Below are 60,948 nucleotides of genomic sequence, written 5' to 3'. Positions count from 1 at the left end.
GCCAGAAGTCCATAGCGTAAACACTTCCGGTTTGACGTCATCGCGTCATTCACAGGAAGCGGTCATCGTCCACATGGTGTTGTGTAATGGCCGATCGGTGCTTTTCAACATGTGTTATATAAGCGAGAATCTACTGCCATCCTCGCTTTGAAAGTGTTGTTTGGAGATAATGGACATTAAAGATGAGATTCCCCGTCTGCCTCAATGTTATGGGATTACTATTTTGTGCTCGTGGATCCGTGATGATGATAAATCGGCGAGGGAGATCGTCTCGGGACCTTCCGCGCATGTACCCGGTAGGATAACCGCCGTTACAGTAATATATTACTTTTCGCGAGTATACTCGGGATCGGCACCATGATACTCGAGTATTTTTCACGAGTATTCTCGGGATCGGCTCCGCATGAGTTAAGGGCATATCTGGGAATGCCCATATTTGGTAATGCCCATATATGGGCATAGCCTAGTAAACAACCAACTTCCGTAATCCAGGAGGATTCCAGAATTAAATGGTTTCCGGAAGAGGGCGGTTTACGAGGCTAATATGGGCATGTTCTGACATCACATTGTTGACTATCATGCAGGGGTCTCCATATATGGGTAACTGGTCCGATATACATCACTGGCCAGTTGGCCAAGAATGCCTGAGGTGTCTTACTAGTTGATAATTTGTCTATTTAAGTTATTTCATGTCATATCTGATATACAGTATATGGAATTCTTTATTACAAAGCCTAAAAGGCAAACAATTTGTTTTTCCAATGTTCAATGCTAAAAGCACAGTTAAATCGCAATTATTTGGATGACAATCGTCGACTTTACAATTTCTAATCGCGACAGCCCTACCTGTTCCCGCCACGGCGCCGCCTCCCGTTCCAGGCGTGCCACTTCCACTTCCTCCTCCTCCTCCTCCTCCTCCTCCTCCTCCTCCAATCAGCTGGTTCTGCTTGTGGAGGTCGGCGAGAGCCTTGACGAAGCCGTCGGCGAAGCCCTCCTGCTCATTGGTGGCCTGCGGTGCGGCGCGGTACTGCGGGTGGCCTCCGGGGTTGGGGGCGTGGCCTCCCCCGCCGGGCATAGGGGCGTGGCCTGACACAGCCAGGCCGTGATTGGCCGCTTGGACCAACAGGAGTTCAGCGTCAGAGGAGGAGGAGGAGGGGCCGGGGAGCGCCCCCTGGGGGTTGGGTTTGACCCCTGCACCCGGCCCTGCCCCCAGGCTCGGGAAGTATGACGACATGGCGGCTTTCTTTGGCGCGGCCGCCAACGCCGTCTCCGTCGCCTTGCCGCTACTCGGGTAGCGCTCGTAGTCACCATGATGGAAGCGGTGGGGGTACTGGTGGTGATGCGGCGGGAAGCTCATGTTGTCATGGTAGAGGGGCGTGTCCATCTGCGTTGACCAATCCCAGACAAGGAGGAGAAACGAGGGCCATGTTAAAAGGGAAAGAGGAGTAACATATCACCAGTTGTCAGTAGTGAAAGTGATTAGTAGTAGACCTACTGGTATTAATAACGGTAATAGATAATAATAATAACAATGGTAATAGATGTATTAGCAGTAGTAGCAATAGTAGTTGTAGCAGTAGTTGTAATAATAAAAGTAAGTACTAGTAGCAGTAGCATCAGTATTCGTTTTAGAACTAGTAGTAATGGCACTATAGTCGCCTAATATAGTAACAGTAATAGCACAATAACAATTTATACTTACAAACAAGCCCTTTTCTTTCTTTTGTTTGAAAAAAAACTGATGACAAAAAAATGAAGGAAGGCTATAGAAAATCCCAATTAAAAACACAAACAAGATAAATTCAAGCAAGACGACTCAAAATGCATAAATCCCAGTCTCTCTCTCTGTTATCTCGTTCCCTCTTTTTTTATTCCCCCTCTCTTCCCTCGAGCTCTTTGTACATTTCATTTCTTCCGTTAGCAGAGAGACGTCTCTCTCCTCTCCTCCCTTCCCTGTCTCACTGAGGAACTGCCATCTCTCTCTCTCTCTTTCAGTCTCTCTCTCTCTCTCTCTCTCTCTCTCTCTCTCTCTCTCTCTCTCTCTCTCTCTCTCTCTGCAGACTCCACTGCTCTACTATTCCTTTTTCTCTCACTCTCTTCTCTCTACATAACAATCCAATCTCTCTCTCTCTCTCTCTCTCCCTCTCTCTCTCTCTCTCTCCCTGCCACTCTCTCCCTCCTGTCTCGTCCTTCTCTATTGTATCTCTCTCATCTGTCTCCCATGTCTTTCTCTTGTCGCTTTCTCAATATTTCTCTTGTCCCTCTCTATATCTGTCCTCTTCCCTCTGGGTCTCTGTCTTTGTCTTCTTCTCCCTTGTCTCCTGTTCCCTCTGTCTCTTGTCTCTATCTATTCTCTCTCTCGTAATTCCCTCTTATCTCTCTCTCCTCTCTTCTCTCTCTCTCTCTCTCTCTCTCTCTCTCTCTCTCACAGCTCTCTATGAAATAATCCAACATCGCTTAACAGATCTCTCTTTCTTGTCCCTCTCTGCCCTGTCTCTATCTAGTCCAGTGGTTCTCAACCCAGGGGGGGTCCCCAAATTATTTTGGGGGGTCCCCAGATGATTCACTTAATGTGCAACATTGTTTTTTCACTCAATAGTAAACAAACCAACATAAAGTTTAGGTGTATAGAGGGTATCTGCACATTTCTAAAGTGACAATTTAAGGACTTTTTAATACCTCTAAAATGACAAATTAAACATTGGCCAAAATGTCAAATATTAGAGGCAGAAATAAAGAAAATAGCCGATCGACATGCTCACAACGCCTCACAATAGAACTGTACGTTATACAAAATGATATGCCTCAACTCTTTGTCAACTCCCCAGCTAAAATATGATTATTTTGGGGGTCGCGGCCTGAAAAGGTTGAGAACCACTGATCCAGTCTCTCTCTCATTGCACTCTCTGTGTCTGTCCCAACTTGTCATTGTCTCTTCTAACACAAACGCCTGCTTGATCTCCCTCTACACATGAATCCAACGTGGATCAGCTCCTACCACGTCTCGGTTCTCTATAACAGATCATGCACACGCAGTTGTGATACCATGGCTAATCGCCCTCATCGTTGCTCATTTCAGTTTATGTGGGTGCATACACATTAGATGCAATCATGCAAACAAGGCGTTCAAATGAAACGTGCCTTATGAGGCTCCCCCATACAGTGGCGTCAGTTCAGCAAAAGCTAAGGTATGGCAACATGACTGGTGTCTTGCACGCGCGCGAAGGCGCGCGTGCAAGACACCAGTCATGTTGCCATACCTTAGCAACAGCCATGAGGAATTTATTTTAAGGAGTACCTTTCCCCCCCCCTTTTTCCCGTAGCCAAGGTACGGCAGCTGCCATACTCTGCCATACCCAATTGACGCCTCTGCTCCCATATATAGGAACTACAGGCCTGAAAGGTCAGGTTGACTTGCCCATGCCCTCTTCCTTGTCCAACATGAACTGTATGCCCTGCCTGTAACGTTACTGTAACTCCCCTCTCTCAGTTTCCTCTCTTGTTCTCCCGTCTCGGTGTCCCAGTCTCATATCTCTGCTAGGTATTTTGTTGTGGTTTATATCATCTTTTTTATCAATACAATAAAAAAAAATCAGGCCTTATCAACTGCCTGGAGCCTGTACCTAAACAATGAGAATTGTTTTGGTTTATAAGGCTCAGCCTGGGACATCTGGTGTCACCCAGACACCAGCAAGGACCTCTCTCCCCCCAGGAACCTACTGTATATGGACTCTTTGTCTTGTCATTTGTGGACAAGAAAAATCCTATGAACTGTTGAAACGTCATCCATTGACTGACGAAATGACCATACTTATACTCATGTCAAAACATCATTTGTCAGAGAGAGCACTAACCATTGAACCATTATTTCTGTACTGTACCTGTCTTGAATTCTCTCTCTCCATAGTAAACATTCCATTCTCACGCTGAATCACTCTCCTGTCTTATTTCTTTGTGATGGATTATTGTATCTCATAGGGGAATAAGGTGGTGTTGTTGTTTGCAAATAATATTTTAATCAATCTCTAATACCACTAGTAGTTATTACATCTGCTACATTGACTACTATTATTACAGCAGTAGCATTTGTAGTAGTAGCACACACATAAAACTGATATGTATAGGCCTACGTTTTATATTCAATCGTTCATATAGAGAGAGAGAGGGAGAGGGAAAGGGAGAGAGAGAAAGAGAGAGAGGAGGAGGGGGATTATGCTAATCTGTTAACCATGAAATGTGTCAGGATGTGATTAAACCGCAGTTTAATTTCTGCCGTTTCTGGCAAGCGGACTAATGTTGTCCTATTTAGAATATTACTACACATGACCAGGGCTCAGTATTACTATTACCTGTAGTATTACCACTGGTTCATTCAAAGCTAAAGACCTTTCTGTTTTCTGCTGTCTGTTTTCTGCTGCCTTGATGAGTCTTTGATCAATCCTTCTGCACTATCATTTTATGTTCTATTTGGTTGTTTATTGCAACCGTAGGTCGCAGATTAGTATATAAACTGTCACAGCTTGTCCGTATGTGTGTGTCTCTGTCTGTACACCTGACACTGTGGTTCTATGGGTTTGATACATATCTGGGAATGCCCATATTTGGGTAATGCCCATATATGGGCATATTCTGACAACACATTGTTGACAACTGGTCCGATATACATCACTGGCCAGATGGCCAAGAATTGACGCAACCGAGGTCGCATGTGGCCCTGAGGCGTCTTACTAGTATAATACTACGATAAATGTGGTGCCTAGCGTCAGGTTGGTCGAATAGGTGGTTGTCCAGAACCACCAATCCCATCCAATATGCCCATATAAGGGCATGTCTGGCTATATATGGGCATATAGACACCAGGGATCTCCATATTTGGGAATAAAGGGAACAAGGACAGACAGAAAAAGCATCTCCATGTATGGCCATACAAGGGCCACAGTCAACATCTAGTATGAGTAGTAGTATATATATAGGCATAGTATTATTACTAATTTTACTACTATTACTCCTAAATGATGAGAGAGTGGGGGAGAGGAGAAAGGATAGAAAGTGACTAAAACAACCTGTGATCGCTAAGCTAATGCTAACACATGCTTTTCAGATTAATTCTGTTGGCATGTGCGTATGTGCATGTGCGCACACACACACACACACACACACACACACACACACACACACACACACACACACACACACACACTCACACAGGGATGGAGAGAGAGACTGAGAGAGAGAGAGAGAGAGAGAGAGAGAGAGAGAGAGAGAGAGAGAGAGACTGAGAGAGAGAGAGAGAGAGAAAGAGAGAGAGAGAGAGAGAGAGAGAGAGAGAGAGAGAGAGAGAGACAGACATACTTAACCCACTTATGTGGATAATCTAGCCCTGAAGGCGTTAGGGTTACAACTGTCAGAGAGAATTAGCCATCACTACTATATGTTAGGTTTCTCTCTGTGTGTGCGTGTGTGTGTGTGTGTGTGTGTGTGTGTGCGCACGCGTGTCATCCTGGCAGCGGAGCATGGCTTTGTATGTACTAGTTAGTAGTTGTACAGTACTAATGGTAGTTTACTTCTGGGGTACAACTCTAAATAGGGCTGAATATACCGTGAAATGGAGTGAAAGACAACATATGAGAGACATGAGACACGTAGCCTACATAATTTTATTTTGATTGTATTGACCTGAGGCTGATTCTATACAAATGTCTTCTAAATCCTAAAAGTTTTGTATTTTGTTGTATTGTAGTTATTTATTAAAATGTACATTTGTTATAGATACAGTAGCTTATATGCCTAGTGAGACCTGTCCTGAGCTCCTATGGAATGAGTCATACTCTTACCTAAAGATGGATGGACAAGCTGGTTTTGACTCCAGTGGTTGCTATATAATATAGGCCATAGCAGTGGGCGTCCATTCATTTTTCCCATAGAGATTTACACAAATATATATATTTTATGCCTAGAATCAAGCCATCCAGGATCCTGGTGAATCATGACCATAAACCTCTGATTCCATGGGATTTTTTTTTTATAAAATGTATATTTAATGTTAAAAATAGCAACATTTGCTATTTTTCCATTTGTTTTGACAAAGACTAAAACCAGTGACATTTTTGTTAGTATTGTATACACACAATATCGTTTCAGGTAGTTGATTTTGTAAAGCTTTTCACGTCATTTAACTAAACATTTTTTCCCCCCGATTTGTGTTAGTTTAGGACATCATCAGTGTAACAACAGGGATTCACAGGGAAGTAATGCCGTTAACAGACCCAGTTTTAATTATGTTTGACTGTAGAGTAAGACGTGTGGCCATGACCATTTAGAAATTAGGCCTGTGACGATTCACTTTTTCCCGATTCGATTCGATTTCGATTCATAGGGTGACGATTCGATTATATCACGATTATTGCGTTTTCCTGCGATTTGCGATTCGAATCACGATTATTGCGATTTTTCCCCAAAAATTACAGCTTTTTTATATTGAAACATTTTAAAACAATTCTAAACAATATATAACATTAAAAGTTGAATCATATACTTCAAATCAATGCAGCCAAATAAAGTCAGTCAATCTTTCTGACATTTATTTCAGCCAAAGTGCCAGTGGTACAACATTACAACAACATGTTCCTGGTCAAAACACAGAACACAACAGTCATAAAGACATTAAAAAATATCGCTGTGCTGCAGGCCTACAGCACTGTGCTAGCTTTAGCCATAACATGACATCCTCATGACCTAAAACTGTTCCTTTAGGACCTGTACTTACTCTGACTGTAAGTGGTTATTTCACCAAATTCACCTTCAGGTTAATTTCGCCTTAAAAAAAAAGAAAAAAAAAAAGAAAAAAAAACTTTTTTTTAATAAATAAATAAAATCGGGAAAATCGATTCTGAACTTTGAAAATCGATTAATTGAATCGCCAGCATTAACATCACGATAATATAGTGAATCGTTTTTTTTTTGCACAGGCCTATTAGAAATGTAGATGGGAACCTTAACATGTGTCCTCTTATCAAGGCAAGTTTATTTGAACAGTACAATTCAGCAACAAAGCAATTCAAAATGGTTTACACAAACCATTAAGCAACAATAACACATTAAAACACATTATAAAAGTACATTTGAACAGAATTTCAAATAAATAGTTGAAATAAAACATTAAGTTAAGAATACAATTACATTGCCGAACCATTCAAACTATCATTCTATCACTCTAACGCAAGGGTCTTCAACAGGGGGTCCGGGACCCCTAGGGGGTCCTCAGAGTTACTACAGGGGGTCCTCCAAATCTTTGTGTGATTTATTTTTATATTAACCACTTGAATCCTTACGTCCATATCCTGAGAACCTTAGCCAAAAATAGCAGATCTACAAGCTCTCAATGCCTCGCGCTGCGAGGCGTTGAGAGCTTGAAGATCTGCTATTTTCGGCAAAGACGTTTGGCGTAGAGGGGGAAAAGAGCAGATTAAGTACAGAGTGAAATGTCAAGTTAAGTATTGACGGTTCAAGTTACTTATCTGAAAACACAAATTGACGTGAATCCAAAATACACTGATGATTGTGCTGTCAAACAATGAAACTATATGGAATCTATGAAGAGGTTGTGGGGGTCCCTGCTTCATCTGTCTCTCAACTAAGGGGGCCTGAAAACGTTGAAGACCCCTGCTCTAACGTTTTGAGTTCAACCAATAGTCGGTTTTGCCAAACACACACAGGAAAATGTAATGCACTAATAATAAATTAATATCAATCAAACAATAATGAAACATATGGTTTGGAAAATTAATAGCACACAATTCCTGATGAAGATGCATTTGATGAATCCCACATTGGGCAAACTGTGTGCTCTACCAATTTAGGCCTAGAATTATTGAATGCTTTAACCAGTGAAAAATAGCAGCTATACAAGCTCGCAGCGTGGCACTCGTGAGCTTGTAGATCTGCTATTTTTGAAAAAGTCGTGAAAATGTGTGCAAATCTTTGAAAATGTGTATTTTCAAAGCGAACGTTTGTAACTCAAATTTTGCTTCTGGGGGGTCCCCGCGACTAAATATTTTGAGATGGGGGTCCGTGGCCAAATACATAACATTCTGGGGGACCTTCACATGAAAAGGTTTGAGAACCACTGACATAGTCTCTCAAGAACAGACTAACTGAGCTCCAGTTAAGTGAAAAGGACCTTTTCTTTGACGACGGCCGGCCAGATTGCTGACATAGAAACATAGGATTTTTCAAAAAATCTTTGAAGGATTCAAAAGATACAAAATTCGAATTTTCACGATTTAAAAAAAATAGCAGATCTACAAGCTCGCAGCGCGGCACTCGGTGCCGCGCTGTGAGCTTGTATATCTGCTATTTTTCAACAGTTAAAGCATAAAATAATGATACACAATATAGTGTACCCGTTCTGAATGGGTTAATGGGATCAACCTTCTGGAAGAAAGAGTAATATTATGTGCAATCTGAAAAGACAGGAAGCAGAGCTGGAGGTAGCAGAGACTAAAATGTTGAGGTTTTCTCTGGGAGCAATCTGGGAACCCATCATCAGAGAAAGGGCAACGCCCACTCGGTCTATGTCTCTTCCTTATCATTGACTCTCAGAGATTGCTCTGGGAGTAACAAGGATGGATAGCATCAGGGACAGCGCATGTTCGGGCATTCACAAATAGTGATTTTTAGTATTCGAATTATTCGACCTCAATGTATTCGAATAAGCCCTATTCACGGCCACCCCACTCAGCACATTTCTCAGCAACTTCCTGGTGCTGACGTCAGTTTAGAAGGGTAAAATATCACAAAAATTGCTGGACTTAAAGCCAAACAAATCATTATTCAGAACGGTAAAGTAAATTATAATGCTTTGTGCCTTTTACTATCTTGTGTTCTTGTTCATGCTAGCCGTATTTTATACTGTACTATTCGGAAAATGCATTACATTTACGATTTCTGTGTTAACTCTATGGTCTTAGCAGGGTTTTACCCCTTCAAAACGTGACTTCAGCACCGGGGGGATGCTGAGTGGGCGGGCCGTGAATAGGGCTTATAGTCGAATATTCGAGAGGACTGGACAAACTGTCAAATATTAAGTAAGCAAGACGCAAACATTGTGAAAATAGCAGATCTACACGCTCACAACGCTGAGAGGCGTTGTGAGCATGTAGATCTGCTATTTTCACAATATGTATCTGCGGAAACCGAGTCACATTAAATGTAATACAATTACATTTACAAGTGCTTGTCAGGGTGGGGGTCCCCCGTTCAAATATGTTTATTTTGGGGGTCATGGTCTAAAAAGGTTTGAGAACCCCTGGTATAGAGCATTAACAAATTCATCCACCAGGGGCATTGAACTCATTCTTATGACTTCCTATCTAGCCAAGCTTTAAAACTATACTTTTTTTTAAGAGAGAGAGAGAAAAATATAGATATTCGACCTCTGTGAAAAACTTCGAATGGTGACTTTGATATTCAAATATTCGAATATTTTGGTGAATGCCCCAAATATTTTGGAGATAAAGCCAGAGAGGCCAGACTGAGATGGTTTGGACATGTACAGAGGAGGGATTGTGAGTACATCGGTAGAAGGATGCTGAGGTTGTAACTTCCAGGCAGGAGGCCCAGCAGAGGAAGACCAAAGAGGAGATTTATGGATGTTGTGAAACAGGACATGAAGTTAGTCGGTGTGAAAGAAGAGGAAACAGAGGACAGGGTGAGATGGAGGCAGATGATTCGCTGTGGCGACCCCTTAAGGGAACAGCCGAAAGGAAAAGAAGACTACACTGTGGTTGCCTACACTGTAAGGCAGAGGTTTTCAACCTTTTCAGGCTGTGACCCCCAAAATAATCATTATTTTAACTGGGGACACACCCTGACGAGCACTAAGAGTTGAGGCATTACATTTTGTATAAGCGAGGCGCTGTGAGCATGTAGATCGGCTATTTTCACAATTTCTGCCTCTAATATTTGGAGACCCCCCTGGGGGTCCCGACCCACAGGTTGAGAACCACATGCCTAAGGGACTGAATTAGACTTGCGCTCAGAATGAGAGAGAACACTTGATTGAGAAGATTATATGCATGATTCATGCAAGTGTTGTAACTCATTGTGTACCTTTGTGTGGCCATCGCAGTAGTTGAGGTGAGGGAACTATCTATAAACAGCCAACATAGGAGGACATTGAGATTTGCGGCTGTTGCATCAGAGGTTTCAGTTTTCAACACGCTGAGATTTCAACAAACGCACAACACTTGCAATCACAGAGTTTCCTCCCTTGCGTTCTGGACGCGTGCTGCTGTACTTGCGGCCTGATTCTCTGATGTTGCATTCACACCAAATGCATTTGCATGTGGAGTCGACAGATCCAGTTAATTCTCTATTATGGTATGCGGCCGTGTGTTGCACAATGGATACAGTACGACATGGCAAGATTTCGGATCAGACGCTGTGTCAGGAATTTGCACAAAAGCTGCTTGAAATGAACTTTTTGCAAATAACCCTTTTACTTAGGACTGAGGCCGATTCTAAGTTTTCAGAAACTTCAAATAATCACTGTCGGGCAGAAACCTTTTATCTCCAAGTTTCAAATCTGTATGTATTTTCGTAACTTAAAGCACTTCATACAAAAGTGTAGCACAAAAGTAGTGAAAATGTCACTATTTTTAAAATAATTTAAAAAATGAAGGTTTTGGACATACCGGTACAAGTTTTCCACCCGACAACGACAACATATTTATTCAAACATGACAAAACCTGTCCTAAATGGGATAAGCAAACATCGCTAAAACGATCAAAGTAGTGCTGATCAAAAACGAATCAAGTCACGTTTCTGCATTGCCTATTTCTTGCCTGAAATGTTTTCAGGCACATATTTTCGAGTACACTCATGTGTAGCTTAAAATGAAATTGTGTATTAGTTACACTAGGATACAGCACAGCACTGCAGCAGGTTTGAATGGGGGAAAACATGTGACACCTTCTTCACATGTGTTTTAAGTTCACATCTGCTTGAGAACCAATCAAACAAAGCTAAGGGGAAAGGAAATGCCACCCTCCGTCATACGCTAGGATGAATTAGCTTGTCGAGCTGCGAATTCAGTACCATTTTATTATTAATATTATTATTTATTATACATTATTATTACCACTTACGGTAAACCTACAGTTGATAAAACGGCCCTGTAAAGATTTCCGGCATTTCATTCCACACAAATCGATTCGTCAAAAAAATAGCAGATCTACAAGCTCACAACGATGTAAGCTTGTGGATCGCCAGAATAGGAATGCTGGGTGTTCTAAGTGCTTTGAAACAAAAGTGCTATTTTAGGTTTTAAGCATAATATTTTGATTATTGTGATAATATCGTTAATTGCAATTATGTTTGCCACAATAATCGTGACATACCGGATCAACTATTTTCACGGAATGTACATAAATTATGACACGCCCAAAATAGGGACACAAGGGTTCCAGTGGTTAATAGCTTCGTGCTACTATAGGCTCCATTTTCATCCATGCCTTACAAAATAGCAAAAAAGGGCAAAGACGTTTAGGAATAAGGGGTAAGGCATGGACGAAAATAAAGCTGTATACATGTATGTCTTATGTCCAGGGACGTGCTGGGCCCCTGATTCAGCCCGGGAAAAAGAGTTGGAGAGGCCCTCATTGCGTGCTATAGAGAGAGATCTGTGTCTATAGCACTGCTGCTACTCCAAGATTTGCCATTTCATATCATGACAAGTGACAAGCCAGTGGGCCAATTACATGAATTAGGCCTATACTGTATTTCGTTGTTGTTGGGTGGAAACCTTGTATGTCCAAAACCGTTTGTTTTGTATTTATCATTTAAAAAATGATTTAAACTAGTGAAAACAGCCGATCTACAAGCACACAACGCCTCGCGGTGCGAGGTGTTGTGTGCTTGTAGATCTGCTGTTTTCACTACTTTTGTGCAAACAGTTAAATTTTTACTTTTGTGCAAACAGTTTAATTTTTTCCTAATGGCCCGGCCTGGACCGGCCGAGAATGAACCAGCCTTTCGGGAGTTGTCCCGCTTTTCCCAATGGCCAGCACGTCCCTGCTTATGTCTATCAATGTACTGTAGAAGCGGTCTCGTTTCACATAAACATCAAACTGCAATCAACGAGATCTGGCATGAAGACGGATATGCAACAGCATAAGGAGATAAACTAAAAGAATGAACCTATTTCTGACGTTAGTAGAAACCGGTGTTATGAGTGTGCACGTGACAATGGTTATCACTGGGTCCCCTCCAATATAGATGTTTGTTAGACCCACTTTTGTGTCAACTGCGAATGCTGGTGTTGAGCCTCATGAAGCTCAATATTTTAGACACTATATTCTAGTAAAGACAGCCACATTTCTGTGCATACACAGGTTAACAATGAATGGCACTTGTTCATATTGGATGCACATACTTGTTAATCATTTGCATAGATCAATGCGCCATTTCATATCAAATTCACCTTAGAATTATGACGAATCAGACTATGCTCGTGGAAACACTCGCACGAGCGCTATACGATCAACGACGATCGTAAAAATGTTTTGTCAATGTGGCCCACTGAGTCCTACACTCAGGAACAGACTGAAGACCCAGCTGAGACTTGCTTTGAATGTCGTCACTGTCGGGCAGAAACCTTGTATCTCCAAGTTTAACATTTTTGAATGAAGCCCTGCTTCATCATACAAGACTCTCGCACAAAACTAGTGAAAATAGCAGATCTACAAGCACGCAACGCCTCGCGACGTGAGGCGTTGTGTGCTTGTAGATCTGCTATTTTCACTATTCTAATTAAATCATTTATAAAATGATGAATACAAAAAGAACGGTTTTGGACATACAAGGTTTCCACCCGACAACGGCGAAATGTACGCGCATGTGTTTCATAAAGGAAGCGCAATGTGACTGTCGGGCGCGAAAAAGCCCACCCTGACAAAAAAACTACATCTCTTCCGACGTGCTGTGGATGGTCTCGATGATCATCTTCTTGAGTCTCTTCACCTTGTCGGGCGGCGTCTCGTTCAGACACTCCTCCACGTACTTCAGAAACCCCGCGTGCGGCGAGGCGGCGAGACCGTGGCAGCAGCTCCCCAGGAAGCCCAGGGTCCCGCGGGGGGGCGGCGGGGGGCCGGCGCCGGAGGAGGAGTGCGCCATCAGGTGGCTGGGGCGCTTCAGGCCGGAGGGGGGGCCTCCTCCTCGCCCGTCCGCGAACGACGACGAGGAGGACAACAAGTGGTTGGCCGGGGAACAGGAGGACCCGGAACCGGAGGACGGAGACGAGTGGAAGGAGGCGGGAGGCGTGGGAGAGGAAGGGCCGTCCGGGTGGTGGTGGTGGTGGGCGGCGGCCACCGTTAGCCTGGGGTGCTCCGATTGGTGGAAAACGTGAGAGGAGGTCATGGAGGAGGAGGAGGAGGGAGGAGCGACGCTGGTGAGTTTTAGGAGGCCGTCTTCCTGCAAATAGGGACGGGACGATGAGCGTTATGGTTGTTTATTGTGATAAAAAAAACACTCACAGTAATAATAATAATAATAATAATAATAACTTGCATTTATATAGCGCCTTTCATAAACCCAAGGCGCTTTACAAAAACTCTATACAAACAACTAAACAAAAACTAAGTGCCATAAGCCTGAGTGAATAGGTGTCTTTTCAATGCAGCCTTAAAAGAGTCCAGTGTTGGAGCATGGCGGATCTCCAATGGTAGAGAGTTCCACAGGGTGGGGGGCTGGGGGCTGCCACACAGAAGCAGCCTTAAGGGCTTATCAGAGTCCAGGGTGAAGAGCTATTCACCGCACATTTTTGGGTGTAAAGCTATCCACCTAAAGTGAGAAAATAAGTGGAGGCCATCATAGTCAGTCACGGTGTGAAGTCCTATTCACTGTGACTGACTGGTCTAGATCGACCAATCAGTGAACAGGGTGAAGAGCCTATCTGTCTGAAAGTAAAAACAGAGAGATGTGTCAGGACTCGCAGTGGAAAGCTCTTCACCGCGAGTAATGACACAACGTTGTAGTTTTATGACTTAAAAAGACTACACCGCGTTGGATAGCTTATCACCACGGTGCCTACTATGATAGGGGCTTAAGGTTCGCTTGTTTGCTTTGGGGACAGAGAGGAGGTCCAAGTCTGCAGACCGCAGAGTCCGTGACAGAGTAGGTTTGTCATGGAGGAGGTCTGAGAGGTACTGTGGAGCCAGGGCGTTTTGACACTTGTAGGTGAGAAGGAGGAGTTTGTAATTGATGCGGTATTTAACAGGAAGCCAGTGCAGTTGTTTACGGGTGGGGGTGATGCGCTGCCAGGGCTTGGTGCGGGTGAGAACTCTGGCAGCTGAATTTTGGCCATACTGTCCATAGTAATCGTGGAGATTTATATTTTCATGAAATTATCCTCTGTCATGCACTGAATGGGATCAATTCACCTGTAATTTGCCGAGCTGCATATCTGGTACCATTTGGGTACCATGGCATTGGTCCGACATTTCATTGTTCCTACATCCCAATAGTCCGAATCTGGTGAATATTAACCTGGTGAAAATACTATGCCTAAACCTAACCCTAACCTCAGTAAAACTATGCCTAAACCCTAACCTCAGTAAAACAATGCCTAAACCTAACACTAACCAAATAAGGACTAATGAGATGTACTGTAGGACTAATGAGATGTAGGACTTATTGGCAGTTCCCACCAGTTGAACCCTCTAGAATTGGTAAAACAGACCTGGAAATCATGTTCTTTTTTCCACTCTGTACCAAATCTCTTTCTACAAGCCCGATCTACAAGCGCTTGTAGATCTGCTATTTTTTGGCAAATGTTCCACCCCAGGATCATGGATGTTGGGGATATTTAAATTATCACAATAATGTCGTAAATCGCATAACATTACATAACGAGTAACCGAGTTATGTTTGTTCTTTTTCACAATTCACGAATAGCGATTTTTTGTATTCGAATTATTCGACCTCAAAGTATTCGAATAGTCGAATATTCGACAGGACTGGCCAAACTGTCAAATATTTAGTAAGCAAGAGGCGAACATTGTGAAAATAGCCGATCTACATGCTCACAACGCCTCGCGTTGCGAGGCGTTGTGAGCATGTAGATCTGCTATTTTCACAATATTCATCTGTGGAACCGAGTCACATTAAATGTAATACCTACAAGTGCTTGTCAGGGTTCTTATGACTTCCTATCTAGCCAAGCTTTATAAACCATGAAGAAACATATATACAGTATTTTTAAAGACAAAACAATAATAATAATTAAAAAAAAAAAGCAAACATTCGATTTCGGTGAACAACGTTGAATAGTGACTTTGATATTCTAATAGTTGGTGAATGCCCTAATCCCTACCTGCAGAGTTCCAATGAAGGGGAGGCTGCCGGGATCCGGGTCCGGGGCTTCGTCGCCGTCACAGGAGTCGCAGAGGAACAGCAGCTGGCGGTAATGCCTCCACTTGGGCAGGCAGAAGTCCTCCGAGCCGCTGGTCCTGCTGGAGTTCATGGCCTTGTGCTCCCGTTGGAATATGGTGCGGAGGTTACGGAACTTGGTTTTGATCTCTTCCACTGGAAGTCGAGGAAAAAACACACAACAACAGTGATTAACTGAGGGAATCGAATGAACAACAATGATGTTGAGATACAGTATGAAATCCAAGACAAAACAAGAGAATGGATATTATGCAAGCCATTTACCATGAGAGGGAGTGGGTTGTTGGCTGATTTACCACTGTTTCAGGGTTGTGGGGTAAATCAGCCAACAACCCACGACCCTCGAATGGTAAATTGCTTTTCTACCACTTCTACCATATAAATGAAAGAAAACACAGTTGTAACTTGCAAGTTACAACTGTGTTGCAGTTGCAAGTTACAACTGCAACACAACAGTGGTGGGGTCCATGAGCCAACTCAAGGTTGTTGGTTGTTGGTTGTTGACTGATTTACCACTGTTTTAAGCCAATCAGAATCTAGTATCTGAACATGTGACCACAAAAAGTGGTAGAAAGAAATATACTAAATAAATGTAGTTCTGTAAAGTACAGTAAATACATCATTAAATATCTGTTAATAACAACGTAACCTGCCCTTTGGCTGGCACCAAAAAAAGATAAATTAACTAAATTTAGTTAAAAAATACACAATCTGTACTGGTTTAACAGATGCGGAAAAAGGTAAATAATCTTTGTTTAGATTTGTGTTTAAGAGCAACTCTGATTCTAAACAACATATCTCTTCTGTAAGGCAGAAACCAGCTACTGTATGTCCAAAATAAAACCATTTCAGGAAATGAACAACACATTATTACTGCCTCGTCAAAGTTGGTATGGTACATTGTCAGATACAGGATTTAGGTTTTTGACCATTAATGTGGAGATTTTCCTGTCTGATCAATGATGGACAAAACAACCATCTGCACAAGTTGGAACTAGGTGGCTTGAACGACAGTTTGAGAATACAATGGAGGTTCCACTTGAAGAGACAAATTTATTTCGGTTCGGCTCTGTCCAAACTACAATATGAGGTTCGGGAGGTCGGGTACAGTCATTAATTTGGCTGTTCGGTGCCACCGAAATGTTGTGACTCCCCGAACCGAACCAAAATAAATTCCGCTCTAAAAATGGAGTATGCGTCGTCGGCCCTTAGTCAGAAGCGCTTTTAAAATACTTTTCATTGGTTCAATATTTGTAAAACCCACACACAGACGTAAAGGGTGTTCAATAGCAACGATTTATTAAAAAAATGGTTTCTGCCGGACAAAATATGTAAAAGTAAACTTTAACAAACGTCAAATGTAGCATTTCACTGAAGCTTTGATATGTCATACTGTATGTGTGAAACAGCATTGTAATTAGCCTACCTGTGAAAGGGACTGGGTGGTTGTGAGACAGCTGTCTGCTCAGGGTCTCCAGCGTGCTCTGTCTCAGCGCACGGTTCCGATAGCTCTCTGACCTGTGGTTCCATAGGCAGCTGTGGTCTGGAGAAACGTGTCAATATGAATGTGTCATTCATGAAGCCACCGCAAAGTAGCGAGTGTCAAAGTATTGCCATGAGGTGGTCATGTCTGTGTACGTCACCCTGCAAATGAGCCCACCAAAGAGTGAAAAACTCTTTGATTTTACCACCTAAGCCCTGGAGCAGTGGTTCTCAAATGGGGGTACGTGTACCCCTAGGGGTACGCATAGGTACTACAGGGGGTACTAGAGAGAACAAGGAAAAATCACACCCGTGTGAACTGAGCGGTGGTTCCCCCCCCCTTCCCCCCTGTGTGTGTGTGTGTGTGTGTGTGTGTGTGTGTGTGTGTGTGTGTGTGTGTGTGTGTGTGTGTGCCTGGTCTGGCCTGGCCTGAACAACAGCGCCCCTCCCTTAACATGTGTGGTCAGAAAAGGTTACTGCAGGCTACAGACAGACAGACACGCAGACAGACAGACAGACAGACAGACAGACAGACCCACACACACGGCCACGTATAGGAGCGTTGTGACCACCGCTCAAAAATAGGTCACACTGTAAAGTTGTGCCATGGCATTGGTCCGAAATCTCATTGTTCCTACATCACATTACCGTAATTGCTGGACTATAAGCCGCACCTGAATATAAGCCGCACCAGCTAAATTTAGGAAAAAAAAAACAAATGTATACATATATAAGCCGCACCTGACTATAAGCCGCAGGTGTCCCTCCTGCTTCCCGCTAGAGTGCCCCTGGTGGCCGTTAGCTGTATAAATCTATATATAAATCCTTGTTAAAGACCATTGTAAAATGAACTAACTGGCCGTTAGCTGTAAAAATCTCTATATAAGCCGCACCGTTGTATAAGCCGCAGGGTTCAAAACATGGGAAAAAAGCCGCGGCTTATAGTCCGGCAATTACGGGTAGTCAGAATCTGGTGATGTTAACCTGGTGAAATATACTATGCCTAAACCTAAACATAACCCTAACCTCAGTAAAACTATGCCTAAACCTAACCCTAAAACCTAACCCTAACTAAATTTGGACTAATGAGATTTGGGACTTATGGGCAGTCCCCCTGTAGTAAAGTAAATGTGTAAATGAGTCAGGATGCTCTAATTTCAAGTCTTTCACTCCTTTTCTTATTAGAAATTTTACGTTTTTCTATATATTCTTCAAGATGTGGGTTATCGTTCATTCACAGCATCGGGTGGAAAACCTCATCTGACAATGGGTTGTTTTATTTGTTTATCAATGAAATGTATTATCACCTCCACGTCCACACATTGTTTTATCATTAATTAAATCAATATGTATCACTACTCCAAATTATAAATCAATTCTGACATTTTCTATCACCATCAGGGCCGGATCTAGCCTTTAGCGCTAGGTGGGGCAGGAAGAAATAATAGGGGTGTCACCTCCAGCCCATGCCGCGAAGCGGGGGGAAAAATGGGGGGACAAACCGCCTAAAACAACCAAAATGCATAGAAAACTAAGCATTTTGGCACACTTATACCTATAACACACAATACAAACAACAGGTCTTATCAGTGTATCTATCCATCTACCTAGTTGCAGCATAACATTTCAAATAGTTTAATACTTTTGAAATTTTAGATTTTTGCATGCCATCATGTTAGGTGGGGCAGACAGGGCATTTAGGGGGGCATTGCCCCCCCTTGCCTATGGCTAGATCCGGCCCTGGGCGGGGTTGCACCAGCTGTTACTAAGTTATAACGTAGCCTAGTTGTAACGTAAATGGCTTCTAAGTCAAGACTTACGCATTACTAAAATTTCAGCTGTTGCACCACTCTAACGTATCTCTAAGTAACTACTAAATATTTACACCAGCCTTTGGGCAGCACTAAGTCCTTACTAAGTAACCTATCTCTATGGGAGTAGAGCAACTACACTACTAACGTGGCAGACAGCATTATATCGGCTATTTAATTAATCAACAATGAAACGACCCATCTGTTTAAAACATACATTAAGCCCTACACATTTCGGCCATTTGAAAATAGCCAATCTACAAGCTCACAATGTGTCTGCTATTAATAGAGTATTTCTATATTGCAGGATTGATACTTTTTTAATTCATTTGAGTACTTTTTCAACCACTGCAGACATACAGCACAACAGCGACTTGAATGGTGCTCTTCTCCCCTCCAAATATGCGCTACCCTGCGTTACTTCACAACGGGGAAAAATGTATGAGGGGCCAATATAACTTGTGATACAATCCGTGTGCAGGGATGCGCTCGCCGTGAGCACACGTATCAATATGACTTTGTGTACATGCCAGTGGAGAGACGGAGCTCTGTCTGTTGACAAAAGACGATACAAGCTTTGCTTCCTTTACTAGTAGAAACAGTTCGTTTTCATTGGATTCTGGAGCTATGACGTCATTTTATGCGACTATACATTACTTTAGGAACAGTCTACGCATTACTAGTTACGTTATGCCTTAAGCAGTCGGTGTGCAACACCTGTTAGTAACTCACTTAGTTACAAACTAACTAGTAGTTACTAAGCCTCTAGTAAGGACTTTACTCCCTAACTTAGAGCAGAACTTACGTTCTGGTGGTGCAACTGGCCCCAGATCACCATTGATATTCACAATGATCAATATAGCTATTAAAAGCCTGATTATACTTTGTCACATGACAGCGTCGCACACAGAAAATAGTCGATCAACAAGCTTACGATGCTGTGCTGTTAGATTTTAGTTTTGGCTATTCGCTCACAGTGAGCTTGTACACCTGCTGTTTTTGAACATTTTGGAAAAATCTTTAAAGTGTTTGAAAAAAAGTTGAACAACCTTTCTTAACCTTTTCAGGCCGCGACCCCCACAATAATCATATTTTAACTGGGGACCCCCCTCCCTTGAGGCATTACATTTTGTGTTGCGAGGCGTTGTGAGCATGTAGATCGGCTATTTTCACAATTTCTGCCTCTGATGTTTGACAATTTGGCCAATGTTTAATTTGTCATTTCAGAGGTATTAAAAGGTCCTTAAATTGTCACTTTAGAAATGTGCAGATACCCCCTATACACCTAAACTATATGTTGGTTTGTTTACTGTTGAGTGAGAAAACAATGTTGCACATTAAGTTAATCATCATTTTGGGGACCACCCTGGGGGTCCCGTCCCACAAGTTGAGGACCACTGATTTAGAAAGCAGCTGCAGAATGGGGCCTCAGGTCATAAATGAAGACTTAATTCCCACTCACCAGCGTAGAAGGAGATCAGCTCGCAGACCTTGGCCTCGGTCCAGTGGCAGCGAGGGTCAGTCCCCGGTCGAGGACACCCGGTCTGGGCGCTGTTCATCGCAGGGAAAGCGAGCGAGGCCAGGCTTCGGTTGAGAGCGCCGGTGCCGAGTTTGCCGCCGACCTGCGTGAAACCGGTCAGGCAGGTGGGAGGGAGGGGGGCGACGGGAGCGGCGAGTCCATGTCTCTCCTGTCTCGCCGAGATGGTGACCTGGCACTGACCGCTGGCCGGGATGTAGTGCTGTCACCATCACAAAGGTTTAAGTTGACAATTAATTGTTGCGCAAAATAATCATGGTTAAAGAACAACTTAGTTTTTTTTACAACAAGGGTTCATATCGTCGCTGTCCGGTGAAAACCTTGCAGGTCCAAAACCATTCGTTTTGCATTTTTCATTTTAAAAATGATTTAAACTAGTGAAAACAGCAAGGCGTTGTGTGCTTGTAGATCTGCTGTTTTCACTACTTTTTGGGCTTTACTTTGCGAAAGAACATACACATTTGAAACTTGGAGATTATAGGTTTCCACCCGACAACGACAATATTTTAGATTGTAATTAGAGAAAAGAAAAGATGAGTGTTAAAATGTTTCCATATCGTTTTAGCGATTTGAATTAGTTTGATTTCAGTGGGTGGGGGCATGCGTACGTAAGTGGCTAATTATGTATTTTTAGACACAATAAGCCCATTCCCAAGATGCACCGAAATCATTCGTGGGCAGATTTGACTTATGGGGGCTAGTAGTGTTACTGTAAATAGTTAATAAAGAGATTGCCGGCTAATTGTGTCTAAAAAGACATATTTAGCCTCTTGTACGCATGCCCCCAGACCCCCAAATCGTTAAAACAATAGAAAGCAGTAAATGAAAACGTTTTAACACATCTTTTCTTTTCTCTAATGACTATCTAAATTATGAACCCTTGTTGTACAAGACCAAAGTTGTCCTTTAACGATTTAATCTGTGTTTTTTTGGCACTAAACATATTGGAAAATAATGAATACAACTTAGATTTTGGCTTAGTTTGGCTTTTGGGCTTCGTAACCAGTAAGACTCCCCAATCGGGAGATAAGCGACCGTCACATCGCATACACAAACTTTAGAAGGCAATCATATCAGGAGGGAATGTGGGAAAGGGACAGATCCATGTTGATCATAATGAATACAACTTAGATGTTGGCTTAGTTTGGCTTTTAGGCTTCGTAATCACCAATCGTACAGGGGAAGATATAACAAATAACTTAAATAAACTAATCATTTATTGACACATGTAATCATCAAAAAATATGTATGAAAATGTTTCTACAGCAGTGTTTCTCAACCTTTTTTCTGCATGGGCACACTTTTCATGTCCCAAGAATCCATGGGCACGCCAACATAATACGGGGGGTGTAAATATCGTCACTGTCGGGAAGAAACCTTGTATCTCCAAGTTTCAAATCTGTACGTTTCTTCGCAAAGCAAAGCCCTGCTTCATCATACAAGGCTGTCGCACAACAGTAGTGAAAACAGCAGATCTACAAGCACACAACGCCTCGCACCGCGAGGCGTTGTGTGCCAGTAGATCGGCTGTTTTCACTAGTTTAAATCGTTTTAATATGATAAATACAATACTGGCATTCAAGCAGTTTCAAGGGGCACACTTGACCCTTCTCAGGGGCACACCACAGGTCCCCGGGCACAGTGGTTGAGCAACACTGTTCTACAGTACGTGGAATAGGATTATGCTAAAATAAATGCGATTATCTCAAATAATTGCGATCAGATGATTACGTAACAAGTGTGACAGTCCTACCGGGATGTCTGTTTTGATGTCAGTCTGGTGGAAGTCGGGAGGAAGACAGTGGAAGTCGGCCGGCGCGGGAGAGTCCGGCTCCTCCAGCTTAACGTCCATCTGGGTGCTGCACGAGGAGGAGAAACCGTTTGTGGCGTCAGGAAGGAGGCAGGGTCCCCCCCCGCTTCCTGCTTTGAGGTCCAGCTCTTCCTCTTCTTCCTGTGCGGCAAGAGCAGGGACGTGCAGAGAATGTTAGAGAGGCAGGGGCTGACTTTCTAAAAGGGGCCTTTTGGTGGGAATATCGAAAATAGCAGACCTCCAAGCTATTTTCGGTGCTTGATACCACACACTGGCCAGAAAATGCATTTTATTCAATTGGATACAGGAGAAACCTCCATCAGTGACTCAGTGGCACAAAGAAATATACAGAGTGCTGCCAATGGAAAGACTCAGTGCCAGATTAAAAGAGAAGGAAGACGATTTTCTAAATATTTGGCAGCCACTGATAAACTATTTGCCCAAGGATCTAGCTACTGATTTATAATGGAAGTGAAGCCCTGGATTGGAAAGCCCCAGATGTACTCTTAGAATTCACCTATTAGTATGCCCCTTGAGTGGTGAGGTTACCATTCTGAAAGATTGATTGTGTGTATTGATAAGTATGGAGCTTGTAGATCTGCTATTTTTGAAAAAGTTGTGAAAATGTGTACAAATCTTTGAATATATGTATTTTCAAAGCGAACGTTTGTAACTCAAATTTTGCTTCTGGGTGGTCCATGGAACTAGATATTTTCAGATGGGGGTCCGTGGCCAAATACATATCCTTTTGGGGGTCCCACATGAAAAAGTTTGAGAACCACTGACATAGTAGTCTCTCAAGAACAGACTAACTGAGCTCCAGTTAAGTGAAAAGGACCTTTTCTTTGACGATGGCTGGCCAGATTGCTGACATAGAAAAATAGGTTTTTCAAAAAAACCTTAGAAGGATTCAAAAGACACTTATAGAATCGGGTCAAAAATTCTAATCTTCACGATTTTTCAAAAATAGCAGATCTACAAGCTCGCATATCTGCTGTTTTTCAATAGTTAAAGCATAAAATAATGATACACAATAATTGTGTACCCGTTCTGAATGGGTTGTTAAATCCGGACAACTGGCCCCCTGGGCTCAAGCCCCCTTCATTGTCTAAAGCCTCGAACAGAGTCGGGTCCGCGGTGGAGTGCGGTGTAGTCTTTTTGAGTCATAAAACTACAACGTTAACGCTCAAAAAGACTACACCGCACTAGACCCGACTCTGTTCGAGGCTTAATGTGTCCACGTGCCTGCTGTGCAGCAAGGGGAAGTGGCTGGAGGCGGTCCGGGTTGTTGTCGGTGTCGTCTTCGCAGGACTCCCGGAGGAACATGAGCTGGTCGTAGTGCTTCCACTGGGAGACGTAGCGGGCCTGGTCCGAGCCGCGCGAACTGCCGGCGTTCACCGCCTTGAACTCGCGGTTGAACACTGTGCGCAGGTTGTTGAACTTGCTCTTTATGTCCTCCACTGGAAAAGGCACAACAGTGGTGGGAAAAAGGTACCGTAATTGCTGGACTATAAGCCGCACCTGAATATAAGCCGCAAGTGTCCCTCCTGCTTCACGCTAAAGCGCCCCTGGTGGCCGTATAGCTGTATAAATCTATGTATAAATCCTTGTTAAAGACCATTGTAAAATTAACTAACTGGCCGTTAGCTGTAAAAATCTTTATATAAGCCGCACCGTTGTATAAGCCGCAGGGTTCAAAACATGGGAAAAAAGCAGCGGCTCATAGTCCGACAATTACGGTACTCTGAATTTTTGCAGAATGTCCCATTTCACAAGGTTTCAAATGTATACAAATATTTACAAAATAGCAGATCTACAAGCCAGTGTTGTTTTTGACAGCAAATTTTGATTTAGTTTTAGTCATAGTCTTTTGAATAAAATGTCATTTAGTTTTAGTCATATTTTAGTCACCTGAAAAGTATTAGTTGTAGTCTAATTGTAGTCGACTAAATATAAGATTTTAGGCGACTTTATCTACAGTTGATTTAGTCAACTGAAATGCATTTTGGCAGGCCTTGATTGCTTCATAATGACCGATTTTAGACTTGGTTTGCGTGCTGAAAATAGCCGATCTACAAGCAGCGCGACGCGTTGTGAGCTTGTAGATCTGCTATTTTCAGTTGCCAAACTAAAGTTGACAAATATTTGCAGTGGAGTGAAAGTAAAATATTTGTCTCTGAGATGAAGTGGAGTTAGTAGAATTAAAAGTATTGAAATTTGGAAATACTCAGGAAATACAAATTCCTCAAAAGTGTACTTGGCTGCTCTACACCACTGACGAGCGTGAATCAATCAGTATATCGCAATCGGCCCTGTCACAAGTATTACATAATCGCCTGGTCACAATTTGAGAAAATCAGGCCCATTCTACGAATGCATTCTAATTCAGTAGTTACTCACACTTTCAAGATGTTTAAAGGGATATTTCACTTAAAAAAAAGGGGGGTCATTGTCTCAGGCTTTTTTGAACAGAACACCCTAGACAGCTTTTAAGTTGCTCGATTTTGTATTGCTAGATTTGATCCCAATTTTGATCCCAATTTTAGGAACTTTTAGAGACAAATTAATTTCAGTTCGGCTCTGTCTTAACTACAATACGACGTCATTCAGAGGTTCTGGGGGGCGAGTACCGTCATTAATTTAGCTGTTCGGTTAAACTTTCACTGTTAGACCAATTTCAGACTAGTGTTTAGACGCTATATTAGACGTCTATTTGAATAGCCAAAGTATATAATAACGGATAACTGTCTTGTTTTAAATCACAATCTTTGTCTGTGATTGATGGCATAGCACCCACACAAGTGGTAAGGGTCAAAGCCCATACTGAATCTTGGATGAATGGGGAAATCCTGAACGCTATCAAACAGAAACAAGCTACTCTGCCTACAGGAAAACCTGTAATGAGCAACTAGAGTTGAAACAATAAAGAAAACTACATACGCAGTGTACTAAACTAAAAACAAAAAAAGCCAAAAGGAATTTCTTAAATGAGACAATTGAGGAAAACAAAACAAAAAAGAAAAAAAAAAAAACACCCAGAAAAAACTCTGTAAGGCTCTAAAACAGGGGTGCCCAAAAGGTAGATTGTGATCTACAAGTAGATCACAAAGGCTGTGCAGGTAGACCACATGACAATCCTGACATGCCCCAAAACAAATATAGTGGGGATCTACAAGCTCACAACGCGTCGCATCGCGATGCGTTGTGAGCTTGTAGATCAGCTATTTCCACTGTTTTTGAAAGTACCGTATTTTCCGGACTATAAGGCGCACTTAAAAGGCTTTAATTTTCTCAAAAAACTACAATGCGCCTTATAGTCCAGTGCGCCTTATATATGGATCATTCATTGACATTGACATTCCCTTTAGCACAGCTCCATCTGTTGGATGCATAAGCGTCTATTATGTGCGCCTTATAGTCAGGTGCGCCTTATATATGAAAACAGTTTGAAAATAGACCATTCATTGACAGTGCGCCTTATAGTCAGGTGCGCCTTATAGTCCAGAAAATACTGTATATTAACATTTCTCAACATGGAGCTTGTAGATCAGCTATTTCCACTGTTTTTGAAAATATATGAACATTTCTCAACATGGAAACGATTATGACAATTATGCCAAATAATTGCGATTACCTCAAATAATTGCGATTAGACGATTATGAAATAATTGTGACAGCCCTACTGACTAATAAAGCATTCAATCAATCAATCAATCAAGGCAGAATAAATCATTAACCCATTCAGAACGGGTACACATTATTGTGTATTATTATTTTATGCTTTAACTATTACAAAAGTTGCAGATCTACAAGCTCACAGCGTGAGTGCCGCGCTGTGAGCTTGTAGATCTGCTATTTTTTTAAATCATGAAAATTAGTTGTGAGCTTGTAGATCTGCTATTTCTTTAAATCATGAAAATTTGAATTTTGACCCGATTCTATAAGTGTCTTTTGAATCCTAAGGTTTTTTGAAAACCCTATGTTTCTATGTCAGCAATCTGGCCAGCCATCGTCAAAGAAAAGGTCCTTTTCACTAAACTGGAGCTCAGTTAGCCTGTTCTTGAGAGACTACTATGTCAGTGGTTCTCAAACCTTTTCATGTGAAGGACCCCCAAAATGATATGTCCCCCACGGACACCCCATCTCAAAATATCTAGTTCCTGGGACCACCCAGAAGCAAAGTTACAAACGTTCGCTTTGAAAACACATACATTCAAAGATTTGCACACATTTTCACGACTTTTTCAAAAAATAGCAGATCTACAAGCTCGCAGCGCGGCACTCGGTGCCGCGCTGTGAGCTTGTATATCTGCTATTTTTTCACCGGTTAAAGCAATTCAATAATTCTAGGCCTAAATGGGTTAAAGTTAAACAGACAAAGATCATTTCATAGAATGAAATACCTGTGAAGGGCAGCGGCTCTCCTTCAGACAGTTGCTTGTAGAGGCTCTCCAGGGTCCTCAGTCTGAGCTGACGGTTGTTGTGGTTGACAGACTTCTTGTTCCACAAACAGCCGTGTTCTGAGAAAACCGGACGTGAAGAAAAAGAACACCACAAATCTGGACTTGAGAGAAGAGGAGGTTGAGTAACTGCGCATGTTACGCATTATGGGGCTGTTAAGTCTGACATCATTTTGTAGGCAGAGGAGAACTTTTGGGGCCAACTGACCCCAAAACCTGTGAATCTTTTTACAATTTTTACTATTTACTCATTTTTTCTTCTCTTTGATGTTGAAAGGAAAGTGGTAGAATTATACTTTAGTCGTTATTTTTGTCTCGGATCTGTTGAAATAGCGAGGGACAGATATTGATAATAAATCTGCTTGGAAGTCTGACTACAAAATGATGTCACGGCTTAAAAGCCCCATTATTACATTAACTATTATTTTATGCTTTAACTATTAAAAATAGCAGATCTACAAGCTCACAGCGAGCTTGTAACTAACTTTTTTACTGATTATATTGTTTTTTTTTAGTTTTTTTTTTATACTTTTTATCCCACGATTTTGCAACCCATTTTCACCCAGAACCAATTGCCTATGTAATCCTGGGCTCTGCTCTCCCTCTGCCGCGCCTGGGGAGACAACGGACTGACCTCATGCTTCCTTCAATGCATGGGTAGTCCAAGTTGTTTCTTTTCACCTGACAGGGGGGGATTTCCCCGGGATGGACGTAGCGCGTGGAAGGAACACGTTATTCCAACCAGTTCCTTTCCATCAAGCGCCCCGGCTGGTCAGGGGGAGGCATTATTGAGACCAGGATTACTGCATGTTTTTGTGAGGGTACTTACCCTAGGAGACACGGGGAGAACACACACTCCACACAGAAAGGCCCTATCGCCGACCCCACCTAGGGTGTGGGCGCTGATGACGCGGAGGGAGAAACACGCCCCCAGCACCCACAGCGTCCCCCGGCGGGAATCGAACCCAGGAACTTCTAGCTGTGAGGCGAAGCGCTAACCACTGCGCCACCGTGCCCCCCTTTTTTTTATATTGTTTTTCTAGATTGATATTCATATGCATTTTTTATATTGTTGTTGATGTTCTGACGTATTATCTTGTTTATTATAGTGATGTATTATCTGCTTATTGTAAGTCGCTTTGGATAAAATCGTCTGCTAAATGCCTAAACTGTAAACTTGTAGATCTGCTATTTTTTAATCGTGAAAATTGAATGTCTTCGAAATCCTTCTTCTAAATCAGTGGTGCTTAAACGTTTTCACGTCAAGGGTCCCCCAAAATTACATGTATTTGACCCACCATCTCAAAATATGTTGTTCCAGGGACCCCCAGAAGCAAATATTTGAGTTACAAATGTTCGCCTTTAAAAAGATATATTGAAAGATAAGATTTGCAAAAAAAAAGAAAAGAAAAAAGAAAAAGAAAAAGCAGATTGGCTATTTTTGGCTAACTTATTTTTGGCTAATATAGAAAAGGAGGAAAAAAAAGCTTCTACGACACAAAGATTTGGAGGACCCCCTGTAGTAACTCTGAGGACCCCCTAGGGGTCCCGGACCCCCTGTTGAAGACAATTGGAGTAGCCTACACAGGAAAAGTGACTCATCCTCAATTAAATATCAACTGATGTACTGGCACACAGTGTATGAGAAGGATTACTGTTATTGCACATTCCGGCTGTACAAATAAACATACAAATTTGCACATGTATCAGTAACAACTCATTCTTGTCAGTCTGTTATCGGTTTCAAATTACTCCCCTTTCAGTCTGACATTGGGGAATGATAAATTAGCCATGTCTGCCCCCTAGTGGTCCCAACGTTTAATGATAATGTTTAAAAAAATACCTTTCTATTCCTTTTAGATCACATACTGGATCTCGTCTCCACTTGTCCCTCCCTAACATTTTAGTCTAGTTCAGGGGTCTTCAACAGGGGGTCCTCAGAGTTACTACAGGGGGTCCTCGAAATCTTTGTGTGATAGAAACTTTTTTTCTCCTTTTTTATATTTAACCACTTGAACCCTAGCGTCCATACTCTGAGAACTTTAGCCAAAAATAGCAGATCTACAAGCTCACAACGCCTCGCAGCACGAGGCGTTGTGAGCTTGTAGATCGGCTATTTTCAGCAAAGAGGTTTGGTGTAGAGGGGAAAAAGAGCAGACTAAGTGCAGTGAAAAGTCAAGTTTGTTGGGGCGCCCGCTGGCCTGGTGGTCAAGGCGCATACCACATACTAGGCTATGATGCCTGCTGGCGTCGCTGGTTCGATTCCCGATCCTGACGACCTTTGCCGCGTGTCATTCCCCATCTCTCTCCCCGTTTCCTGTCTACTATCCTATCGAATAAAGGCATAAAAAGCCCAAAAACAGATCTTAAATATCTGAAAACACACATTGACATGAATCAAAAACAGCCTACACTGATGATCGATCGTGCTGTCAAACAATGAAACTATATGGCGGTCCCTGCTTCATCTCTCTCTCAACTAAGGGCTCCTTGGCCCGAAAATGTTGAAGACCCCTGGTCTAGTTTGTATATGTTGACAACATTCACGTTGATATGTTTAGTCTTGGTCATCATATCATAGTTTTTATTTACTATAGTTTTCGTCAGTGAAAAAAAGATAGTCGACGAAAGATTTTCGCCATAGTTTTAGTCGACAAAATCAACACGGGTTTAACCCATTTAGAACGGGTACACATTATTGCGTATCATTATTTTATGCTTTAACTATTGAAAAATAGCAGATATACAAGCTCACAGCGCGGCACCGAGTTTTTGACCCGATTCTATTAGTGTCTTTTGAATCCTTCTAAGATTTTTCGAAAAACCTCTGTTTCTATGTCAGCAATCTGGCTAGCCATCGTCAAAGAAAAGGTCCTTTTCACTTAAATGGAGCTCAGTTAAGTCTGTTCTTGAGAGACTACTATGTCAGTGGTTCTCAAACCTTTTCATGTGAAGGAACCCCAAAATGATATGTATTTGGCCACAGACCCCCATCTCAAAATATTTAGTTCCAGGGACCACCCAGAAGCAACATTTTAGTTACAAATGTCTGCTTTAACTCATTCCCTGCCAGGCCCGATAGTCCCGAGATTATTCCAATGTCTTTCCCCGCGAGGCCCGATAGTCCCGAGAATTAAAAAAAAAAAAAAAAAAAAAAAAAAAAAATCTTTTTCAAAAAAAATTTTTGACCCCCAAAAATGGAGTAGGCATGATAGCAATCGCGAAATTGCATGTTTAACCCCCATAGCAACCCCATCTTTCAAGCATGGCAGCCATTTTGGCAGCCATCTTTGTTAAACATAGTGGCTGTTATCTCATGAATGCCTGAACGGATTTCCATTCGGATTTTTTTGTTTGAAAGCTGTGAGCAATGTGGACACACGTGGTGCATTATCTAGGCATGGGTGTGCATGATCCGTGCACACCCAATTACATGGAAGTCTATGGAGACGAATGGCAGGTGGGAGTACGGAGGTATGTTAAAATGGCGGTCAATGTGTTAATTTGCACACATTTTCACAACTTTTCAAAAATAGCAGATCTACAAGCTCACAGCGCGGCACCGAGTGCCGCGCTGTGAGCTTGTATATCTGCTATTTTTTTATAGTTAAAGCATCCAATAATTTTAGGCCTAAATAAGTCAAAACACAGTTTCTCCTCTCACCGGCATAGAAGGAGATCAGGGCTCTCTCCTTCTCTTCGGTCCAGTAACACTTGCTCCCATTGGACGAGAAGGAAGAGGAGGAAGAGGAGGAACAGGAAGAGGAATTTACGGGCGGGAAGACGGGCTCGTTCTCCATCCTCACCACTTCCTGGTGCGGGAAATGTCATGAATACATAAAAGAAAATCTAAGAAATTCCATAAATGAGAAAAGAAATGTTTAAGAAGTAGTGAAAATAGCCCATCTACAAGCTCACAAAGTGACGCGAAGCGTTTACAACAAGGGTTCATATTTTAGTCATTAGAGAAAAGAAAAGATGAGTGTTAAAATGTTTTCATTTCTTTCTTTCTATCGTTTTAATTATTTTAACGATTTTGATTTGCATGCATTCCCCTGGTTGGGGGCATGCATGCAAGTGGCTAAATATGTATTTTTAGACACAATAAGCCCATTCCCAAGATGCACCACAATCTTTCATGGGCAGATTTGACTTATGGGGGCTGGTGTAAATACTAACAAAGAAAATGTCTGCTTATTATGTCTATAAAATCACCAGTTACCCATATACAGTATGGAGACCACTGGTACTCATATATGGAGATCCATGTAGTATTGTATATGGAGATATATACAGTACATGCTTACAGTTATTCGTTATGTGAAACTCCTATGATGTTTATGACATCTGACATCATACCCTTTTATTCCCATACATGGAGATCCCTGTCTGTAGAACCATCCACACAGATATGGGCTGTCTTGGCCATCTGTCTAAATAATAAATAAATATCTGTCTTGGCCATATATGGATTCTGTTAGTGCGGTATGTGGCCGATGTGGCCTCCATATATGGGCATTCTCATATGAAGTCCTGTTAGATATGGGCTTAATATTGATGACATCAGGGAACTCCATTTATGGGCATAAAAGGGATTCTGATAGTGTGCCATTACAGTGAAGCCAGAGTGTGATGTCAGAGCGTGAAAGTCGTGAAAATGTGTGCAAATCTTTGAATATATGTATTTTCAAAGTGAACGTTTTTAACTCAAATTTTGCTTCTGGGTGGTCCCTGGAACTAAATATTTTGAGATGGGGGTCCGTGGCCAAATAAATATCATTTTGAGGGTCCTTCACATGAAAAGGTTTGAGAACCACTGACATAGTTAGTCTCTCAAGAACAGACTAACTGCAGAGCTCCAGTTCAGTGAAAAGGACCTTTTCTTTGACGATGGCTGGCCAGATTGCTGACATAGAAACATAGATTTTTCAAAAAACCTTAGAAGGATTCAAAAGACACTTTATAGAATAGGGTCAAAATTCAAATATTCACAATTTTTCAAAAATAGCTGCGCTGTGAGCTTGTATATCTGCTATGCATGAAATAAGTGTGTACCCGTTCCGAATGGGTTAAGTAAAACAATGCGAGTACCTTTTCCAGCTGCTGTGGCGCCTGTGTTGCAGGGTCCTCGTCTGAGCTGTGCTCCTGCCTGGAGGAGCTGGTGAGGAACAGCAGGTCGTGGAAGTACTTCCACTGCGACACAAACACCTCGTCGGACGGCGAACACTGGCCGCTGGCGCTCACCATCTTGTACTGCCGCTGGAACGTGGTGCGGAGGTTCTTGAACTTGCTCTTTATGTCCTCCGCTGTGCAAAACAGATGAGAACAAGACACCAGGGATGGGACGATGCGAATATTTCATGTCACGATAATATCATTAATCCCAATTATCTTTGCCACAATAATCGTGACACATCTAGGGGTTGACACTAAGGTTAGGTCTCAGAGGCCCTTGCCTGTCGCGCAGGTACAGGTCATGTTCTACTTGCTCAAAGATCATGTGCACTTGCCCGAAAATAAATTGTCTATTATAAAATGATAGGTAAAGATTTAATTTCTGGGGATATGCGATAAAGATTTCATACCTAAATGTATATCTAAATACTGTACCTTCATAGCTTTGAGAAGATTGAATATGACTATGGGTTCTTCACACCTCTTTTATATATATTCTTTTGGTGTGCAATGCTGTGCGGAATCGGCGCTGCGGATCCCAAAAGGAGTCATAAAAGGAGTGATGAGTTTTTTACCGCATGTGCCAAGAAAAAAACGCACGGCCGCAGCCACTCGTCGCACGGCTAATTCGGATCCGGTGTGCATGAGGTCGTAGAGAATCATTGTTTTCATTTTTTTTAAATGAAATTGTCCGTTTTATCCGTGCGGATGAACACGCCTGTGTGCAAAGGGCTTCAGTGTCAATGCCTACATGTCAATTTCATATCGTCCCGTCCCTAACCGGTGCAAAACATTTTAGTACAGCATGCACGCGGGGTTTACACATGAGGCCTCAGGCGTGTTGGGGACATCCCATTACCTGTGAAGGACACGGGTGGAGGGTGTGCAGACAGGATGACTCTCAGGTGTTCCAGAGTCTTACATCGGAGATGACGGTTCTTGTAGCCCTCCGACTTGTGGTTCCACAGACAGCTGTGTTCTGTGAAACAAGACATTCGTGGGATCATTGAGATATAGTTTGGTTGTCAAACCTTAGTCGAACAAGTATCTGAATGGTTGATGTAAATCAAGGGGCTTCAACAGCGGGATCGGGGACCCCTAGGGGGTCCTCAGAGTTACTACAGGGGGTCCTCCAAATCTTGAGTGATACAACTTGTTTCTTCGGTTTTATATTAACCACTTGAACTCTAGTGTTCAAGTGAGAACTTTAGCCAAAAATAGCCGATCTACAAGCTCACAACGCCTCGCGCTGCGAGGCGTTGTGAGCTTGTAGATCGGCTATTTTCGGCAAAGAGGTTTGGTGGAGAGGGTAAAAAGAGCAGACTAAGTACAGAGTGAAAGGTCAAGTTCATTAAATATTTACGGTTCAAGTGGTTAAATATCTGAAAATACAAATTGACATGAATCCAAAATACACTGATGATTTTGCTGTAGACCACCAACTATCTGACCTTCAAATTCAACCCTAAGAGGTGGCTTAAATCAAACCAAATTTGTAATCATGGGTAATTATCAGCTCCATTTGTCATTGGTGTCACTCATATTTAAAGGAGCTATAGTCAACTTTTTCATTGTAGGGCCGACACTTTGTGTGCATCCTAGTCTATAGACTAGAATGTAAACAAAGTGTAAGTCTGACAATGGCCAAAATGATTATTTTATCATTATTTTATGCTTTTTGTGGTCATTTTTGAATTGAAACACATATATGAAGCTTATTTTTTTATAAAATATTTTCGAAACATTATTTTTATTTTAGCATCCGTTTTTCAAGAAAAAGTTGACTATAGCTCCTTTAACTTTACTTGTCTTGTATTGTATTGTATTGTATTGTATATGTTTTTGTAGGGATAGTTTTATCACCACTTTATTACAGACCTGCCCAGTGACCACAGATGACAATTAGCTTCTGGTAACTCTGGCCCATTTACATTGATGTGACAACTAAGGTGTTGATTAATGTGCATTGTCCTTGATAAATAAATAAACAATGCATCGCGATGCAACACATTGTGAGCTTGTAGATCTGCTATTTTCAAAAGATTTTGTATAAATTAGAAAAAAAATTGAAATTAGTACTTTCTACTTTTGGTAATTTAAGTACATTTTGATGGCAATATTTCTGTACTAGGCCTACTACAAATGTTGAATTCTGGACTTTTACTTGTAACAGAGTATTTCTACATTTCAGTATTGATACTTTTATTAAGTAAAATAAAAGAGTGCTTTTTCTATCACTGTGTGTTATGCAGAAGCAACTGCAACTGATGGTTTTAGCAAAACTATATGTGCTGCACCTCCATCCTTCCTGAACTGTCCAATAAGGACAGGATGCGGTTGCCATGACAACTGTGATATCTTCAATTGCCCTAATCCAGTGTTTCTCAAGGCCTCTCCATACTTCGACAGAACCGAACTTTTCGGTTGAAAAATAAACTTTTTTATTTTTTATCTTTTCCGAAAAAAAAGCGTCGGATGTTCATACTTCGCTCCTGTTCGGGGGGTTCGGGGAAAAGCGTACACCACGCTGCGTGTGGTGTAGGAGGCGGCGAGACGCATTAAAAGAGAACGGGAGAGAAGAGAGAGAGAGAGAGAGAGAGAGAGACAACAACAGCAGCGACGGCGGAGATGGAAAAGTTGGAAGCGGTGGCACGTATTGTGGAGGTTATGGAGGAGGATAGGAAGACGAGGAGGCAGAGGAGGAGGAGGATTTTGCCCTGCTTTGTGCAGCTGAGGAGGAGGCGAGCACATCTAGCCGGCGGGGGTCCGAGCCACTGCAGCTGGATGAACAGCTTTGGGACAGTGTTGTGGCCACCAGCACCCGTCTTCTTGTGAACACACGTGATCCAACCAACCAATCACGTTTGCCGTTTCACCGAACTAGATTTCGGCGAGTCACAACATCTCCTTGTGCAAATTTCAGAACTATTGTTCTGAGAAAAAGCATTCCAGAACTTTCGAGGAATTACATTTTATAGTTGAAAAGGACCTTTTGACCGAAAACGGCGGTTTCGGTCAAAGTATGGACAGGCCTTCAACCTTTTTTCTGCATGGGCACACTTTTCATGTCCCAAGAATCCATGGGCACACCAACATAATACGGGGGTGTAAATATCGTCACTGTCGGGAATAAACTTTGTATCTCCAAGTTTCAAATTTGTACGTTTCTTCGCAAAGTAAAGCCCTGCTTCATCATACGAGGCTGTTGCACAACAGTAGTGAAAACAGCCGATCTACAAGCACACAACACCTTGCACCTAATCACATGACTGACTACAACTCATTTTAAAAGATGAATGCAATTCTATATTTTGAATATTAGTTGGTCGGTTGCCCAGCTCTACAAGAGATAAAACAAATATGAGTTTAATGCAATCTAATGCACGCATGGGTGAGGATTTCTTAATTAGTGCACGTATGAAGTTATGAATGATTCTGTCAAGATCGTCTCTCTCTCTCTCTCTCTCTCTCTCTCTCTCTCTCTCTCTCTCTCTCTCTCTCTCTATCTCTCTCTACTCCCCTCCCCCTCTCTCTCGTCTGTGCATTGCTCCAATGCAAATAAACAGCGCTGTCCAAGGTTCTGAATTCCATATTGACCAATGACCATATCTGTCACTTATGATTTTGCAGATAGAAAAAAGGGCTGCCAACTATCCTAGGTATATTCTACACAGTCTATATAATATCCTATAGGCCTAGTTTCAGTGTGACTTAAGTGGCGGATTGAAAAATGGAACCTATACTTCCAGAATGATTTTCCCCAACTAATTATAATAGGCTACAAAAACAAAACGGAAAAACAAAACAAACAAGCGAGAGAGACCTTCTACAATACGAAAAGCAGGTTTTTATTTTGAAACCTGCTCCCGGAAGTTGAACATTCCTAGCAGACAGCGGTTCTCTTGACAACGTCAGAACCTTCTCTCTGTGTGGAATATGATCTTTAAAGTTATTTTTTGCAAACAGCACCATAAAAACAAGCATAACGACAGCCTATATTGATTTCCCGGCCGTTCTGAACGATGACTTAAATGGCTCCCTTCTTTCCTTCAAGCTCATCCAGTCGTTCAAGTTGTGATTTGCTTTATATCGGGGTGGTTGCTGATTATTACGCCATTGCCCGTTGCTGGTGGCTGTCGCAAGAAGAAAGCAAATTGTTGCAACACGGGTTGCGGCGTTTCACTGCGTGTCAGGTCTGTTTTATTTAACCGTGGGGGGGAGAAATGGTTGATAATAGTTTGACTTACTGGAGTAAAATGCAATCAGTGCCTTCTCTTTTTCCTCTGTCCAGTATCGCTCCGAAGCAACGCTGCAACGGGCGACCTCCTCCATTGTTGCCGTGTTGTTTAACCTAGCGTCGGCGTCAGGGGCGTCACCATGGGGGGAAAAGTGGGACTGAGTTACTAGGGCCCAAGGTGGATGGGGCCTTAATTATTTTATACTTTAGCTATTGAAAAATAGCTCACAGCGTGGCACAGAGTGCCGCGCTTTGAGCTTGTAGATCTGCTATTTTTGAAAAGTCTTGAAAATGTGTGCAAATCTTTGAACATTATGTATTTTTTAAGCAAACTTTTGCAACTCAAATTGTGCTTCTGGGGGGTCCCTGGAACTAAATATTTTGAGATGGAAAACATGTTTTTTTCAAAAAACCTTAGAAGGATTTGAAATATTCAAAGACTTTCACAACTTTTCACGATTTCTCAAAAATAGCAGATCTACAAGCTCGCAGCGCGGCACCGAGTGCCGCGCTGTGAGCTTGTAGATCTGCTATTTCTCAATAGTTAAAGCACAAAATAATGCGTAATAATAATGCGTTCCCAGTCTAAATGGGTTAAACCCCCTCCCCATATGAAGAACATTCATGGGGGGTCCCGCAGTGAATTCTTGTACCCAGGGCCCAGAATTTGGTGTGACACCCCTGGTCGGCGTCACCACCAGGACTGCAGGTTAGCCGAAGTGCTCTGATCCGGACATCCGGTCTAGAGCCCGCCTACCGTATCCGGTAGCTGCCCACCTACACAATGCATGGACTTCATGCACGCGCCGTTTCCGTATCCGCCCTAGACCCAGACCGGATCAACAAACCGGCAAAGCGAAATTGATCCCCAGAGCATCGACGGCAGAAATCCATATCCCATAGTCTGGAAAGGAGGGAGGGAGGGACGGCCCTGTGATTGGTTGGTTCATTGTTTGGCAACCTTGCTGTTGACGATGAAAAGGGCAAAATATGACAGAAAATAATGATTTGATTATGATTTAACTGTAAAAATGGACATTTGGTTACATTTTTAGGTTACACTCGGAATTTTACTGTGTGCAAATCTTATCTGCAGCAACTATTTGACATAGTTAATGTGAATGAATACATGAAAGGTCGACCTAAAACAAAGTCGACCCAAACTCGTTTCCCAACGGGTCTGTGGCCTTAAGCTAGATGCAGAATAGACAAAAATCTAATCTTTGCTTCTGGGGGTCCCTGGAACAAAATATTTTGTGATAGGGGTCCATCCGTGGGACAAAATATTTTGAGATGGGGTCCACGGCCAAAAACACATTTTGGGGGTCCTTAACCACTGATAGCCACATTCTAAAAACAGTTTTCCTGAAAAAACGTATGTTGCTATCATTGTTTCTTAAACTTTGTCATGTCAAGGACCCCCATAATGATATGTATTTGGCCACGGACCCCCATCGCTAAATATTTTGTTCCAGGGACCCCCAGAAGCAAATATTTTATTTTTGTCTATTCTGCATCTAGCTTAAAGGGATATTCCACTTTCAAAAAAACTTTTGGTCATTTTATCATCTAATCAGGCTTTTATGAACACCCTGAACAGATTTTAATTTGCTTCATTCAATATTTAGATATTTGATGTAAATGTTATCTGGCCCTCCAGGCTCAGGGCCTCTCCCCATACACACCCATTGTAACTTCAGACTTCATTTTAACCATGATAGATTCATTAAAAACACCCATTATTTTTTCTGGTGACTCATAATACCATCCTAATACGTGAGCAGGCCGTGTTTTTTCAATAACCCTTTTCATTTATTTTCAATAAAATATTATTGTATTTAATGTTTTCCATTTTCCCAAAGAATTATTAAAAATAAAATAAAGAAGTTGTTGAGTCAGCAGAAAAAATAATGGGTGTTTTTAATGAATCTATCATGGTTAAAATGGAGTTTGAAGTTACAATGGGTGTGTATGGGGAAAGGTCCTGGAGGAGGAGGGCCTGATATAACATTTACATCAAATATCTAAATATTGAATGAAGCAAATTAAAAACTGTTCAGGGTGTTCATAAAAGCCTGATTAGACGATAAAATGACCAACGTTTTTTTGAAAGTGGAATATCCCTTTAAGGCCACAGACCCGTTGGGAAACGAGTTTGGGTCGACTTTGTTTTAGGTCTGCTTTTCCTGTTACCATGTGAATTAACTCACATTGTTCACTAAAACCTTGAACCTTGAAGGTGCTGGAGATTTAATTTGAATACTTGTTTTATTTAAGTGGGGTAATAGGCCAGGCCTATGTACTGTACTCATTTACTATACACTATGGCATTAGTCCAACTAGTGGTTCTCAAATGTTTTATTTGTAAGCTCTACTCTTAGAGGGTAGCCTACAAATGGAACCAAATGGACCAGTTATTCAGGGCTAGCTCATTGTGTGTATCTGGTAATAATATTGTCCACTCATTTTGTGTGTCCATGGAAAATGGAATTTTGACCAAAATGTCCACCACAAGCCAGCATGGTGATGACCTCTGATTTAAAGTCATACAATTGTATTATTATTTGTATTATTATGTAGCCTAACAATGCAAGATATGTATCAGACCCTCTGCTTCATTCTCTCTCATCTGTCTCAACAATAACTTAATACTCTAACCATTAACAGTAGCCACGGTGTACATTTTTTCCTTTTGTTTATTATCAATATGAACTGGCTCATATTTCCAGTCGACATGACAGAGGTGTTATTTACAGCAAATCCCACGGACGTTTCTCTTCTTCAATCCAGAAAGCCCGACATCCAATCCACGTACAATCGTTTACAATTTCAGTCATTTTATAACTACTTCTTAGACAATATTATGTTGTTATCATGGGAGCAATTTTTCAAACAGGAAATATACAAATGGCTGGAGGTGTCTTGGGCCTAGAAATACTGTATATTCAATGGCATTGAAACAGAGGCGTCAATTGGGTATGACAGGGGTATGCAGCTGCCATACCCTGGGTCCAGGGGGGGAAATACAAGTTACTTTTAAATATAAATCCATGAATGTATCTTTGTCTATCTGTGCTGGTGATTATGTTGTTAAATTACAGTAAAATAACTTAAAATGCAAAATTTAACAAAATGGTCACTTTAACAAGGTATATAATTATATTCTCCACACTTGTATTCTCCCCATCCTGACAAAATGGCACGGTTACTAACATTCCAAGTTTAGCTGCACTTGAAAAACAACAACCTAAAATCGGGGGTGAATTTCATTTAATTCAATCCAATTTTCTCTAAATAGGAAGACCAGTAAGACTCCCTAATCAGGAGATTAATTTGACCCAAGGATAATCATTTGTAGGCTACTTCTTAATTGGATTAGAAATGTCAATCTTTGTTCCAAATGACTGTGCTGGACCCAATTTCTAGCAGGCACATTGGATATCATCATGACCACTTAATAATTATCATATTATTTATAACACACCACCATCCATTTGTTGATCATAAATAATGCGATACAAAACTAGACACACGATTGCATCCATTTTGGGAGTTAGCGGTGAGTAATGGCTCCGGGAGCAAAACCCTCCGCATCTTGTGAACGAATCAGTAAACACATCTATAAAATAATGGGCGCGGTGGGAAAACAAAAATCAATGTGTTTGTTTTGAATGCAATGAAACTAAGGTTACATAGAGTCGTTGTCGGGTGGAAAGCTTGTATCTCCAAGACCGTTAGTTTTGTATTTATCGTTTTTAAAATGCATTAAACTAGTGAAAATAGCCGATCTACAAGCACACAACGCCTCGCATGTGTGCTTGTAGATCGGCTGTTTTCACTACTTTTGTGCGACAGCCTTGTATGATGAAGCAGGGCTTTACTTGGTGAAAAAACTTGGAGATACGAGGTTTCTGCCCGACAGTGACGATAGAGGGATGTGTGTTCCGTTTCTGTAGTGCCAACAAGATCACCAGCTGCTCCTAAATAATACGGCAGTCAAGGAGATATGTCTGGAGTCAAGTGTTTCATACATAAACACACGTTATAATACAATAGTATGCAGACACATAAGCATACACAGTATGTAATCATACACATAAATAATTCTCTCTCTCTCTCTCTCTCTCTCTCTCTCTCTCTCTCTCTCTCTCTTACAGGCTTGGTAGTGGTACAAAGGTTGTTCTCTCAAGAACACAAAGCCAACTCTGTGACGCAAATCTCATCTAAAAAAATACAAAATAATACGAATATTTTGATAAATTGAAATAATCTTTCCACATATAGACTATGATTTATTTCTAAACATTTGTAATCGTATTCTTCTGCCCCCTTTTTGCCCTCAGCTCACCGCAAGTTGTGAACTTATTTGATCAGACAATGTTGGGGAACCTAGTATAGAGCCCTGGGGGACCTTGGTCAACTAAAGTATTTAGGGTTCAAGTGGTTGGGGCCCCACCATGCTTTTCAAAATATATATTTTATATAAATATTAGTCCATAATACGGTTTTATACAGGTTTTAGCCTAAACAACCACTCGGATATTTACATTTCATGTTCTGTCTGTCTCTAATTGCAAGCCATTTCAATACAAAAATGCCCTTTGCTGGCAACGGGGCTAAAATTGCAACGATACAGAGAAGATTAGCATGGTACCACAATCAGAAAGAGCCAATACACTTTCCGGCACTGGCACCTGCCGTGGTAGAGTCAATCCATTCAAGCCAGTGTCGCTGGAAGAGACACTGGGAATACCAAAAAACAATTAAGAAATGAAAAATGTGACATTCATGGTGGGGCCCCTTTAAATCTTCATGTTGACAGATATTGATGGGACAAATTGAAATCCCTAAACTGTGCAGCAAATGAAGCGAACGAAGCCTCTTACTTCTCAAGCGAGCCACACACACTAAAGCGAAGTGTGAATCAACTTTCAGGCAGCGCCTCGCCCAACCCATTGACCTAGATACGAAGGGAATGCGACGCATAACTCTGGGCAGCGTACGTGCCGTGCGCTACTGTGCTAATCGAATGACGCGGGAAAGGGCCGCAACCTGCACACTACTCATAGCCAAAGCAAACTCCTTTTCCACAGACAACCCACAGCATCAACTACCACAACACATGCAAGGCTAGTCTGAACAGTTCAAATACAAAACATAATACATATCGTCGTTGTCGGGTGGAAACCTTGTATGTCCAAAACCGTCCGTTTTGTATTTATCATTTAAAAAATATATATTTAAACTAGTGAAAACAGCCGATCTACAAGCACACAACGCCTCACGTTGCGAGGCGTTGTGTGCTTGTAGATCGGCTGTTTTCACTACTTTTGTGCGGCGGCCTTGTCTGGTGAAGCAGGGCTTTGGTTTGCGAAAACATGTACAAATGTGAAACTTGGAGATACGAGGTTTCTGCCCGACAGTGACGCTATACGTATACATATATACATATACGTATACATATACCAGGAAAGTATATACATTTAGAAAAAATAATAAAATGTCCAACAGTCATAAGGCTGTACATATATGTCATATACAAACTGTGCCACGCACATAATGCTATGAATATTTCATTAAGTCTCCTAGATCCTTTTCTATATCTCGCAGTTTCTCCATGGTATATTTCAAGTATGATCAAGTTCACAAGTGTTGCGCTGTTATATCAGAGGAAAGAAAGAAATACAAAACAAATGCAGAAAAAAAAAGAAAGTAAAAAAGAAACACCGCAGCGCTGCCTCCCACAGGCGACAAAAAGCGCTGCAGCAGGATAAATCTGCATACTGAGTAGGCCTGAGTTTGGAACAGTAAGCTTATATTGATGCCAATACTTTATTACCTTTTCTCAAGTGAAAATATGAAAAAATTAAGCTTCATATATGTGTTTCTATTCAAAAATGACCACAGAAAGCGTAGAATAATGAGAAAATAATAATTTGGGCCATTGTCAGACCGACTTTGTTTATATCCCTTATCAAGAATAGAAGAGGGATATAAACAAAGTCAGTCTGACAATGGCCAAAATGAGTATTCTATCATCATTTTACGCTTTTTGTGGTCATTTTTGAATAGAAACACATATATGAAGCTTAATTTTTTATAAAATATTTTCGAAACATTATTTTTATTTTAGCGTCTGTTTTTCAAGAAAAAGTTGACCAATAGCTCCTTTGACTTGTAACGGAGCATTTCTACGTTGCGGTATTGCTATTCGTTTCACTAAAGTAATTCATCCGAGTACTTCTAATACCACCGTAGGTAAGGTACACTGTGTACTCAAAGACAGTAGAAAGTCAGGTCTTAAACAATACAAAACACACACAAAAAAAAACATATATAAACACTTAACATCGTCTGGTAATATAGGAAAGGTTTTCATTTGCACAGGAAAATCCATAAATAAAAATACGGCATCAATACAGTATAGACATGATACGATTTAAGGTAAAAACAACACACCCTTTCCTGTTTTACTGAAACAAACAATCAACACGTTTGCAGATAAAACAGAAGCTTCAAAGTGTGCAACATTCTTGTGTGTACGATACGTACGTGTGTGTGTGTGTGTGTGTGTGTGTGTGTGTGTGTGTGTGTGTGTGTGTGTGTGTGTGTGTGTGTGTGCGTGTGTATGTGTGTTTGCAGGGAAATGTGGGTATAGGAAATAAATTCTCTTCTCCTCTATCTCTTCACAGTAAAATCTTCTGTGTCCATTTATCCCTTTGTAGCACTGCAAGAGTACAAAATGGCACCAAATGAACCCTTATGGGTCCACCTGGTGTTTGCACGCTCGCGGAGGTAAATTCATTTTACTGCCATCTTTCCTGGAGATCACAACACTCACGTAATTCACTTTCCAAGCAGTGTTGTAAAGTAACTAAGTACTGTACATTTACTTACGTACTGTACTTAAGTACAATTTTGAGGTATTTGCACTTTACTTGAGTATCTCCAATTTCCAATACTTTTACTTCTACTCCACTACATGTATTTGAAATCTTTAGTGACTCGTTACTTTGCAGATATAAATTATAATATTATAAAACATACATGAACCACTTTAACCCTATTTTATACCTTGGCTATTTGAAAATAGCCGACCTACGAGCTCACAACGCGTCGCGGTGCGACGCGTTGTGAGCTTGAAGATCTGCTATTTTCAAACATTTTGTACATTTTGATGCCAACACTTTCATACTTTTACTCAAGTACATGTTGAATTCCGGACTTTTCCTTGTTTTCTAAATTGGAGTATTGATACTTTTACTCAAGTATAAAATGTGAGTCCTTTTTCCACCACTCTTTCCACGTGGCAACACATTTATAGCCCCGGTCAGACTCTTTGCCAGTCAAACGAGGGTGTTTGGCCTCCGAGCCCCAAATGGTGTGTCTCTCCGTCAGTCCCAGGGTGGTTATTGGCAGCGTGATGTCCTGTCCTATCCGTTCTCATTCTGAATGAAAGAATACTGTGCAGTCAAAGTATGTTGCATTGTTTGCCACTTTTCGCCGGTCCCTCCCTTTGGTCAAAGAAACGTTATCTTTCCCCTCTCTGAATCTCTCTGGGGTTTGGCTTCGCTCCTTTGCCGCCCAAGCAACGGCTGTAGTTCCTCCCGCCGGACAAAAGAACAATACCTATTTCTTCCTCCAACCTTCGGTTAATACGACGTTGGCCTTTTTTTCCCGCTTACCGTTCGAAACCAGCCCACTGGCACGAGAGAAAAAATAAACATCGGCGGTCCTTCTTGTGTGTGCGCGTCAGTTTCAAACTATACTGTCGTGTAGCAAGGGCTCAAAGTCCTCGTCGCTGGCGGCGGGCGGAGACTCTTCGTCGCTTCCCGGAAGGGGCGTGTTGACGTGGACGCCGGCCAGCGACGACATGGAGTCTTTGCCCTCCGGGTGGGGCTTGTCGTGGGGCGACAGCGGCGCCGGCGGCGGCTTCTCGGGGATGAAGAGCGCCACCAGGAAGGCGACGCAAACCGTGCAGGCGCCCAACAGGAAGGGAGGGCCAGGGATGAGGGCTCTCTGAGGAAGGGAGACGTGAAAAACTGTGAGACGCGACAGAGATAAGATCATTATAAAACTTAGGCCAGGGGTCTTCAACGTTTTCAGGCCAAGGACCCCTTAGCTGAGAGAGAGAGATGAAGCAGGGACCCCCACTACATATCGTATAAAATTAAAAGATTAAATGAATGAAGATTAAACATTTTCATGGATTTCTTATACAGCTTAGACTTGTTCTGACAGCACTATCATCTGTGTAGGTTGGATAAATGTGATTTAACCACTTGAACTGTCAAAGACTTGGCGGCCCCTCTGTAGTAACTCTGAGGACCCCCTAGGGGTCCCGGACCCCATGCTGAAGACCTCTGACTTAAAGAGGTGGTGCCATGATTTCCCCCCCCCTCTAAAACATGATTATCAGGTATTATGATTATACTAGGAGGAAGATTTTTTCCAAAAAAGTATACAGAAAGAGTTAAAATTGGGTTTTTATGTCGCCACACCCCCAGTTCATTAAGTATGCATGGATGGCATGGTGGGTGGTGACCCAGCTGGTATAGCCACACCCCACAGTGTTGGGTGAATGGCAATTGGGGAGGAGTTGATACTAAGGGTGTCACAGTATCTGTGTTTTTTAACTGACACTTTCGGCCACAAGGTGGCAGCCTCCAAAAGAAAACAAACAAATACTAAGAGAATACATCATTTTTCAAAAAAAAAACACATCAGGGGGGGGGGGGGGGTCTAATGAAGTACTTTCAACCTCCTAGACACATGAAAAACAGAAAAAGTACAAAACTATGGCACCACCTCTTTAAGTAATATATAGGGTGCGTTCGGAACCGAGTGCGCTGCGCCTTGGGTGTGCTCAGTGCACGCACTGACCGACCATACTCAGAAGTTGAGTTTTGACAGTGTGGTGCGTCAATGCAGTGTTTTGATTGGTTGTTTTCATGGCGGTGTCTCGAACGCTTCCCAACAGCGTAGGAAATGATAGCAAAGTGCACCGTTTGTGGCTTGATTGGTCCTTTGGGCTTTATTGTTACACACACACATCAACGTGTAACCAACAGCAGGGCCAATGTTATGAATTAAATTACCGCAATACCATCGGTAAAGCATGTGCACTTAAGCCTCTCCAACTGATCTAAAATGTCTTCAACCAAACAACATTCTCACATGTCTCCCCCCTTCTCCGCTCCCTCCACTGGCTCCCTGTGGGTTGCAGCCCGCACTGAATACAAAACACTGATGCTGACCTTCAAAGCAGCCAAAGGTACGGCTCCTCCATACCTCCAAAACCTGATCAACCCCTACAACCCCACCCGTTCACTCAGATCAGCCAACACAGGGATGCTGACAGAGCCCTCGCTAAAAACCCCAGGACAAAAATCCACTCGTCCTAGACAATTTGCCCTCCTGGCCCCCAAACTGTGGAATAAACTCCCTTTTGCACTTAGAACAACAGACTCACTCCCTAGCTTCCGCCGTGGACTGAAGACTCACCTATTCAGACTCCACCTAAACCCATAGCACTACTGTAACACTCCCCTTCCCTCGATGACCACCCATGAAGCTAGATAGCTTTTCTCTTATTTTTTTTAGGTTTTTAGATGTTTTTAGAAGATTAGGTGCATGGTCTACCTATGTTATTGCTTTTTCTAGATGGATATTCCTATGCATTTGTTGTATTGTTGTTGATTCACTGACATATTATCTTGCTTATTATATTGATGTATTACCTGCTTATTGTAAATCGCTTTGGATTAAAAGCGTCTGCTAAATGCCTAAACTGTAAGTGGAAGACAAATACAGCGACAGCAACATTTCTCTAGTCACACTGTGTAGCGATAGATGTGCCCATAGCGTGTGATGCCGTTACCTCTGTAGGACTGTCTATGGGAATGGGGTCCACTACGTATTCCCCTTGTATCGGGTCCACGTCCGTGTTGAGGTCAACGTTGAACAGGAAGAAGATGAATCCGTAGAGGGCCGGTCCCAAACCGTTACACAGTCCTCTGATGCCAGTTATCATCCCCTGGACGAGACCTGGACGCAGAGCACACACAGGATACGGGGTTGTAACAGTAAGAATAGTAGCAGGAGCAGTAGTAGCAGTGGGAGAGGAGAGGAGCGGAGAGGATGAGCAACGCTAGTCATCTTCTCCACAACATCCTAAAAGGCCAGAAAAGCAGCCGTAAGGACATGTTCCGTTCGTGGCCCTGCAATAATAATCGTCTTAAGAACACTTTTATTCCCTCCGCCATCAGACTTTTTAATTCAATGGTCAGCCGCTAGACCTGGACTACTAATCAGTTTTTTAGGCCTATGCAGTGGACTTTTTATTATCCCCATGGTTACCTTTTTTAATGCTTTTTAATGTTTTTATGTGCATTCACTCTGTGTTTAACCTGTGTCTTTGTGTTGTTTTTAACATGCCTGTATGCAGCTATGGGATATCTGAATTTCCCCTCGGGGATCAATAAAGTATCTATCTATCTATCTATCTATCTATCTAGGGGTGTAACGATACATTTTAATAGCGATACCATACCCATCACGACACATGGTTGACGATACGATACATGAACGATATTGGTTCATTCATGTCGATACGATACAATTCGATTCAATGATTTAAAAATCGATATAGTAACTATTTAGCGAGGAAATTAAATCTGTGTAAAACGTGTAAAAAATCTATTATTATGGAAGTAAATGCTGTGATTCAAAGCAAATACATGGACATTATATTTCAACACATACGGACAAACCTGGACCTTGACGTGAACACAGAGATTGCACACATTTATTGATAGACCAAGAGTAGCTATATGGAATGGAAAGGTAATTAGACCCCTCTTTTTCATTTTCCCTCTTAAAATTGCCAAATACAAGGCACAAATACTTAGTTTCCATACAATCAATTATTTGCATTGCAAAACGATTCGATACCGATTACCGCATTTTAAAACGATACGATACGATACAAAGCCAAAACGGTACGATATTTTGCTTTTGCAAAAGATATAGTAGATCATTGCAAATAAAAATCGATTCAGTTACTATTATCGTTACACCCCTATAGGACAGGAGGTGAATGAATGGACATAGGGCTGTCACGATTATGATATTTAAAGCTGTACTGTGGAAGCTGCTCAACTAGTGGTCAGTAGCGGTATTGCTTTTTTCGGCCGTTTTTCGCCGCGGACCACCGGAACGGGGGTCCGCGGACCACCGCGGCCGCCGCGACCCCCGCGACCGCCTCCGCCTCGCCGATACGAATCCATAGAGCCGTCTCCCGTCATTTTTAGACCAGGATTGAGGGAGTAGCATGCAAGATTCCTTCACCAATGTAAACACAGTTGCTAAGGGAAGCTATTTTCTGAAGAGACAGCAAGACTCGCTGTGATTGGCCGGTGGTGTATGATCGGCGCTGTGATTGGCCGGTAGTGTATCATGTGGGAGATGACATCATTTTGCCGGGAAATTCTCCCCCCCTCACAACTCATAGAAAACATATAAAGAGAAGGCTTCAGAAGCTGAAAATAACAGAGTGGGGGTTCTAAAACTTTAGCGATTTAACAGTTAGGACAATTTTAAGATTTGTTTTATAAAAAAAGTTATATAGTATAACTTTAACTTGACGGTTAATAGTCATAACAATAATTGTTGTTAATGATTGAACTGTGTGGCTTTTAGGCCTTGTAAACAAAAGTTGCATGTGGGGCATATATGACACACACACATTAGACTGCCATTAGGAAGATTTTCACGGCTTTGGCAGTGATTCCCAACCATTTTAATTTCAAGGACCCCCAGTTTTACATGCATTTTATGCTACGGACCATTAACTCATTAGAGGTCCACAACGTGCCAACGCGTCAATCTCTTTGATGTCTCTGTGAGCCCATTGACACGTTTGACGCATTTTACAGTAAACTATACTGTACTGTAGCTACTGTAACAGGCTACCGCGATGACGAAAAACACTCCCAATTTATATTGTAAAATCGATGCTAATTTAACGGAGTGTGTACAAATGGAAATTTGGTTCCATTTGTACATGGGGGGGGGACCCCCATGTACAAATGGAACCCCAAATGGGGACCCCTTGGAACTCCCTCAAGGACCCCTGGGGGTTTTCAAAATGTATGTATCTTTCTCAGCATGGAAACGATTATGACGACTACGCAAAAAGAATTACGATTATCTCAAATAACTTCGATAAGGCGATTGCGTAATAATTGGGACAGGCCTAACAGAAGATGGTACTTCCCCTCACCTTGCTTGTCAGGGTCAGCAGAGCGAGACACCAGGGCAGAGACCGCCGGGAAGGTTATGGAAGACATGGCTGCTACTGCTCCTGCTGCCCACATCATCCTGAAACATAACACACACACGTTTAAATGAATGAAGTACAAGGACGCCTCGTACAAAGGTCATAAACACTGCCAGTGCAGTCAGACAAGAAAGAACAGCCAGTTACAAAGAACTGAAAGGGCAGAACGTCGTTACATACAGCAGAGATGATTTGTATGTGTCTATGGAGTTAATATTACTCTACTATGCAAATATATCTTCCATGTATATTTGTTGTTTCTTCCTGAAAGCTGAAAGCCTCTGAGTCAAAAGGCCCAACTGAAATACACTGAATTGATGACATCATAATATCATCCCCTTCCCTTTTCACCATTCAACACAAGCTGTGGGGTGTGGCTTATAACTTCAGCTGGGTCACCACCCACCTGACAACCAGGCATACTTAATGAACAGGTGGATGTGGCCGCATCAAAACATAATTTGAACACTTTCTGTACACTTTTGTTTTTTAAACAATCTTCCTCCTAGTATAATATAATAATACCTGATGATCATCAGGTATTATTGGGGGTCGGGGGACACGTATAGAAACTCACCATGGTTCCGATCCAAAGCCATACCAGAAGAGCTGTAGAATCTGGAAGCCCAGACCCAGGAGAACTGTGTTCTTATTTCCAATAGTCCTCATCAGCAGCGTCAGAACCAGAGTCTGGAGAGAGAGAGAGAGAGAGAGAGAGAGAGAGAGAGAGAGAGAGAGAGAGAGAGAGAGAGAGAGACAGGCAGACAAAGACAGACAGACATTAAAACTTTTCAGAACCACTGATTTACGGCAACATATCGTCGTTGTCGGCTGGAAACCTTGTATCTCCAAGTTTCAAATGTGTACGTTCTTCCCAAAGTATAGCCCTGCTTCATCATACAAGGCTGTCACACAAAAGTAGTGAAAACAGCAGATCTACAAGCACACAACGCCTCGCAGCGCGTAGATAGGCTGTTTTCACTAGTTTAGTTCATTTTTTTAAATGATAAATTCAAAACGAACGGTTTTGGACATACGAGGTTTCCACCCGACAACGACGGTACGTTTATCAGAAATTGTTAGGATTTAGAAGGCATGTGTAGAATGGACCTCAGGTCCTAAGTGAATCATTCCTACCTGTGCTACGATGCTCAAGATCCCCACCACGCCTATGAACACAGCGATGGTGGTGGCGGAGAAATTAAGGACCTGGAGAGACAGAAAACAATACATTGTTCACAATACATTTTCAAATAAAAAATAAAACGTTAAGATCAATCCAACACATCACTGGTGATAGTGCCGTCAAACAAGTCTATGAAGCTATCTACGAAATCTATTAAAAAGTTTAATCTGCCACACAATTTCTCACAATATGTAGTGGGGGTCCCTGCTTCATCTCTCTCTCAGCTAAGGGGTCCTTGGGCTAAAAAAACGTTGAAGACCCCTGCACAAGTGCAACCCTAGCTCTGGTCCATAACGTTAGAAGGAGGAGTTCCCCTTAACGCTATGTCACTGATGAGACTGCAGGAAACGCTGAGAACCTCTTGTCTGTTGTAAAAAATAAAAAACATAGTTTCGCCACTCACCAAAACAAAGACAGCTTTAGGGAGTTGAAAGCCTACTTTCCTTACTGGGAACACTCAGAGCCCCCCACCTGACGTCGAAGTAAGCCATTTATCATGAGAGGGAGTGGGGTGTTGGCTGATTTACCACTGTTTCAGGGTTGTGGAACGAGGCGAAGCCAACAACCCACGACCCTTGAATGGTAAATTGCATTAATCTTGAAAATGTTACAACTGCAACACAACAGTGGGCGGGGTCCATGAGCCAACTCAAGGTTGTTGACTGATTTACCACTGTTTTAAGCCAATCAGAATCCAGTATCTGAACATGTGACCACAAAAAGTGGTAGACAATACACTTTTTTGGCCAGAAAAGCTGGTCAATGGAAATTTCTATTGACAAGATCCGTAGGGACGCTGTGGAGTAGCCAAGATTTCCGGTGAAATATTTTCTTTTTCTGGACAATTTTTTTTAGACGTGAGGTGGGGGGGCTCTGAGTGTTCCCATCAAGGAAAGTAGGCGTTCAACTCACTAAAGCCGTCGTTGTTTTGGTGAGTAGCAGTGTTGATTTTGTCGACTAAAACTATGACGAAAAATGTTTGTCGACTGTGTTTTTTTCACTGACAAAAACTAAATAAAAACTCAATAAAATCTAAGCTGTGATGACTAAAACTAAGACTAAATATATTGACAATTTCGTCAACAAAATAAAAACTAGACTAAAACGTTAGGGAGGGACTGGTGGAGAAGAGAGTCATTTTATGTTTGGTTGCTCTCAGGTGTTGCGTGCTGAAAATAGCCGATCTACAAGCTCACAACGCGTCGCACAACCAAGTGTAAAATCAGTTATTACGATGCCATCAAGGCCTGCCAAAATACATTTTAGTCGACTAAATCAACTGTAGATTTAGTCGCCTAAAATCTTATGATATTTAGTTGACTAAAATTAGACTAAAACTAAACCTTTTCAGGTGACTAAATTATGACTAAAACTAAATTACATTTTATTCAAAAGACTATGACTAAAACTAAATCAAAATGTGTTGTCAAAAACAACACTGGTGAGTGGCAAAACTGTATTATTAATTTTTACTTGAGACGAGAGGTGCGCACCGTTTCCTGCGTTCACAAGGGATCACCACTGACATAGCGATAAGGCATCCCAAGTCTCCCGCGAGTGGCACTGAACCTCCCGGAAATCCTGTCTGCTCCCGAAAATGCGTGCCGGATGGATCCGGTCTAGACACCGGATCTGCAACCCGCGATGCGTTCTGATTCGTCGTCTGATTCCTCGTCAAACTGTCAATCTGGCAAATGCATGATTGTGATTCGCTGTGGGAGATGTGGGCGTCTAAAAGTGACCAACCATTGGTCTCAGATGCAGAGGGTTCTCAAGCGCGCTGCAGCTCGTAGCAGTAAACAGACAGGTTTTCTTGACAAGTCTTGCTTAATATGAATAAAATAACAGTGCGTTACAACTGTCGGTTCTTTTTCGCTGGACATACTACAACTGGACATATATACTGTAGCTGCGTCAGCCTGTATGACGCACGGCAGCCTGCCGTGTGTCTCACTAGAGAGTGACAGAACTTTCTCCCAAATAGGTAAGAAAAACATCATCTATCTATAAATGCGACAAATCTCTGTCTGTTTGTTTGTAATCCGCGTATCTCGAGAACCGTTCGTCCCACCGGCTTCAGATTCGGCACGCGCGTTCCCCGCCGCAGCGCGGAGTGCAGTGCCGGGCCTCGACCCGACTCGACTCGCGGTTTTCCGAAACCGGCGCGAAACGTTCGGAATCTCCTTATGCGGAGCTGATTGTTGACATCAGGCTGTTCCGGAGGAAATCGGCGCAAGCGCTGAGTCATTGTGACATCACTTCATAAAAGGCTCTGACATCACGTACGCCACATGAGTCAACACAAAATCTCTGTGAATGTGTATGTATGTATGTAATCCGCGTATCTCGAGAACCCTTCTTCCCACCGGCACGCGCGTTCTCCAGATATGGGCATAAAGTCTGACATCAGAGTTTTCTGCAACCGGTACTGTGTGTGCAGAGATCTTCATATATGGGCATAAGTGGACAAAGACAAACAGATGGTCAAAACGGGTCCTATGACAACAGGTATATTGGGGTTTGCATTAAAGGGTGGGGCATTCATGGGGTTTGCATTAAAGGGTGGGGCATTCATTCCCTATTTCAAATTCGGCACGTGCGTTCCCCACCGCAGCAGGTAGTGCAGTGCTCGGCCTCGACCCGACCCGACCCGATACACGATTTTCTGGAACCAGCACGAAAGGTTCGGATTCTGATGTCTGACATCAGGATTTTCCGGAACTGGCACTGTGTCTGCATAGATCTCCATTTATGGGCATAAAATGGATGCAGACAGACAAATACAGATATCTCCATATATGAGCATAAATGGACACAGGCAAACAGATGGTCAAAGATCTCCATATATGGGCATAAAGTGGACGCAGACAGACAGATACAGATATCTCCATATATGGGCATAAATGGACACAGGCAAACAGATGGTCAAAACGGGTCCTATGACAACAGGTATAATGGGGTTTGCATTAAGTTTGTCTCCTCCTCCATCTGTTTGTCTGTGTCCCTTTATTCCCATTATGGAGATCTCTGTATCTGTCTGTGCCTCCGACTGTGTTGCAGACACAGTGCCGGTTCCCCCTTTAATGCAAACCCCATTATACCTGTTGTCATAGGACCCGTTTTGACCATCTGTTTGAAAAAGCGACAGAAATCTCATATATGGGCATAAAATGGACGCAGATAAACAGATATCTCCATATATGGCATATATGGGCATACAATGGATGCAGAATCACAAAGATCTCCATATACGGGCATAAAAGGGACACAGACAGACAGATACAGAGATCTCCATATATGGGCATAAAATGGACGCAGATAGACAGATATCTCCATATATGGGCATATATGGGCATAAAATGGACCCAGAACTATAATTGCAGTGATCTCCATATATGGACATAAAATGGACACCGACAGACAGACAGATACAGATATCTCCATATATGGGCATAAATGGACACAGGCAGACAAATGGTCAAAACGGGTCCTATGAAAACAGGTATAATGGGGTTTGCATTAAAGGGCGGGGCATTCATTCCCTATTTACATTGTTCCGAGTTGGCCAGGTCGCCGACTAGACGCTGGGCCGCCCGAAGGGCGGCCCAGCTTCTAGTGCTATAAATTAACCGATTATATTAAGCCTTAAATGCCCCCATTCTCGCGCGTGCTCGCGTGCACATGGGACCTCCCGGAAATGCTGATCTCCAAGTTGGGATGTCTGCGTTAAGGGGAACTCCTTCTAACGCTATGGACCAGAGCTTGTGCAAACCCAGCCTCCCCCCCAAAAGACAGCCTTAGACGCAACGATGACTACATCCAGATGGTCCAAACTTAACACAACAGAGGGGTCAACAACATGGCTGCTGCCGGAGCAGAGGGAGAGCTGAGTGCTCCTGGCCTCCTAAAGTAGGCTTGTCTCAACCAGACCAGACCAGACCAGACCAGGAACACCTGAGCAAAACGGAAAGAAATCATGTTAGTGTGACGTGACATGAAGTCACCACCAGGTGGGGCACGCGTGACACCAGGCAACTGGCAACTCTGCAGTGTTTCTCAAACTTTCACATTTCAAGGTCTCCCCCAGTGTTGATTTCGTCGACTAAAACTATGACGAAAAATGTTTGTCGACTGCGTTTTTTTCACTGACGAAAACAAAATAAAAACGAAACAAAAACTAAGCTGTGATGACTAAAATTAAGACTAAATATATTGACAATTCCGTCAACAAAATAAAAACTAGACTAAAATATTAGGGAGGGACTAGTGGAGAAGAGAGTCATTTTATGTTTGGTTGCTCTCAGGTGTTGTGTGCTGAAAATAGCCGATCTACAAGCTCACAACGCATCGCAGCGCGACGCTTGTAGATCTGCTATTTTCAGCACACAACACGTGTGTAAAATCAGTCATTACGATGCCATCAAGGCCTGCCAAAATACATTTCAGTTGACTAAATCAACTGTAGATTTAGTCAACTAAAAACGTATGATATTTAGTCAACTAAAATTAGACTAAAACTAAAACTTTTCATGTGACTAAATTATGACTAAAATTAAATTACATTTTATTCAAAAGACTATGACTAAAACTAAATCAAAATTTGCTGTCAAAAACAACATTGGTCTCCCCTTAACTCTGACAGTGTACAAATGACGGGTTCATTTGGTTCCATTTGTACACTGTCAGAGTTACAGTCTTGTATGGGTCAATTTAGACCCCCATAAAGGAACCCACAGAGTCCCTGGAATCCACTTTGAGCACCACTGCGCAAAAGGGACAGCAAAGTTAACTTGCCTGCTTTGTCTGAATAGATCAAATTTGACAAAATAATTGCTCGTTTGATATTTAGCTGGATACACGAATCCTTGATATAGTGGTAGCACTTTGAGATTCACGGAAATGTTAAGTGCATTTAAAAAATAAAATCCATTATTATTGTTACAATTATATAATTAATATATGTACCTATTAATGGGTACAGCAGGTGAAGTGGTTCAAATAATAATAATCTAAAGCCTCTATCATAGTCCAAGGTGAAGAGCTATCACCTCACCGCAGTGTAGTTTTCTATATCACCTAGGCTTTGTTATACATTTTTAGGTGATCGCTAGAAAACTACAGTGCGGTGAGGTGATAGCTCTTCAACTTGGTCTATGATAGAGGCTTAAAGGGCAACAAATGTGCCTCTGTACTGGGAAATGAGAGAAAAGGTAGGCTACTCGTATAGTTTAATTTAAAACATGTTCATAACTTTATGTATAGTTCATTCAGATAACTTACGATATGATTAACAATGTTTATTATTGATGAGTATTACAAGTGTATATGTAACATTTTGACTTGGCGTCGGCTCTGCTTCCCCCTGCTCAGCGCAGCCCGGAAGAACATCATTAACCATTAGGAGCAGGGGGATATAAATATATAAACACCCCCCATGGGGGACAGAATTAGCAGAGCCTACTGGTGGAGCTGGGGAGGCGGTGGGGGCAAGCAAGCGCATGGCACAACAGCCTGGAAGGCAGCAGCAAGAGAATGACAACCTGAGGGGGTTACATAGCTTGGCAAGAGATCAGCTGACTGCCAGCAGGCTGCCACGTCGCCTGTGACGTAGACTGCGTAATAGTGTAGTAACAGACTTAAAGCAACATAGTGCGCAGTGACCCCTCAAGTGTATCTGTATGAACTAATTCTGCTGCGCTACATACATTTGTAAATATTGTATAATGGAGATAGATCTGCTATTTTATGGAAATATATGTATTGTGTGTGCTTTTGCTCAAAACCTGGTTGTATCGTGGACTGTTGGCTGAGTTTACACTGGAATGTTTATGTCTTTGTTTACCGATTTAGTTGATGTGTCTGATAATCCCATGTGGGGTGGGGTCAAGAAATTGTCCCGGCACGAAAATAAAATATTCCTTCCTTCCTTCCTTCCTTCCTTCCTTCCTTCCTTCCTTCCTTCCTTCATTCTGTACCTTTCAGCACTTTTAAAAAATCTACATTGCAGCATTGATACAACATGTGAGTACTTCACTGGTAGTAGACAGTGTGGATAATCTTACCTGTCTCAGATACAAGAAGAAGCTGGAGTACTGGCCGGCCTCAGGGAGGTAGGACAGGAACACGGTGATACAGATGAGCAGAACGGTGGAGTCCTGGCCCACCTTCCTCAGAGCCTGCAAGGGAAACAGGCCAACGGGAGACCCGGTAAGCAGTGTGTTGTATTCAGGGCAGGAATTTCATGGAGGCCATGACGGCCATGGCCGCCGTTGCCCCTCGGTTTGGCGTTGTGCACCTCAAATGCCCCAGCTGACTGTACCACTTTCTCCTCTGTCTTTCTGGTCAATATGTAGACAGTAGACACCGGTGTCTCTTTCTTGTCATGTAGACACCTTTTGTTGAGATTCTGAAATCTTAACTCCCCCGAGTCCCCATCTTTAAACCAATCAGTGACTTTGATTGGTGCAGGGCTGAGCGTGGTTTTAAATATCAGATTGTAAATATCATCAATTTCACTGCAGATTAGGTTATCATCCCTAACCCTTAAATTCAACAAATTCTTTCAATGGATTAAAATCTTGTTTTATTTGATGGCCTTCCTGCCCTGGCATTTGGCCTTTGTGCCCTCAAAAAATGGACAACACCAAAGGCCAAGTGGCCTTGCCCCTAAAATGATGAAATTCCAGGCCAGGTTGTATTGGTCTGGTCACGCGTGTAGACACCGTCCCGTAACTTCTTTTGTTTTAGCAGTCACGTCTCTCACATGCACAGATTGATTGATTGATTGATTGATTGATTGATTGATTGAAGAGTTCATAAGCAGTTTGCAATAGAAAAAAGTACAGTTTCGTGACAGCACAAATCACTGGTACAAGGTCAACTAAAAGGATATCCTAGTAAGCTTTACGGCTTATTTACAGAGGAACCACTTTATGTATCTCATATAACATTGAAAGACAGACGGATAGAACATAGTACTTTACATAGGATAGCATCAATTACAAAAGCAGAAAAAGGGGAGACATGGGGGCTTAGTCTATATATAAGTCTCGAGTAGCAGCCGCCTGAAGGTGACTTTTCATTCCAATTTTGAAGGAGGCTAGGGATTTGCACTCCTTTAAGGCTTGCGGAAGGGCAATCCACATGTTGGTGGTATAGCAGAAGAACGAATTAGAGCCTTTTATACAGAAATGCATCGATGTAAAACTACCTTAAATTCACACCTCGAAAACGTTTACAAACGCTGTAGCGTCACAGCAGGGTGGTTTAACTAAGGAACAACCCTGTATGCATATCAATAGACCACTGTCTGACCTGTTAACTCCTGTGGAGTAGCTGTTAAGCGACGTGTGCATGATGTCATTAAAATTGCGACCCCCCAAATTTACAGATCTTTACTGTTTACAGGTCTGTAACTGAGTGTGCAAATGGAACCGAGAGTTATAGGGGTCCTTGAAAACCAGTAAGACTCCCTAATCGGGAGATAAGCGACCGTCAGGTCGCAGCCTGATTTTAGGGCAAAATCTGTAGGAGCAGTGTCCAAAAATGTGTTAGAAAAAATCGGCCTGATGGTGGCGCTATATGGGACAGATCCATTTTGATGACATGAGTGTAGACATGCTGTGTAGCGATTTGCATGATTTTAGGGCAAAATCTGTAGGAGTAGTGTCCAAAAATGTGTTTTAAAAAATCGGCCTGAAGGTGGCGCTAAATGGACAGATCCATGTTGATGACATGAGTGTAGACATACTGTGTACAGATTTGCGTGATTTTTGACCAAACATTTTAGGAGCTGTGTCCATAAATGTGTTTTGCAAGAACCGGCCTCATGGTGGCGTTAGAAGAGGGTCATGTGAGAATTGATGGGTTGTATGGGTTTGGTAGGCAAGGAGTGTGTGTGCAAAATTTGGCATGGATCGGGGCAACGGTTGCGGAGATATGAGCAGGGGAAAAGTGTAACGTGTGACAGACTGACAGACAGCTGGTCGAGGTTTTGATAGTAAATGCGACCTGACGGTCGCAATAAAAAGTTAGAGAACCCTTGTCCCTGGGGTGTGCCAAAATGTAGTAAGTGTCATAGTAAATCAGTGTCATACATATTCTGCAGAAAACCCGCAAGACTGACATTAAGTAATTGGGTCTTATGATCAAAATTACAACACTATAGTTATATAGTTACCAGTAAGACTCCCTAATCGGGAGATAAGCGACCGTCAGGTCGCAGCGTGATTTTAGGCCAAAATGTGTAGGAGAAGTGTCCAAAAATGTGTTTGTAAAAATCGGCCTGATGGTGGCGCTATATGGGACAGATGCATGTTGATGAGATGAGTGTAGCCATACTGTGTACCGATTTGCGTGATTTTAGGGCAAAATCTGTAGGAGCAGTGTCCAAAAATGTGTTTTTCAAGAATCGGCCTCATGGTGGCGCTAGAAGAGGGCCATGTGAGAATTGATTGTGTGGTTTGGCAGGCAAGGAGTATGTGTGCAAAATTTGGCATGGATCGGGGCAACGGTTGCGGAGATATGAGCAGGGCAAAAGTGTGACGTGTGACGGACAGACGGACAGACAGACAGACAGCCGGTGGAGGTTTTGGTAATAAGTGCGACCTGACGGTCGCAACAACACTATATGTTATGTCAAAAACTAAAAATCTAACATTTGCCACGAACAAGGCCAAGTCTTGCCACGGATACATTTATCAAGTTGTCAAATATGTGTCAGCCATTTCATTGTATATTTAGATTATGTCTCATATACTGTATCTGCGAGCAACTTCAAAGCCTACAAGCCAAACAGAAATGTAATTGTCAGCGACAAAAAACACAATCAAATCGTTAATCGTAATAATTTAAATGACAATGAATCATCATGTAAAAAATGTCATAATCGTGACAGCCCTATACTCACAATGAAGGGATCGGCCTGCTCCCAGGATATGGGCGCTCCCCATGTGTTCAGCCTCATCTTGTCGGGCAGCGACTCGGGCACGGCCAGCACGATGAAGCAGATGTCCGCCAGCGCTATCAGCGTGGCCAACAGCACCACCAGGTGGTCCCCGTAGCACGCAGACAGGTAGGCTCCTATGGAGGGGCTGGTCACCAGGCTGGCCGCAAAGGTAGCCGACACCTGGGGGGGACAGAAGGAAGGAAAGAATGACTGTATTATTAACCATAATAAAAGAATGTCCAAAACAAATTGAACCCATTTAGACCTGCAGCGCTTCCGTGGAACTCTAGATTTGAAACGCTTTAAAGGGGAAGACCACCCATTTTCAATATTGAACTATGTCATTAATATAACTTAGGAGGAGTTGTGTGGAAATAGAAAAAAAGTTCCCCCCCTTCTGTGTTGCCTAGAACTTGAAGATTGATTTTGGGGTTTGTATTGTACAACGGTGTGATGTCATCAAGTTGTACTTTACAATACAAAGCCCAAAATCAATCCTTCAGAGTTACAAAAGTTTGCTTTGAAAAATGTATATTCAAAGACTTGCTAAAAATGTCACGACTCTTCAAAAATAGAAGATCTACAAGCTCTATAAGCACTCAGTGACGTGCTCTTACAATGACAGAATAATCAAAACTGACCAATCAACCACATGAACCCTAGTGTCCCTATTCTGGGATGAACAATTGCATTGTATAGCCAATCTACAGGCTCACAACGCGTTGTGAGCCTGTAGATTGGCTATTTCCCACTCAGTGGAGTGGGCAGAGACTATAATGGACCCAGGCAAGGTGGCCCCTGTCTCAGCCTCCCAAGTTCACCAGGAACTAGGAACATGCACGGAGGTTCACACTATAGTACCTCAAAACAGGGCCGGATCTAGGCATAGGCAAGGGGGGGCAATGCCGCCCTAAATGCCCTGTCTGCCCCACCAAACATGATGGCATGCAAACATCTAAAAATTAAAAAAATATTAAACTATTTGAAATGTTATGCTACAACTAGGTAGGATGGATAGATACACTGATAAGATATTAGAGAGAGAGAGAGATTGATATGTGTAAGACCTGTTGTTTGTATTGTGTGTTGCCAAAATGCTTAGTTTTCTAAGCATTTTGGGTGTTTTAGGGGGTGTTTTGTCCCCCCATTTTTTTCCACCCACGGCGCTTCACGGCATGGGCTGGTGACTCCCCTATCATTTCTTCCTGCCCCACCTACTGCTAAAGGCTAGATCCAGCTCTGCCTCAAAACCTTCACACAACTACTCAAATGTTGCATAAACTTTCTTTGACACACACATGCATCTGCTTGCATGCCCGCACAGCACACACACACACAAACACGCACGCACGCACGCACGCACGCACAGACACAGACACACACTCTCACTCTCACTCTCACTCTCTCTCTCTCTCTCTATCTCTGACCTACATGTGAGCTTGCGTTACCGTTTTCCGAACCCGAACATCGGGCAGAAACCTCGTACCTCCTTAATATTTCAACGCATTTTCGTAGATCAGCATAGTGTCTTTTTTCCATTTCCTGAAAAGTAATCGTTTTGGACATAGCAGGTTTTCACCCAACGACGACGCTATATAAAGAAACGCCACCCTGATTCCACGGGAACGGCGTGACCTCACTAGCTCGCGCCTGTATTAATCAGTGTCAGTAGACATTCATTTAGCACTGTGCTTGCAGAAATAATGATTGCTGAGCTAAGCTAAAATAACATATTGATGGCATTCTCTCACCTAATTAGACCCCTCCCATCCCTCATTCTACCCTACTTTGTGTACTGTATATGCATCCATACTGGTCAGGGACATGCAGAGAATGTTAGAGAGGCAGGGGTTGAAATTTCTAAAAGGGCTTTTTGGTGAAGATATTGAAAATAGCCGACCTCCAAGATCACAACGTGTCGCAGCGCGACGTGTTGTGAGCTTTCAACATAAGAAGCTGCATTCAAGTTCAGGTGAGTTTGGACATGGTCATTTTCTTGAATGCTGCCTTCAGGAATGGCATGGAAAGAGGGCATTTGCAATTATTTCACCATTGTAAAAACTGCGTGCATGACTGGAGAGGGTACTTTCTACTAGTGTTAATTTCGTTAACAAAAACTATGACGAAAAATGTTTGGCAACGCACATTTTTCAAAGGACAAAAACCAGACTAGACGACACGAACACCCACGGCCACGTGAATAAGCGAGGACTGGGACAAAATCATTATGCAATTTCGTTGAGGAATAAAGAGGAGACAAAAATGTATTTAACAAAATAAAGACTGGATTAAAATCGGTCTTCATTATAGTTCACGAACGAGACGAAAACGAAATATTACAACGAGACGAAAACGAAATATTACCGCATCACAGACAAACAGCTGCTGCACAGATGGTTAAAAGGGCAGGGGCTCAAGCCCCCTTTGATGTCTATGTGTGCACGTGCCTGATACCGATACTATGTTCTGAACATACGGTAGCTGTGTAGTATACGACAGGGGTTTTCAACATTTT

General features: G+C 42.3%; 2 protein-coding genes across 2 annotated transcripts in view; both read right to left on the bottom strand.

The window, feature by feature from the left end:
• Positions 1–12,949: 12,949 nt before the first annotated feature.
• On the bottom strand, positions 12,950–36,055 carry LOC308299950 (uncharacterized protein; the record flags this gene model as incomplete). Its single annotated transcript, XM_080743726.1, has 11 exons — positions 12,950–13,471; positions 15,372–15,583; positions 16,875–16,991; positions 20,204–20,480; positions 22,032–22,225; positions 23,330–23,548; positions 26,492–26,608; positions 30,213–30,360; positions 31,640–31,854; positions 32,583–32,702; positions 35,971–36,055. 11 exons carry the CDS (start codon positions 36,053–36,055, stop codon positions 12,962–12,964), a joined length of 2,214 nt encoding a protein of 737 aa, XP_080599852.1. The 3' UTR covers positions 12,950–12,961.
• Positions 36,056–43,718: 7,663 nt separating this feature from the next.
• Positions 43,719–60,948, bottom strand: part of mfsd14ba (major facilitator superfamily domain containing 14Ba) — a gene marked incomplete at both ends in the record, with an annotated part of 29,670 nt that continues 12,440 nt past the window's right edge. Inside the window, 7 exons of the mRNA XM_080743725.1 lie at positions 43,719–43,979; positions 45,841–46,007; positions 48,244–48,341; positions 48,878–48,990; positions 49,438–49,509; positions 55,549–55,662; positions 58,395–58,613. Of these exons, the coding sequence (XP_080599851.1) occupies positions 43,719–43,979; positions 45,841–46,007; positions 48,244–48,341; positions 48,878–48,990; positions 49,438–49,509; positions 55,549–55,662; positions 58,395–58,613 (1,044 nt within the window). The remainder of the gene's footprint in view (positions 43,980–45,840; positions 46,008–48,243; positions 48,342–48,877; positions 48,991–49,437; positions 49,510–55,548; positions 55,663–58,394; positions 58,614–60,948) is intronic.

The sequence above is a fragment of the Nannobrachium achirus genome (assembly GCF_963921795.1).
Source record: "Nannobrachium achirus genome assembly, chromosome: 15".
Taxonomy (NCBI): domain Eukaryota; kingdom Metazoa; phylum Chordata; class Actinopteri; order Myctophiformes; family Myctophidae; genus Nannobrachium; species Nannobrachium achirus.
This window is presented reverse-complemented; position numbering and strand designations above follow the sequence as displayed.